The sequence below is a fragment of the Myotis nattereri genome (assembly GCF_964212035.1).
Source record: "Myotis nattereri genome assembly, chromosome: 15".
Taxonomy (NCBI): Eukaryota; Metazoa; Chordata; class Mammalia; order Chiroptera; family Vespertilionidae; genus Myotis; species Myotis nattereri.
This window is the reverse complement of record NC_138090.1, coordinates 33,599,033-33,667,712: the sequence shown is the minus strand read 5'-3', so window position 1 is coordinate 33,667,712 and position 68,680 is coordinate 33,599,033. Positions and strand designations below refer to the sequence as shown.

Below are 68,680 nucleotides of genomic sequence, written 5' to 3'. Positions count from 1 at the left end.
GCCCAATTTCTCTGTGGCCCACTGCTTAAGTTCTCCCAGTCCTGTTTCATTTTATACCCAGCTGCCTGATTTCCACCCTGTACTGCCAGCCCAATTTCCCACCAGCCTGCAACCGAAGTTCCCTCTAACTTTGCTGCCCAATTTTGCTCCACTCCACCACTTAATTTCACTCTGGTCCCCCCACCCTAATCTCCCCTACCTCACTGTCTGAGTTCCTTCAGTCCTTTACCCTATTTCCCATCAGGCTACCACCTGAGCTCCTTCCAGCCCTACTGCCAGAAATCTCTTTAGCTCACCGCCCAACTGCATCCTTGCCCTCTGTGAACTCCCTCTAACCCAATTCCCATTTCCTTCTAACCCCATATCCAATTTCCCTCTAATTCCACCTCTCAGTCTCCCTCTAACTTCTGACTTCCCTCCAGCCTGTGCTGATTTCTCTTTGCCTCTAGTGTACAGTTAGATTCTTTCTAATCTAACCACCGGATTCCTCCATATCACTGAGCCTGATTTCCTTCTAACCTGCCAATGAACACCTTCCTAGTCCCATTGTCTTATTATATTTATAACCTGCTTTCCAGTGAGTCCTGTCATCTGATACCATTTTCAGTCACCACTGCTGATTTCTTTCTGTTGCCTTATTTCTTTCCAGCTCTGCCTTCTGATTCTTTTTCTCTCTGTTGCTTAGTTTCCCTAACACCCAATTCCACTATACTACCTTTTGTAGCAGAGCACTCTGTTGGAGATTTAACTTGTTTTATAACGTTTTCTTCTTAAATTGCTTTAATGAGGGAGGTACAGGAAACTCTGTGATTGTCTCTGGGAGGGTGACTATCTAGGAGAGCATTTGTCCCATCCCCTGCCAGGCACAGTGGACAGAATATGTGTGATTTTCAGGTGTGGACCCTCCATGGAATCTACTGAGCACACTGCCTATGAAAGAGAGTGGAATGAGCTTACTAGATTTCCAAGACTGAAAAGGAGATCAAGTGATTATCTCTTGGGGTCCCTGAGGAGGGAAACAGGACCCAGATGCTAGGTTTACAGGTGCAGACCCCAAGTCTTAGGAGGCCCAGTTCTCCGTAGCCAGGACGTGGGGACTGCACCATTGGCTCAGCCTGGCAGTGAGAACAGGGAGCCATCCAGAGCTATCCATGCAAGGCTGGACTGGGTGAGAGGTGTCGGCAGCACCCACGTCAGCGCCAAAACTACAGACCACACGAGGCCACAGCAAATGTTCCAGGTACTCTCCAGCTCAGGGGCAGAAATTACACTGGCCCATCTCTTGGAGTATTTAAGCCCCAGGTTTTGTGTTTGCAACAAAAGAAGAGAGAAGGGAATCCCCAACAGTGGCAAACGGAACATTCCTGCTCACCTAGCAGGTGGAGCTTGAATTAGTTTTAATTTGATTTAGAAAATAAAAAATTGAGATGTTGCATATAAGAACTCCAAATATATGGAGCAGTCCACACTGCACAAACCCAAAGTGAAATCTGTTTAACTTCCTTCCCATTTTCCTTTTAACCTCTGGTCTGAGTGCCTTTGCAGCAGGGCTGACTCATTTCATTTTTCCCATGACCACTGTACCTTCTTGATCTCTTTTTCTTCCTGCAGCCTATCTTGTATCTAGCCCTGTCATCTGGAAACACCTGGTCTCTCTTTTCCTTTACTACTTAAATTTTCTTGTATCTCCCCAAACTTGCCCTTCTCCATCGACTCTTTATTCTTTTGGCCTGGTTACTTTTTACTCTTGCTGACTAATTTCCTTTATATGTTTGTTACTATTACTTTTGCTGCTGTATTTCTTTTTAACACTGCTGACAGATTCCTTTTTACTCTCTCTGCCTGGTTTCTTTTACCTTTGCTGTCTGATTTTCTTTGTAAGTCTGCAGCCTCATTTCTCAGCTGTGTTGCAGCCTGGGTATCAGTAGACATATCTCTAGACCTCCCTCCATTTAACTCCCCCGCCTCCCCGCCCCAAGCTGCCCACTGCCTGGACACTGCACCTGTAGACGAGGATGTCATCGGCTGAGCTGTTATACTGGATCTGGTACATGCGAATGCCTGGGATAGGCCGCTGATCTGGCCACTGGACGAGAGCAGCTGTGGCCCCATGCTCAGTCACCTGGACACCACGGTCAGTAGGGGGCCCAGTGTCTGCTGCCTTGGCGGAGGCGGAAGCAGAGGCAGCAGAAGGTGGGGTGAGGACATCAGGATCCCCGTCCCGCGGGGGGTCACAGCTGGTGCTGTTGGCTAGCTGGGGTGGTGGTGGGGGACCCACGGTTAGTTCAACAGCAGCCGTGGCCTCGCCAGCTGCATTGGCCGCAATGCAGGTGAAGATGCCTCCATCACTCGGCTCAGTGATCAGCAGCTCCAGCGTCCCATTCGGGAAGGCGCGAGCGCGGCTCGAGTTGCCCAGCAGCCGGCCCTGGGGTGATACCCAACGCACGTGGGGCTCGGGGTCCCCCACAGCCCGACAGCGCAGGGCAGCTGGCCGACCAGCAGGCACTGCCAGGGGTGGTGAGCGGTGAGTTACCACAGGGGGTTCACACACAAACTCCTCCTCACCCACAGCCCAGAAGTAGCGGCCACCCAGAGCAGGTGGGGAGGCGCAGGCTTCCAGGTCATCCTCCCGCGCCAGCCGCCTCAGCCACACCAGCTCGCAGTTGCAGTGCAGGGGGTTCCCACCGAAGGCCAGCACCAGGGCAGAGGCAGGTGACCCCCGGGGCTTGGCTAGCAGGGGTAGGCGGGAAAAGAGTGGGTCAGGTGGGATGGTGGTCAGGCGGTTGGAGGTCATATCCAGCCGTGCCAACTTGTGCAGGCGGGAAAAGGCGCCAGCAGGCACAGAAGCCAGCAGGTTGTGGTCGAGGCCCAATGTATTGACGTTGCCCAGGCGGCCCAGAGCCTCCCAGGGCAGCTGTTCCAGGTTGTTGTAGGAGAGGTCGAGGTCTTCAAGTGTCTCGGCACAGTCGTCCAGGGCACCAGCTGCCAGGGCTGCCAGCTGGTTGTTGCTCAGGATGAGATGGCGCAAATTGACCAGGCCACGCAGCTGACCCTCGCCCAGTGAGGTTAGCCGGTTACCATCTAGATGCAGAGCACGCAGGGCACGAAGATCAGCAAAGGCACCGGCTGCCACATGGCGGATGGTATTACGTGACAAGCTCAGATGCAGCAGGCCCGTCATGTTGGCCAGGTCACGGCGACGCACAGCCGCAATGAAGTTGTCCGCTAGGCGCAACTCGGCTGCCCTGCGGTCCAGCGAGGGTGGCACAAATAGAAGGCCTGCCCCTGGGCACAGCACACTTAGGGGCAGTGACTGTGTCTGGCAGCGGCAGCGACGGGGACACGGGCTGGGTGTAGCTAGCTGGGGTGGAGATGAGGCAGGGGCCAGCGGCAGCAGGCAAAGGAGCAGCGGGAGGACGGCCATCTCGGGCAGCAGTGGCCTGCAAGGAAGAAGGGAGGCATTAGGGCAGGCTGAGGTCAGAAGAGGGGTACCAGAGGGGGCTGGGGTGGTCCAAGACCAGGAGAAAAGGTCACAATGAGCTAAGAGCAGAAGAGTTGGTTAATGACGGTCAGAGGAAGGGTCAGACATATTAAAAAGCTGGAAAAGATGGTCAAAGACTCAGATGTATCATGGGAGGATAGAGGGAGCAGAAATGAACAAAGATGGTCAGAAGGCAGGGAGGTGATTAGAAATGGCCAGAGATGGTGAGAGAATGGGAGGGTTGGTCAGGGTGGCGGTGATTAGAAGATAAGCAAGAGGGTTTTAGACATAGTCACCAAGAGATGGTCAAGGACGGCTAAAGAGAGAAGAGGTGGTCAGAAGTAGTTGAAAATGACCAGAGAAGAGAGATGGTTAGAGATAATCAAGAAGGTAAGTGGTGGACAAAGAGAGAGGAAGTGGTCAGGGGTGGTCAGATCTAGGAGAGATGGTAAAAGATGGTCAGAAATGGTGACAAGCCAGTCAGGAGGAGAGGACAGCTGGGCGATGGGTGTGAGGAGAGCTCATCAGACAGAGGGAAGGCAGCCAGGGATATTAGAAATGATCACAGAAACAGAGAAGAGAGGTAGTCAGCAAAGGCCAGAGATGGTCAGATGGTTGTCAACCGGCAATTAGGGTCAGGAGTGGGAGGAGGGCAAGAGAGAAAGGAAATGTGGACAGAGGAAGCCGCAGAATAGACAGACAGAAGTGGCTGGAGAGAAGAGTCGTAGACAGAGATGACAAAAATGGTCAGACAGTCAAAGGCCACAGCTGAGAGTCAGAGCCAGAGAGGGGCAAGAGAGCCGATGAAAGATGACTAGAGAGCAGCTAAGATATCAAAGGTGGTCACTGAGTGAAGCAGTAGATAGAGGTGGCCAGAGAGAGAAGCTGTGGACAGGGCTGTGGAGGATCAAAGACAGAAGAGGTGGACAGAGATGGTTACTGAGATGAGTGGTGGCCAGAGGTGGCCACAGAGAGGAGATGTGGACAGAAGTGTCAAAGATGGTCAGAGAGAGGTGGAGAAAAGAAACAGGAGTGGTGGATAGGAGAGGCAGGCAGGAGAGGTGGTTGGAGATGGTCAGACAAGATACATGGTGGGAAGAAGTTAGAAGACCTACTGGGAGTGGGTCACAGACCTAGAGATCCCATCAACTGGGGAAGAGGAGATCAGAGAGGGGCAGGGCTGGCCAAATGTCCAGAGAGTGTCTGAGGCAGAGGAACTGGAGGTAGACCCATGGGTGGGGGTGTCTGTTTCTGGGAGAAACCCTGAGGATTCCCAGGGTACATGGTCCTTACCTACCCCCATCCCCAGCCACAAAGTTCCTCTCTAGTCCCTCCCCATGATGGGAGTCACTGAGAAACTCCCTCCCAATAGCCTTACCTGAGTTGGAAGCGTCCCAGGGAGCAGAGTCTTCAGGCTCCCAGGGGGTCAAAGGTCAGGGCTCTGGAGGGGGTGCTCAGTTGTTCCTTCCTGTCCCCAAGGCCTTTGTAGAGGGACTGTCCTCGTGTCTCAGCTTATATATGTGGTCATGGAGTCTCTAGACCTTGATACTTAGAGTCTCAGATCCCCAAATATTGGGCAACTAGGGTCCAATTTTAGAGACCCAGGCACCCCTTTAGGTTGTTCAGAGTCAGGGTCACCCAGCTCCAGCCTTGGGATGCGAAACAGCCAAATGGAGAGTTTAGGGTCTAAGTCCTAAGTCCAGTCCTGGGGTCTGGTACTGGGGTGCTGGGCACAGTTATTGGGGTTGCTAAGTCAAGTTTTGGAGGTCTCTAGTCCCAGATTTCAGCATTCGGGTTTGCAGCAAGGACTTCAGGCCAGAACTCAGGTTTAGGCCCCTTGGAATGCCAGGGTTCGGATCTTGGAATTTGAGGCCTAAATCTCAGGGTTCGGGTCCCAAGTAGTGGATTCTGGGGGAATAGACACAGGAATCCCATCCCAGATTTCAAGGTCTCAGGCACAGAATTCAGAGTTTAGCTCCATTGGGGGATTTAGATTCCAAATATTGAGGTTCAGGCTCCAAATGTTGGGATCCATATTCCAAGTCTTGGGGCTCAGGTTCCAAATGTTGGGTTCTCAGCGACTGATATTGAGATTCCAGCCCCAGATATTGGTGTTCAGACTCCTGTCTTGGGGTCCCTGTTTCCAGATCTCTGGGTCCAATCTCGGAGTGCAGGCCCCCGATGTCGGGTTGCAGGGTCTGTGGTGCAGGCTACCAGCTTGCTTCCCAGTGTGTGGCGGAGGCTGGCCAGGAGCGAAGGGGTCGGCTGCGGTGGGGGAGGGGACGGCCAGGAAGCCCCGGGGGCCGGGGTGGGGCGAGCAGACCCGGGCACGCCGGGCGAGGGCACCGCAGCGCCGGAGGGGCGCAGGGGGGAGGGGCCGTTCTCAGAGACCCCTCCCCCGCCGGGGCCGGGGCCGGGGCCGGGGCGGGGGCCGGGGCGGGGGCTGGGCAGGCAGGCCGGGCCGGGTGCTCCCGCGGCCTCCACGCCGGGAACCCAGGGCCGCGCGCGCGCCCGCGCTTAAAGGCGCAGGCTCGGCGCGCGCCCGAGCTTAAAGGTGTAGGCTGCCCTCCCGTTTTCAAAGGCGCATCCCCGCCCCCGCCTCCCAGGGAATCGCCCGGGCGTTGCTTGGGAGCAAGAATCCTGGGATACAGACAGAGACACAGAGATAGAGACAGAGACAGAAAATATGGGCAGCCTTCGACTGGGGGACAGAGAGAAGTAGAATGAGAAAGACAGAGACAGAGAGAAAGACACAGACATATTCAAGGAGCGATGGAAATACAAAGAGACACTGAGAGACCCAGAGAGAAACAGAGAGGAGTCAAGGACAAGTCAGAGACTGAGGAAGACAAAGACACAGAGAAAGTCAGAGACATAGTGGGGGGGCTGAGCTGGGCCAACTCAGCTGTGAGGATGGGTATGTGTACGTGTGTGTGTGTGTGTGTGTGTGCCCAGTTCTCATTCAGAGCATTGGCTGTGGCCCTCCATCCCAGAGTCCCTGGCCCCCCAAACCTGTCTCCTTCTGTCCCCTGTCTCAGCACCACCTCTCTGATGTCCTTTCCACAAGTGGAGCTTCCTGACCTGGACCCTGCCCAGCAAACAGGACTGACCTTTCCGGCCAGAGGAGGGACTACTCCTCCCCAAGACTCCTTGCCCTGGCTGCAAAGGGGGAAATCTGACTTCAAGACTGTGCCCTCTGGACTTGGAGCCAGACATCAAGACACACTGACTAGCCCTAGCCGGCGTGCTCAGTGGTTAGAGTGTTGTCCTGTGCACTCAAGGGTCCTGGATTCAATTCCTGGCCAAGGGCATGTACCTCGGTTGCAGGTTCCCTCCCAGCCCCCGATGGGAGCACACGAGGGAGGCAACTAGTCAATGCGTCTCTCAAGTTGATGTCTCTCCCCCCCCCCCTTTCTCTCTCTCTCTCTGTCTCCCACTCCCTCCTTCCCTTCTACTCTCTCTGAAAAGCAATGGAAAAAACATCTCCAGGTGAGGATTAACAAAAAACAACCAAACAAAAAAGATACACTGACCAAATATCCCATGGAAGAAGGAGATAGGAAATGGGACAGAGGCAGGGCCTTGCTAGGTTGACCCAGAGAAGTGTATCCATTGAGTTCCCCTCTCCACTCACATTTATGGCCCCAGAGGACCGACTGGAATTGTACTAACACATGACTCACCAGGACTGGTGTCTGCCTATCCTGATGCTTGTGAGAGGATAGGAAGGGTAATGTGGGGTGTCCCACATGTCTCATGGTGATGGTGTTGCAGGAAGAGGGATGTGGGAAGTGGTCTACAAGCCTGACCTGGGAACGTGGTTATAGTAACAGGGAGGACCTGATCTTTTGAGAGCCCTGGTCTGAAGGGAACACAGCCTTGGCTAAGGCCATGGCCCTAGCCTAGTGGAACCTGGATGGTCATAAACCACCTCTGGGAACCCTCATCTGAGTGGAGGAATAAAGTGACCTTCTTGGGGACAGGGTCACCCACTTTGGCGGCCCTAACTTTGCTGAAAGCTTCATAACAGACTTTAGGCTCCTTCCACTTATGTGTATTGAAAAATTGCAGCTAAGATAAACTCAGCTCAAGGGCCCATCTTTCCAGATCATTAGCAAAGTTCATCATGCTCCTGGCCCAGCACAGTGGATACGGTTTTGCAGACACTCAGAAAAAGGACAGCTTTAGGATGCTACAGAAATGGTGAAGGTGAGGGGAGACAGAGGGAAACACCCAAAGATAATGCCATGAGAAGAGTGGGATTAGAATTCAGTAGAACTGGTTTATTTGGGGGATGGGAAACCCAGGAAATGGGCGAGGGAGGAAGCAGAATGAAACAGAGAAAGAAGAAAGTGGAGAAGAAGGCGGAGATGAAAAACAAGTTACCTTTCTGGGCAACTAGGGCTCAGTTCTTCTGGGGAACATTAAGGAACCGTGTAGAACACAGACTTGTCGTTTCCCCTCTCCCTCCCATCTGCAAAATTCAGAGAGGCTGGGGCATTTATCCATCCATTCTTACCACCTTGGGTGATGATTGCCCCTTTGTGGGGAGGGGGGTAGTACTGAGAACCATCCCAATCTTGTAACAGGACAACCAAGGGGTCCAGGCTGCCTGTTTCTATTTCAGCCAATTAAGCAGACAGGATTTAATCATATATCAGCGTTTATTCCAATAATGCCAGCATTATGGGAGAGCAGCAGGTTATCAACAAAAATCTGCTCCACTCTACCATAAGCCAGCTGCTTATATTGGGTAGAAGGGCAAAGATTACATGGGAAAGTGGGAATTACAGGAATGGGAAAGTAGGCACAGGATAATCATTACAGGATACAAGTCATGCAGGCGGGGGCGGGGGTGGGGGGTGGGTGGCACAGAGGGTGAGTGCCTCTGGGAACCCTGGGACAGGATTACAGGCAATAGGGCCGGGGGTTGTCAAGAGCAGGTGCCTCCAGGACTAGATTGTCTCAGCTACCAGGTTGTAAATCTTTCCACAATGATAGGCAGTTCCCAGAAGGAGAGTGGACTGCATCCCAGTGTTAGCTCTGTCTCAGCCAAGTGAAAATGTGCTTTGTAATCAGAGCAGGACCATCATGGTTATCAAAGCATGATTAATATTTCTTCTAATTATAATTCATTTCCAATATTCTATTTCTGCCCCTAACAATCTGAGGCAGAAGAGGAGGGAGGGATGTCTTGTGTGAGCTAGACCAGTGATCCTCACACACTAGCTGCATTTGAATTACTTGAAGGACTTGTTAACCATAGACCTTCAGGCCCCAACCCCAGAGTTTCTGATTCAGTAAGTCTGAGGTGGGGTCCAAATATTTGCATCTCTAACAAGTTCCTGAGTGATGCTAATGCTGTTGGTCCAGGGACCACACTTTGAGAACCACTGGAGTAAACCGGGAATATCTGCAATGTGCATGGATCTGCCCACTACAGCTATGAAAAAACCTGGTGGACTGAGAGGATATAGCAACCCAAGTATGTGCCAAAGAGACCAAAGTACTCGGAGACATAAAGAGGTGTTTGGAAACAGAGACAGGCAGAGGCAAAGATGCTAGTTCTGTACTTACTGTAGATTTGTGAGCTAGATGACACTGCAGCAAAAGTAGCAACTGAGATAGCATTAGGTCCTGCCTTCACTGTGCTCACATTCCAAAAGAGGGAAAGACACATCTCCAGACAGCTCAGAGTAGTCTGGCCTCTGATGAGGAAAGCAAACGGGTGTGGGACCCCAGAAGCAGGCCCCTAGGGAGTTAAGGTGGCTTCCTGCAGGAGGGCACCTTCATGCTGAAACCTGAAGGATAGTACAAATGAAGCAGAACCCTCCTATGCTGTTTGTGTGCAGCTCAATGGTGCCTTAACGCCATTGCAGCCTGGGGGCTCTGGTGTGCCTGGATAGTATTATGCGTGGGTGTGCATGTGCTCATTTAGCTCCTGGAAGGGGATCCTGGTAGGATGGTTGTCTGGGGAACTCCACTTAATTGCTGCATTTACTTAATTTCAACATTTGGAGAAGGGGACAGAAGCAATGGAAACAGCCACAGGAGGAAGAATAAGGTTACACTGCCTGAGAGCTGAGGGGACCTAAGTGAGAAGAGGACTGCTAGTGTCCATACACAGAGTCTGCTCGAATATACACAGATACACACAGAGGACATACCCATACTCACACATGCACATCAAGTACTCAGAGGCTCACCAGAACACACATGGACACAGCAGGGACATGGAACAAACATACACCTAGACTCATGTTTGAATTGAAGAGACATACACAAGTGCATACTTAGAAACACACACTTCTGTTTAAAAATAGATTTTATTGATTTTTTACAGAGAGGGAGGGAGAGGGATAGAGAGTCAGAAACATCTATCAGCTGCCTCCTGTACACCCCCTTCTGGGAATGTGCCCGCAACCAAGGTACATGCCCTTGACCGGAATGGAACCTGGGACCCTTCAGTCCACAGGCCGACGCTCCATCCACTGAGCCAAACCGGTTAGGGCAAAACACGCACTTCTGAAACACATACACAGACTCCCAGACATGTGAGAGGGTACATGTGCAGAAACATTCTGCACATAGATTCTTTCTTGTACACATGTGTAAATCATACATCCACTCATACATACAAGAAATATATAGGGTGGGACAAACATAGGTTTACAGTTGTGAGTATGTGAAACACAGTTTATTCTTGTATTATTATTTATTAATTACTAGAGGCCCGGTGCATGAAAATTCATGCACTGGAGGGGGCTTCCCTCAGCCCGGCCTGCCCCCTCTCTCAGTCCGGGAGCCCACAGGGGCGGGAGGTGACTCGGTGATCAGGGGAAGGCGACACCCCCATCACACCTCTGCTGCTGCCACTGCTGGCAGTGCAAGCCTCAGCCGGCCCTGGTTACCTGAGCCTTGGGCGGCCCTGGGTGGCGGGGCAGCCACCAGCCAAGGCTTGCCTATGCCTTGGGCCGACCCTGAGCGATTGGGGGGCTGAGGGGACTAGGTGACGCCATCTTGTGGCTGTGGGCGCCGCCATCTTTGAGGGCGGGGCAGTCAATTAGCATATTCCCTCCTTATTGGCTGTGGGAGCCACCATCTTTGCGACAGCATGAGGGTAATTAGCATATTCCCTCTTTAATAGATAAGATTGTTTTATTTTCCATACGAACATCTGTAAACCTACTTCTGCCCAACCCTGTATTTAGAGAGTCAAACAATTACAAGTGATGGGTACACATATACACACACACATAAGTACAACCAAATTAAAGAAGTCAGTCTGTCTGCCAAAATAAAGTCACTTTAAAAATAAACAAACGTAGGCCCCTTCCAAGTCAAGGATTTATCAGAGCAAGAAGAGATGGAGGTGGTGTCCCTTTATCTTCAACTAACACCCACCAACTCCAGTCTAGCCAGTGGGGTTCATGAGAATTAGCTCAGCTTTGTAATTAGCACGTTAATCAGGACTGAGGACTGGGGACTCACTTTAAAGTTCAGGCCCGGCCCTGGCCAGGTAGCTCAGCTGGTTAGAGGTTGCAGGTTTGATCCCCTATCAGAACACATACAAGAATCAACCAATGACTGCATAAATAAGTGGAACAACAAATTGATGTTTCTCTCCCTCTCCCTCTCCCCCCCGCCTCCCCCCCCCCCCCCCCCACTGCCAAAAAGGATCAGGCCCAAATGGCCATATGGAAGGTCAACAGAGAGAAGCAGAAAGATTAGTACAGGCTCTCCCCTCACCATACACATACACTAATCCTAAATCAGACTCATGGGTTCCAGGCAATCACCAACTTCTCCCAAGACCCTATGCATGAGGTTCTGCTTAACTACAGTGGAAGACCTACCACAACTTTCAGGGTCTGCTTTAAGGACTTCCAGCTATCAACATGGAATAAAACTTCTATAAGAACATGGAGAAAAGTTTACATTTGTGCAAAGAATGGAGGGAAATATGCTGACAACTTTAAATAGCAAACATAGAGACTCTGGGCCACTGTGTAGACCTGCCATGTAGAAGCCTGACCACCACAATGGGCGATCAGAGGCATGTTTTACAGAATGACTAGTGCTCAAGCTTCACTGATATCAGGGACCCAGAGAGGAAAGTTTAGTGTATCAGTGAGCATAATTCCAGCTGCTGTAACAAATAACCCTCTGGATTTCAGTGACTTCATATGGTAGTTTGTTTTTCACCACAGGTGTCCTGCATGGTTGGCAGCTGTCCTCCATCTGGTGGTTCATACACAGACTTGTCAATTTTGTGCCTCAATTATTTTATGGGGCTCAGAATTATCAGCTTCCACCTGGCAAATGGAAGGAGATGGGATGTGGAAAATTCATCTAATTCTTTTAAAACATGGCCCATGTTTGGAGAGAACTAGTCACGTGGCCATCCTGGATGCAAAGGGGTGCTGAGAACATATTCCCAGGCTGGGCAGCTCCTTCTTAGTCACAATTATTTAAAGAGAGTGTGAATTACAATGGACTCAACATCAATCTCCACCAAATCCACAGCCTCAGGGGAAGCAGAAGGAAGAGGCTATGGAATCTTGTTTCATCCTCTTGACCAAATCCTCTCCAGGGAGAAGTTCCTAGCCCCACCCTAACCACCCACACACCTAACCTGGTACTTGACTTTGGGGTGGGTGATCACAAATTTGGCCCTTTTGAGGGCAGAGTGGATCTGGTTTGATTTGATAAATCTTTAGGTCATTGCAGAAGGATGATAGTGCATGTACAGTGCTTTTTCGCTAAGCATTTATTGAGCTCTCACTGTGTTGCAGGCCCAATGACGGGAACATACCTGTGAATTAGATACAGTTCAGGCTTTGGAATTGTATCTCCTCATAAGACAGAAAGAGAACAGATAATTTCTGAACCTGAGGGTGTCCCTTTTATACTCCATTGTGAACAAGATGGGGGACAGGAGAGGGGCAAGGAAGCCACCAAGTCTGCTAGCCAGGTGATAGTGGGGTGGGGCTCATGGAAGGGATGGGGCAACATTTGAGGAGGTGATCATCTGGACCAAAAGGGGATAGGGCTTTCTAGGCATGGACATAATGGCTGTGTGCAAACACAGGTACTAATTAAAACCTAATGATTCCACTCTTAACACTGCTGATTCATGTGCTAATTATAAATTTATGCAATCATCAACTCTGTCTTGGAGTTGGGCTAAATCACAAACTTGGGTAGGAATGTGTGAGATGATCACCAACCAGAGATCCACATGCTAATTGTCATCTTGAATTGGTTTATGTGCTAAATACAACCTTGGGATAAATTAATAGAGTGATCAAAAAGTGTTTTATTCAGTGAGGAAGAACACAGACTCTGAAGCCTAACGGCATTGGTTCAAATCCCAGCTCTGCCACTGAGCAGCTGAGTGGCTTTGGACAAATTATCCTTTCTCTGGCCTCAGCTTCATTCCTCTAAAGAGGTGAAGGGAGCTGACGGTATTTCAAATGGCAGCTGGGAGGATTAAATGAGACAATACATGTAAAGTGCTGGAAACATTTCCTGGCACATAAGTACTATGTTTACTGTATTAAGTGCTAGCTGTAATAATCCTATATAATAAAAGCCTAATATGCAAATTGACCAAATGGCAGAACAATCGGTAGAACGACCGGTTGCTATGACACACACTGACCACCAAGAGGGTAGACGCTCAAAGCAGGAGGCCCTGGTCGCCCCGCAGAGGGAGGCGACAGGCTGTGGTGAGCAGGCAGGCGCCAGACCGGCCAAGGCGGGTGCCAGTGGGGCCCCACAGATTGGCCCTAATTACTGGCCAGGCCTAGGGACCCTACCCATGCAGGCATTCATGCATTGGGGCTCTAGTGATAAGGCTAATATGCACCCAACAGTTACTGTCCTGATTTCATTTAATCCTCATAGTGGGCCCTACGTCCAATTTCTTCACTGCTCCCACCCTTCCCTGGCCCAGGTCTGGGAGGCTCACTCCTGGAAAGACTTCCTAGAACAGTGGTTCTCAACCTGTGGGTCGGGACCCCTTTGGGGGTCGAACGACCCTTTCACAGGCGTCGCCTAAGACCATCGGAAAACACATATATAATTACATATTGTTTTTGTGATTAATCACTATGCTTTAATTATGTTCAATTTGTAACAATGAAATTGGGGGTCACCACAACATGAGGAACTGTATTAAAGGGTCGCGGCATTAGGAAGGTTGAGAACCACTGTCCTAGAAGTTCCCAGGGTGACCCTTAGCGTTCCCAGTCCGCCCCGCCCCAGCTCCTCTCAGCGGTGCCGCTTGGGGGCAGCAATATACCACTCAGCCGCTGCACGCGCCGTGCATTGTGGGTTCCGTAGTCTCCAGGACGAGTTAAGCGGTAGCTCCAGTCTTGCAGGTGAACTGCAATTCCCAGAAGGCCAGGCGACACCCTCTACCTCACCTCTCAAGCGGGCCTCCAGAATTGCTTGGAGACTTATGGGGTGGAGGGACTGACCCCTGCGGGCGCAGGGGGGCGATGCTGCGCAGGCGCGGGCGGTCTGCCGCATCCGCTGAACCCTAGCAGGTGCGTAGGGACAGACGTTCTGGCCCAGGAGATGCAACCACGCAGTTCAAGTTAGTGCAGCGGTCTAGTCTGCGCAGTACTTTACTCCGGGAAGAGTGAGACCCCCACACTGTGTATACCCTGGAGCCGGGTCGGCCGCCTTCTTTTCTCCTGCATCTCCACCATCCCTTGTCAGCTCTCCAGCCTGTTCATGGAGCTCCAGTCTTTAAAAAAATCCCTTTCTCTCTCTCACCGTTTAAAAAAACGTATCATGGTAATGTTAAATTGTGCACAAAAATAAAATAGTATAATGATTCTCCAGGTACCCATCACTATTTTTCAACAATTATCAACATATGGCCAATCTTGTTTATTTTTTTCTGCCTTGCCCTCCCTCACTGAATTAGTTTAAAGCAAATCCAGGCATCATATTGTTGCAGAAGACTGGAGAAAAACCAAGCCACCCTTAGAGAAAGGGAGTTAGATTTTATTATTAAATTCTGTGCAGGCCCAGAGAAAAATGTATCTTTCAAATACTGGGCCCCCCAACATGGAGGAAACTTCCCTATTTATACTTTTTCCAGTCCTTTGTCTCCCAAATTTGGAATGAGACTTCTGGGCCTCCTGAGAAAGAAGGCCTGCGTGCTGGGAAGGGGCCATGAGACCATATCTCAAGGCCTGGCCTGGTGTCAGCACTGACAACTCTGTCTGGGGCATAGTTTACAGCCTCTCTGGAATGGGAGTAGTCTTATTTTCCTCATTATTTAAGCAAGCAAGCATTTACAGAAGCCATACTATCAGGGTTAAAATTTCAAACAACAGTTTTTATATAAGATGGATGCTTCAATATAATTTCACTCATAAATACTTATACATATATATTAGTATCTCTAAAATCTAAGGGTCTTAAAAAAGAACATAGCACTTTTATCACAGCTAAAAATGTGGCTACTAGAAAATTTAAAACCATTCACGTGGTCCACATTATATTTCTATTTGAAAGTGTTCCCAGTGATTTTCAAAGTCTGACCTGGACCAGCAGCATCAGCATGACTTAGTGTGAAACTTAAAGGGAAACTCAACTAAAATTGGAGTCATCATGGCCTATAGGCGGAGCTTTCACACCCTCATGGTTAATTGCCCCAAACAGGAAGAGGCATACCTTGCATCTCCAACAGGAAGATGTTTTCTACTTTACTACCTGAGCAAGTGGGAAAAAGATTTTTCTCCTAGCTGAGCAACAACTCAACCAGTAAGAGGTTGTCATAACTCAGCCAATGAAACATTTGAACTCCCAATTTCCTTCAATGGACTCACTGTAACAGCTCGTCCCACCTCCCCCTTTTCCTCTATAAAAGAGCAGTTCCTTTCCTTTGTTCCCCAGATTTGCCTATGGTTTTGCCACAGTTCACATATCCCAATTTGCAATTCTTTGCTGTTCCCTAATAAACCCATTTCTGCTGGTAAAATAACTGACTTTTTTTTAAGGTCAACATTAGAAATGCAAATTCTCTATTGCCCTTGACCTACTGAACCAGAATCTCTGGGGATAGGACCCAGGAGTCTGCATTTTAATGAGTCCCCCAGACTATTCCTGTCTGAAAACTCCCGTTATAGTTTCTCTGACACAGGACTCTCCCAAACCCAGTCACTTCTCACCCCTTTATTGTTAACACCCTGGTCTGAGCACCCTCCAGTCCTACCTGGAACATCAGAGTTACTTACAAACTGAAACTGATTTCCCTGACTCTACTCTTGAGCCCTACTTGTAGTCTTCACACCACAACTTTGGGGAGGGGGATCTTTCAAAACCGTAAACCATATCACATTACTTCCTTGCTTAAAACCTTCTAATGGCTTCTCATTGCACTCCTCCCTGTGGCCACTGTAGCCTCCCCATCCTCACATCACCCCCTAACTCCCCATCCACTCTTTCTGCCCCACCCATGCCACCCTTCTTGCTGTTTCTCAGACATTCACAGCTTTTTCCTGCCTCAGGGACTTTGCGATGGCCACTTCCTCTTCTGGGAACACGGTTCTCCCAGATCTTTGTAGGGTTGGCTCTCTCTTTTCCTTCAGGTCTTAGGTCAGGTGCCCCGATCTCAATACTCCATTGTGCCACCTCAACGAAAGCCAAACTCCTCCACACCCATGTTCACACAGTATCACTCATCTTTCATTTTCTGCATGGCAGGTACCACACACCATTATTTCTCTTCATTTGTTTGTCTGTTTCCCCCACTATGATGTAAGCATACGAGGGGAGGGACTCATCTCTCTTGCTCACCACTTTGTCTTTGGCTCCTCACACAGTGCCTGCACACAGTAGGTGCTCAATAGAGACAGGTCTGTTCACTGACCCAGTGAGTGAACTGCTGCAGCTACGCCGTCTCAGTCTCTCTCGCTATCTCCACCTACGCTGGAGTCAGAGGACGGTGGCATCCACAATGTTGGAAATGTCAGAGTCTTCCTCATGGCAATCCTGATTCCAGGCTTTGGCCTCATCGGGAGATCTGACAGCACGGTGCCCACTTTCTTTCTCGGTCGGAATAAGCTGGAGCTGCCATACTTGTAAGGGCCTGAAAAGGATACTACTCCCAACTAGAACAGAAGGATGGTAATACATGGGAGTGGTTATACAGCAGATGGAGGAGCTCGGGAGCAGTGAAGCAATTGGAAATTAGCAGGAGTGGGAAGCCAGTGCAACCCCAGACTGGAGGAGATGGCGGCACCAGAGCCTGGAGATAAAGTCACTTATTAGAAGTTGGAATCAGTGGGGTTGCATAGCAGGCTGAAGCTGTGGAGGAGGCTCAGCCACAGGGATAAAGGGGAGAACTACTCTGGCCGCTTTCTCCTGCCACTGCTTCCCATGGAGGAATCCCAGGTGAATCCAGATGAAGGGAGGGATTGGGAACTGTGGCTTGGGATGCAGGAAGAAGGGGGAGGTGTGCAACAGCTCTGGGGGCAAATACAGCCCATAGCAGCATAGCATGGGTTTCTCGGTGCTCCAGGGTTCCCACCTTGCCCTGTTGTCCCATAATAGGCCCCACTCACTGACTTACATTGCATGTCTGGCTACTTTAGAATTAGAGTGCAGGTTGAGTTCACAACTCTGGTGTTTCAGTTATCTATTTATTACTATGTAACAGATTATTCCAAAATTAAGCAGTTTTAAATAACCATTTTCTCTTTCCTTTGACTTTGTGGATCAGAAATTCAAGAAGGGGCTCTGACTGGGGAGCTCAGTTGGTTAGAGCATTGTCTAGATATGCCAAGGTTGGGGTTTGATCCAGGGTCAGGGCAGATAGAAGAATCAACCAATGAATGTATAAATAAGTGGAACAACAACAACAAAAAATAGATCTTTCTCTCTCCCTTCCTCGCTCTATCTTCTATCCTATCTAATAAAAGAGAAACATGGTAATTGGCATACGACCGCTACGCTTCCCATTGGCTAATCAGGGAGATATGCAAATTAACTGTCAGCCAAGATGGCGGCCGGCAGCCAGGCAGCTTGAAACTAACATGAGGCTTGCTTGCTTCAGTGACGGAGGAAACCAACGTTCCCCGCCTGCCTTGCAGCCCTCTGAGCCTGCAGTTTGAAACATTTTAACAAATATAGAAGCTAAAAAAAATCACCCAGAAACCAGCTTTCAGCGAGCTGGGATATCAGAGCTGGAGTCAGAGCTGGAGTTATACATCATTTCGAACCGAAACAAACCAGATACTGACTTTCAGCAGCAGAGGCCTAAGAGCTGGAGCCTCAGAGCTAAAGCTGGCCCAGAATTAAAAAAAGAAAAAGAAAAAAAGGAGCGGTTGGGAGCTTCTGTCACCCGCCAGCCTGAAAACAGCCCTCAGCCCCTCACCCAGACTGGCCAGGCACCCAGTGGGGACCCCCACCCTGAAGGGTGTGTGACCAGCTGCAAACAGCCATCATCCCCTCACCCAGGCTGGCCAGGCACCCAGTGGGGACCCCCACCCTGATCCAGGACACCCTTCAGGGTAAACCAGCCAGCCCCACCCATGCACCAGGCCTCTACCCTATATAGTAAAAGGGTAATATGCCTCCCAGCACTGGGATCAGCGGAGCTGAGAGGCGTCCCGGCACCGGGATCAGCGTGACAGGGGGCAGCGCCCAAACCCCCTGATCGCCCTGCAGCTCTGTGTGTGACAGGGGGCGGGGCCACAGCCTCCCTATCCGCCCTGCTCTGTTTGTGACAGGGGAAGGCGCCCCAACCTCCTGATCAGCCCTGCTCTGTGCCTGATACGGGGGAGCTCCCCAACCTCTGATCGCCCTGCGGCTCTGTGTGTGACAGGGTGCGGCGCCCCAACCCCCTGATCGGCCCTGCTCTGTGTGTGACAGGGTAGAGCCATAACCTCCCCTTTGGCCCTGCCCTGAGTGTGACAGTGGCGGCGTCCCAACCCCCTGATCCGCCCTGCTCTGTGTGTGACAGGGGGTGGCGCCCCAACTCCCCTATTGGCCCTACTCTCTGAGTGACAGGGGGGAGCTCCCCAACCCCCGGATTGGCCCTGCTCTGTGCGTGACAGGGGGTGGCGCGGCAACCTCCCCATCGACCCTGCCTTGAGTGTGACAGGGAGCGGTGCCCCAACCCCCCAATCGGCCCTACCCTGAGCATGACTGGGGGTGGCATCACAACCTCCTGATCTGCCCTGCTCTGTGCATGACAGTGGGCGGCGCCTCAACACCCCAATTGACCCTGCTCTGAGCCCGACCAGGGGCTGCACCTAGGGATTGGGCCTGCCCTCTGCCACCCGGGAGCAGGCCTAAGCCAACAGGGCGTTATCTCCCGAGGGGTCCCAGACTGCGAGAGGGCACAGGCCAGGCTGAGGGACCCCCCCTTCCCCCCGAGTGCACAAATTTTTGTGCACCGGGCCTCTAGTATATATATATATAAAAGCCTCAGTGACCGTTCCACCGTCCAACTGGTAGCTATGACGTGCACTGACCACCAGGGGGCAGATGTTCAACACAGGAGCTGCTGAGATGCAGTCACTTGGCAGCTGTGGTTCTGGGATAATGCACCTGGAATCAGAGAGGAGGGAGCCCAATTACAGGGTGTGTCACCTGAGAACCACCCTCTTGCAATTCAGGACCCTTCAGGGGATGTCGGAGAGCCAGTTTCACCGGATCCCTGCAGGCCAGGCCTAGTGACTCCACTAATCCGTGCACTGGGCCTCTACTAATTAAACAAACAAACAAATAAATAAATAGTATCCTAGTGCTGAGTAATTGACTCGTAGATGTTTATTTTTATTTTTTTATTATTATTATTTTAATTAAATCTTTATTGTTCAGATTATTACATTAGTTACTCTTTTTTCCCACCATAACTCCCCTCCACCCAGTTTCCCACCCCACCCTCTGCCCTCAATCCCCACCCACTGTCCTCATCCATAGGTGCACGATTATTGTCCAATCTCTTCCCTCACCCCACACCCCCCCCCCAAGAATAGTCAGTCCATTCCCTTTCTATGTCCCTGATTCTATTACAATCGCCAGTTCATACTGTTCATCAGATTATTCCCTTGATTTTTAGATTCACTTGTTAATAGATGTGTATTTGTTGTTTATAATTTGTATCTTTACCTTCTTCTTCTTCCTCTTCTTAAAGGATACCTTTCAGCATTTCATATAATGCTGGTTTGGTGGTGATGAACTACTTTAGCTTTTTCTTATCTGTGAAGCTCTTTATCTGGCCTTCACTTCTGAATGATAGCTTTGCTGGATAAAGTAGTCTTGGTTGTAGGTTCTTGGCATTCATCACTTTGAATATTTCTTGCCACTCCCTTCTGGCCTGCAAAGTTTCTGTTGAGAAATCAGCTGACAGTCGTATGGGTACTCCCTTGTAGGTAACTGATTTTCTTTCTCTTGCTGCTTTTAAGATTCTCTCTTTGTCTTTTGCTCTTGGCATTTTAATTATGATGTGTCTTGGTGTGGTCCTCTTTGGATTCCTTTTGTTTGGGGTTCTCTGCGCTTCCTGGACTTGTAAGTCTATTACTTTCACCAGGTAGGGGAAGTTTTCTGTCATTATTTCTTCAAAGAGGTTTTCAATATCTTGCTCTCTCTCTTCTTCTGGCAGCCCTATAATTCTGATGTTGGTACGCTTGAAGCTGTCCCAGAGGCTCCTTACACTATCTTCATATTTTTGGATTCTTTTTTCATTTTGCTTTTCCGGTTGGGTGTTTTTTGCTTCTTCGTATTTCAAATCTTTGATTTGATTCTTGCGATCCTCTGATGTGTTGTTGGGAGTCTGTATAATGTTCTTTATTTCAGTCAGTGTATGTTTAATTTCTAGTTGGTCCTTTATCACAACATTGAGGGTCTCATTAGATTTCTTGAGGATCTCACTACATTTATCGGTGGTCTCACCAGTCTTCTTGAAGATCTCCCTACATTTATCAGCGGTCTCACCAGTCTTTTTGAGGGCCTTATTAAGTTTATCGGCGGCTTCTAGACAGTTCTTTAAAGACCTTAAAAGTGTGGCTTTGAACTCTATATCCAGCAGTTTGCTTTCCTCCAATTCTGTCATTTGTGTCCTGTTTCTTTGTCTCGGCATTTTTTTATGCTTCGCTGTGTCAATAGAGTGCCTTTCTGTGCTAAGTGTCCCAATTACCTGAGGTAGACACTCTTGGTGCACCCCCTTGTGGGCTTTGTGCACAATCTTGTTGTAGGGAACCAAACCCACAACCCAGGCATGTGCCCTTGACTAGAATGAAACCCGGGACCCTTCAGTCCGAAGTCCGACGCTCTATCTGCTGAACCAGACTGGCTAGGGCTATAGCACCCTTTTTTCATCCACAATACAATCTATTTTTCCTTCACTTCATATGCAATGCAGTGAATAGGGTGGATTTTCCCTGAGGCTCTTTCCATCTAGCATCTCTGGGCTCCTTTAGTTCCCTTTCTCCACCCCTCAGTCCTCTCCATCAGTGGATGAGGAAAGAGGTGAGGGCTTTTAGAATCAACTGGAACAGCGGTTCTCAACCTGTGGGTCACGACCCCTTTGGGGGTCCAACGACCCTTTCACAGGGGTCACCTAAGACCATCGGAAAACACATATATAATTACATATGGTTTTTGTAATTAATCACTATGCTTTAATTATGTTCAATTTGTAACAATGAAAATATATCCTGCATATCAGATATTTACATTATGATTCATAACAGTAGCAAAATTACAGTTATGAAGTAGCAACGAAAATAATTTTATGGTTGGGGGTCACCACAACATGAGGAACTGTATTAAAGGGTCGCGGTATTAGGAAGGTTCAGAACCACTGACCTGGAAGTTGGACACAACACATCTGCTCACTTGGCTCACATACCTGATTGCAAGGTTAGGATGGGAAATGTAGTCCAACTGTGTACAAAGGAGCAAAGGAAGCAGGTTTGGTGAGCAATTAGCCAGTCTCTGCCACACATTTGGAACATGCTATATGTGAAAATACAAAAGTATTATGTTGTTTATTTTTTGTTTTCTTGCTTATCACCTGTCTTTCTCCACTAGGATGTAAGCTCCTCAAGGGCAGTTTTGTTCACCATTGTATCCCCGTCACTCACCCATTTATCCAACAAATGTATGTTGAATAAAGGAATGAATGCATGAGTGAATAAAAGAATCATATCTTCAGAGGATATAATATTATGAACACATTAAGACTATTTCTATGGACCTAACCGGTTTGTCTCAGTGGATAGAGCATCAGCCTGCAGACTGAAGGGTCCCGGATTCGATTCCGGTCAAGGGCATGTACCTTGCTTGTGGGCACATCCCCATTAGAGGCTGTGCAGGAGGCAGCTGATTGATGTTTCTCTCTCTTAGATATTTCTAACTCTCTATCCCTCTCCCTTCCTCTCTGTGAAAAATCAATAAAATATATTTTTTAAAAAAGACTATTTCTATGGAGATTTTAGAAAGATGAGAAATTGCTAATGTATTATGAGCACTTGGATAGGATATAGATTAGGTAGGATATGACCTCTGTAATAGAACTCAATATAACAGTGGCTTAAACAAAAGAGAACTTCATTTCTCTCGTACCAGTAGACCAAATATAAACTATACAGGGCTTCATAACATTGCTATGAAGGTGTCATAGTATCAGAGATCCAAGATGCTTCTATCTATGGCCCTGCCTTCCACAGGAAGTGCCCTGGCCTGCGTCATCTAAGTTGGTTCCCACAACATCTTTGTTCCAGGCAGTGGGAAGGGGAAAGGGGACATGGAAACTAACCACACAGCTCTTTCTGAGCTTAGGTGAACCGAGAAATAAAATCTTAGTTTTGGCATCTATTCTGCCCTCTGTACTGTGGGGGTTGCCTCCTTGGATACTTTCGAGGGCAAAAAGTGGATAAAACAAATATAGCTGCTCATTCTAATACAAGTCGTTTGCAAAAAATAGGCAGCACACAAATTTTCACATATGATATGATCAGAAATATATAAAAATATGCCCTGTAAAAAGACAGAAAGGAAATATACAAAATATTAATGAAGTTGTCTCAGAAAGTAGGTGTCAGAGACAGCAGGAGCTCTGCACCAGCACCGCTGCTCTGACTTTCTGTGAGTCCATATATTCTTCCGAATTCTTCCCGACTACGCCAGGGCAGGTTCCTTCTCGAACCCTACACACGGTACTAACTGTTGGGAATTTAGTCCACGGCCCTTCTTTATCCACTGCTCACTAGTTATAGGTGTTGGTTCCAAGCCCCTCTGCCTGGGGCTAGACCTCCTAGGATGCCAGGTCTTAACGGAGAAGCCATGAGAAGTTGTGGGTGTGTAAGAAGGAGTCTATTGCAGAAGCCAGTGGCCATATAGCCATTAGACACAACAGTACTTTACAGCAAAGTCCACAAAGGCAGGGAGCCTGTCACATCTTTCCCAAAAAGCAGCATCAGTCTCTGTGCCCACAGTTACCTGAGCAGCTGCAAACTGCCTCTAGATTCACTGCCTCACATCACAGCGGTACCTAAGCTCTCTGCCTCAGCAGCTTCTTCTGTCTTCCTTGCCCAGCACACTGGCTGGTTCACATGGAAGCTATATCTGAGCTCTCTAGCCTTTTCCCTTCCTAGGTGCTCTCTCAGCTTCGTCTTCTTCACACTGCACACATAGGAGCTACATTCTCCGTCTCCACGCCTCTGCTTCTCTAAGCTCTCTAGCCTCTCTCTGGTCGGCAACCTGTCTATTCCTCCAGAGACAGAGAAGGCTAGCTGCCAACAGTGACATCAGTCATTTGGGTTACAGAAGGGCACAGTGTACTGTGTGTCCTTGCACCCACTCATGGTATCTTGGCCTTGGGCACCCCGATTAGGCTCATAACCAGGGCAGCCTTGGCCAGTCTGGTGTATTGACAACAAGGCCTCTGTGCCCCCATTGGCCTTGACTATCTGGGAATCCTGGTGTGGTTCCCACAGTAGGCACATTTTCTTTTTGTTTCTTCCTGTGTTTTTTTTTCAGTTTTCAATAATGAACAAGCATTATTAGATATTTTATTTTTATTTTGTTAAAATTATATATATATATTTAATTTCTACTCGAGGACATGCTTAGAGAGAGGAAGAGAGAGAGAGAGAGAGAGAGAGAGAGAGAGAGAGAGAGCGAGAGCGAGAGCGAGAGAGAGAGAGAGAGAACAAACTGGGCCACTCTGGCCAGGTCATTATTAGAGCTTTCAAATTTCATTTACTACGACAAATAGAATACCTACCAAAAATATCCAAAAAATGAAAAGCAAATGCACGGCATAATGAATCACTGAGTGAACACCTCCACGGAAAAAGGCCATCGATGCATTCTGGAAAATGTTTTGTCCTTTTCATTTGCAAAGCTTGCTCTTTTCTGACAGGTAACCACCATTACGCTGAGTTCCTTTCCTTGCTTTGTGTAGTAGTTTTGCCACCTATGTATGTGTCTAAACAGTATGGTCTAATCTGGACTATTTTTAAAATTTAGGTAAATGGGAACTATATTGTATATACTTTTTTTGTATATGGCTTTTTTCTTTCATTCAACAGTTGTTTTGTGAGATAAATCCATGTATGGCAAGTATTAGTGTCTACTGTATGCTATGTATCTAATATATTTATTCTCATCATTACATAATACTTCATTGTGTGAGTGTGCTACATCGAGTGTAATCATTCCCTTGTGACAGACATTCCTCTGAAGGGCTTTACAGAGGGCAGCTGTGAGGAGCTTTTATATAGGCTTCCTGGTGTCTGTCTATCCACCAGTCTCTTTAAGATACAGATAAAAAGCCAGAAGTTCTGAGTAACCTGGAGAGATAATACTAAACTGTTTCCAAAGTGGATAAACCACTTTTACTCCTTCAGCAGTGTGAGAGTTTCTGTTGCTCCACATTTTCACTGCACTTAGATATTGTCAGATTTTGAGATTTTTGCCATTTCTGGGGATATAAGGGAAGGTGTGAAGCAGTTTTGCCCTCATGTTGTAACTTGCATTTTTCACTGAAGTTGAGTACCTTTTCATACCTTTATTATCATTTGGAGTTTCCTTTTTGTTAAGTGTTTGCTTGAGAGTTTTGCTCATTTTTCTTCTATGGTTGTTTTTTAAAGGGGTTCTTTTTTTAAAAAAATATGTTTTCATTGATTTTTAGAGAAAGAGGAAGGGAGAGGGAGAAGGGAGAGAGGGATAGGAACATCGATGAGAAAGAAACATGGATAGGCTGCCTCCTGCACGCCCCACACTGGGGATTGAGCCTGAAACCCTGGCATGTGCCCTGACTGGGAATTGAACTGTGACCTCCTGGTTCATAGGCCAACACTCAACCACTGAGCCACACCGGCTGGATCTACTTGGCTTTTTATATTTCTGTATAAAATTTAGGATCTACCTACAAGTTCCACAGGAAAATAATTTTAGAATTTAGATTATGAATGAATTGACTGTATAGGTAAATCCAATGGAAAACTGGTATCCAACCCAATAAAACCATTTATTTGAAAAATATCTTTTATAAAGTTTCCCTGTAGAGGCTTTTCACAGTTTGTTAGATACTCAACTAGGACTTACATTATGCTAATGCAGTAATTACTTTTCTCGAATTTATTTGACTTATGGCTGGTATTTAGCAATAAAAATAAAATTTGTATATTGATTTTCTACCCAGCAACCTAGCCAAATTCTATTATAAATCTCATTAAAGCCCTGGCCAGTTCAGCTCAATGATTAGAACATTGGCCTTTAGACCGAAGGGTCTCGGGTTCAATTCTTGGTCAAGAGCAGGTACCTAGGTTGCAGGTTCAATTCCCGGCCCCTGTCTGGGCTTGTGCAGGAGGCAACCAATTGATGTTTCTCTCTCCACCCCACCCCCCACCTCCCTTCCACTCTCTCTAAAAATCAATGGAAAAAAATATCTTCGGATGAGGGTTAAAAAGAGAAGAAATAAGTTCCAATAAAAATATTCTTACTTTTCTTTCATCAGCATCATATAATCTATTAATAACAATGCTAACTTTTTTTTTTTCCTGCTTTACTGTGGAATTAAGGTCTCCAGAAAAAAATTGAACATAAGTGGAGAAAACTGGCATTTTTGTTTTATTCCAAATCTTAGAAGGAAAGCTTTTTATATTTAACCATTAAATACTTTAATACTTAACCATATATGATGTTAGCTATAGGTATTGGTAGTGTTAGTCATCAAATTAAAAAATTCACTTTTATTCCAACTTTCCTGAGAATTTGAATCATGTTAATCACACACTGTTTTGTTTTGTTTTGTTTTTGCATCTGTTGAAGTAATCATATGCTTCCCCCTTAACCTGTTAATGTGTTGGTTTATATTAATTGATTTTCTAGTATTCAATCAACCTTGCATTTTTGCTATAATTCTAACTTGGCCATAATCTATTCAAATATTGCATCTACTTGGGACTACAATAAAATGAGGTAGGCATTCTTTTTTTATCCTAGCTCTTGTATTTCTTTTTTTTTTCTACTGAATTCTAGCTGGGGAAGGGGACAGAGAAGAGTTCGTTAATGAAGGTGTGTTATCTAGGACAATTGGCTCTTAATCTCGCTGGGGAGTTATGGTAGACAATGTAGAAGCCAGAGTTGTTCCATCCAAAAGGTGAGGCTGCTGAATTCTACTGAATTCTAGTGAATTTGACCAACCTTCTTTTTTCAGCTATGTCTAATCTCAGTTAAACCTATTCATTGAGTTTTTAATTTCAATTATTGTATTTTTCAGTTCTGGAATTGCTTTATGTCTTGTATTCTAATATGCGCTCTCACTTTTTATAGTTCCCAGTTCCCTGATAAAATTTTCAAACATGTTTTACTTTCTTGGAAGTACATATAGCCATAGTATGTATCTGATAATTCCAGTGTCTGAAGTATTTGCATATGTTTTCATATATGTTCATTCTGCCCCTCACTCAGGCTGGCCAGGCACCCCAGTATGGACCCCCACCCTGAAGGGGCTGTGGCCAACCTGAAAACAGCCCTCAGCTCCTCACCCAGGCTGGCCACACTCCCATGGGGTGAGGGTCCCCACTGGGGGGCTTGACCAGCCTGCAAACAGCCATCAGCCCCTCACCCAGGCTGGCCAGGCACACCAGTGGGACCCCCCCCCCACCCTGAAGGAGCTGTGGCCAGCCTGCAAACAGCCATCAGCCCCTCACCCAGACTGGCCAAGCACCCCAGCGGGACCCCCACCCTGATCCGGGACACCCTTCAGGGCAAACCAGCCGGCCCCCACCCATGCACCAGGCCTCTATCCTATATAATAAAAGGGTAATATGCAAATGGACCCTAACAGCAGAATGACTGGGAATGACTGGTCACTATGACACACACAGACCACCAGGGGGAAGACACTCAATGCAGGAGCTGCCCCCTGGTGGTCAGTGCACTCCCACAGGGGTAGCTCTGCTCAGCCACAAGCCAGGCTGACGGCTGCCAGCACAGCGGTGCTAAGGATGTCCGACTGCAGCTTAGGCCTGCTCTCCGCTGGCAAGTGGACATCTCCTGAGGGCTCCCAGGCTGCCAGAGGGATGTCTGACTGCCATCTTAGGCCTGATCCCTTAGGGAGTGGGCCTAAGCCAGCAGGTGGTCATCCTCTGAGGGGTCCCAGACTGTGAGAGGGCACAGGACAGGCTGAAGGACCCCCCAGTGCACAAATTTTTGTGCACCAGGCGTCTAGTCTAATATAATAATAGAGAAATATGCAAATCAGCTGGGACACCGTAATGTCATGAACGATCTACAAGTGGCTGAGAGATACAGGAGGGCGGGGCAGCAAGCTATGAGCAGCGGAGAGCTACCAGCGGCAGTGGGCAGGGTGGCCAGCTGAGGCAAGTGGCAGCAAGCTACTTGCGCACGGATTTGTGCACAGAGCTACTAGTTTTATATAAATGGCATCATGTTATGCACAATTTTGTTATCATATATTTTCTTTACTTTTTAAAAAAATATATTTTTATTGATTTCAGAGAGCAAAGGGGAGGGAGAGACAGAAACATCAATGATGAGAGAGAATCACTGATCGGCTGCCTCTGCACATCCCCTATTGGGGATTGAGCCTGCAAGCAGGCATGAGCTCTGACCATGAAATCGAACCGTGACCTCCTGGTCCATAGGTTGACACTCAACCATTGAGCCACGCTGCGGGGCTATTTCCTTTACTTTCAACCCATTTTTGCTCTTATCCTCCCATCTCCTATCCTGACTCAGGTCATTAATATTACCAATGTTAGCAGTCTGAGGTGTATCCTTTTAATTACTTCCTCTACCATTACTCAAATATACAAACATATATATGCATGTGCATAAGGGATTCTTTGGTCATTCTTTGGGATCATACTATATCCACTTCTCTGCATCTTGCTTTTCTCGGGTGAGATCACTTCAAATCAGCTTGCAGAGTTCTAATTTACTTGTAATTACTGTATTTATAACATGGATGACCACAATTGATCATTGCTTTAAGCATTGCTTAAAAGCATTGTTTTAAGCATATTTTAAAAACCTTCGTTTTACAAATAAAAAATCAGCCAAAGTGACAGTGCTACTTCCTTGCAACTGTGGTTCAGGCAAGTGTCCTGCACTCTGCCAATAAAATGCACCCACGTTTTAAATATATTTTTTAATTTGGAAAATTTTGAAAAGTAGACAGAAGAGTATGAGGAATCCTCAACAATCTATTTACCCCCCAAACCATCCAACAATCGCCTATCCTCTCCCATCATTCCCCTCTCCAGTTTTGTGTATCAGATCCAAGACATCATATTTTATCTTGGGACTCACATCAGAATTTGATTTTAAAGAGAATGAGGAGGAGAAGAAGGAGACAACATATAAAATGAATTCTGATGCGAACAACAGAAGTCTTCGCAGAATATCTGGGTGACATCAGGATTTGTGTAGCCCCAGGACTGATTCTCTAGCTGTCCTAGAGATTCAGTGGTCTCCCTAACTTCCCTGATCCCATTCCCTTTTCTGTTTAAACTAGTTACAGTGGCTTTTACTGTATGCAAAAAAGAGCCCTGACTGGTTGCTACATGTGGGTCAAGTGTATCCTTGTTTTAATGACCAGAGTAAAAACAAACAAACAAACAAACAAAGGCCCCCCAGAAAACAAAAACAAAATAATGACCAGACCCAAGGAGTGGGCATATGTAGTTCTTACTTTCAAATTGTGAAGTAGCAGACTCTTTGAAAAAGGAGCAGGCATGGGAAATGTCCTGGGTATCTATTGTGCCCTTCTTTCCTTCTAGGAATTACACTCTTTTTTCTTAGTGTACATTCTCCCAGATCAAGACCCTGAGAAGAGGATTCAAGTGCAAGTTATTTACTTGGGAGGTTCAGAGAACTCCGCTGTGGGTGGGGAAGGGGGACAGAGAACAGTTCGTTAATGAAGGGTGTGTTATCTAGGACAATTGGCTCTTAATCTCGCTGGGGAGTTATGGTAGACAATGTAGAAGCCAGAGTTGTTCCATCCAAAAGGTGAGGTTGCTGAGGTATTTATGGATCAACTCCCATCACTTATTGGTAGAGGGCTGCTCCCAGGAGCATTAATTCCCTGGCCCTTTCCAGCTTGGGCAGAATGGGTTCTAGCAGTTGAGAAGACAGTCTCAGTGCAAGCAGGCATTTGGGAACTGGGTAGTGTAGTTGCAAGTGGTAAATGCTGAAGGAATATGGATGCGGCACCAACAGAATCCCCGACATCCTGCTTCTAGGGATTGTTCCTCCCTCCTGCTTCATCTCAATGTTCTCTTGGATCCTGTTTTTTTGTTTTTGTTTTTTTTGTGTTTTTTTTTTACAGGCTTCATCCCCCACCCTGCCACAGATAAGATTGATTTGGGGATAGACAGGTAGTCCATGCTGAGTTAATCTTAGCCCTTTCTCAGAATTATTAATTTTTTTTTTTATCATGGGGCCAGCATGGGTGAGCTATTGATGGCAGAAACTGTGTTTCCGTAAGGAACAGAGAGAGCTGGACAAAAGCTGGAGCAGAGAAGCAGAGGAGAGAGTCCTGGACTCAACCCAGATCTGTCTGAAGTTCCATCACCACCTTTCCTCTGATGTTTAGGTGTCAGGTTTCCCTTAGAAAATGTTGGGGTTAACCCCTGAATCCTCACAGTCTTCACCCTCTGAACTCCGCTAGTGCAGGCTGGGCATTTGAAACTAAGACAGAGAGGATACAGATTTGGCTATAGCAACAAAGTACCCCACATAATAATGCTATCTGCATTGTCTATTGCTTTGTAATAGTCCATCCCAAAACGCAGTGGCTTAAAACAATGATTTATTATTTCTCATGATCCTGTGAGCTGACTGGGTGGCTCCTCTTCCAATGACGTTTGGCTGGTGGCTGGCATGGCATGGGATATCCAAAACGACTTCTTTCGCCTGCCTGCAGCCGTGGCACTTGATCCTGACTGGCGTGCTTTGGTTCTCCATATGGCCTCTCTCTCACACTGAAACGTGGAAATTAAACCGAAACATGTGGTTTTCCTCAGGGCAGGATGCAAAGGTGATTTCTATCCTGGTCCTTGTCCAGGTGGATTTGAAGAATGGAGCCACGGACAAAAGGTGGTATAGGAAAAGGTGGAAATTTATTGGAAACAAGCACAGACTCCCACATGGAGAGGGCGTTCCAAAGGGGTAGCCTACGAAGCCCCTTTTTCCTGAGGTTTATAAAGGCTGCAGTTCTTTGTGTCCTAATATCCCCTCTGATTGGTCACTATAGCAGCTTCAGAGCTCAAACCCCACAGTGGGGTCCCCCTTTTTTCTCCCCCTCCTGTGGTAGAATTCTCTATTCTCTATAAAAATCTGTTTTCCTCTCTCTCCCTTTTGTTTTTCTACTCCCTGTGGCTTTCCCCTGTCTTCTGTGAATGGGTGTCTTCCTCTCCCTTTAGGCTGTGGCGCCTATAGTTCTTTGTGAAGGTATGCCTTTTGGCAGCTCCCAGCCCCCCAGCTTTGCAGTTTTCCCCTGTGGACCCTCCTTATTTCTAAACTCCCTAAACCTGCCTATTTTACCCCTAAAAACTCCTTTCACTCCCCCTTCCAACTAGGAAACCCCAATAGACAGGGGATGCTGGTCTTTCCTGCTGCTTCCTGTTGACAAATGGATATCAATTGGGGCAGCAGTCAAGGTCCCATTGGAGGTGGGCGATCTAGGGGTCCACGGAAGAAGGATATAGCAACCTCCATCTGCGGTTCCATTTGGAGGACCATTTGTAGCTTTAGGGCTTCTAAACGGGAGGATACGAAACGTACCAAAAGGTTAAACAGGCAAGGGCCAAAGATGAACAATAAAAACAGCATAAACAGAGGTCCGAGAAGGGAGCTAGTCAACTTCTTAGGGATGGCATCAGATCTTTATTTGTGCCCAGACCTCTGGGGCAAGAAATTGTGAGGCCCTTTCCTTTAGCCAAGCTGCTTGTTGGAGAATTCGAGTTGTTCGTTCCTCTACCTCTTTGGAGGTGTTTATGTAGATGCAGCAAGAAGTGTTAATCAGACTCTGAGGAAAACCTAACACCAGGTGGACGCCGTCTGTCATCATGGGCAAAGGAGACCCCAACAAGCCGCGGGGCAAGATGTCCTCATATGCCTTCTTCGTCCAGACCTTCCGGGAGGAGCACAAGAAGAAACACCCCGACTCTTCCGTCAATTTTTCCGAGTTCTCCAAGAAATGTTCCGAGAGATGGAAGACCATGTCTGCAAAGGAAAAGTCAACGTTTGAAGATATGGCGAAGAATGACAAAGCTCGCTATGACCGGTGAAAGGACAGAGCAGGACTGATGGCTGTGTCCTTAACCCCTCTTTCCAAGAAAAAGCCGCAGGGTGTATCAGTTACTCAGCCTGCCCTTATCTCGGCCAATGGGAAAGCGGGGGAAACTAGCCCAAAGCCAAAAGTATGCTGGCCACCCCCCCTGTCTTTGTGTAACCAGACCCTAGCGGCACCCTGCCTGAACCCCCGACCCCAAGCCCTATAAATTCTTTGTTCTCTTGGGATTCGGGGCTCTCTCTTGCATCCAGTAATGGAGGCAAGGGGGGACCAAGCGAGCTTGTATAAGAGACCCTCTGCTTTTGCATCGGACTGGCTCCCTGGCGTGGTTTCTTGGGGATCTTGAATTCTGGGCATAACATTTTGGGGGCTCGTCCGGGATCCCCACCACCAGCGATGGGACCCCCAGTCCGGAGGGCCTGACTGACCGCGGTAGGTCTTATTTGTTGTCTTGTTTTGTTTATGTCGTGTGTTTTGTGTATCTATCCGGTGTGAGCTCACTTCTGAAGTCTGTAAATGCCTGTAAATGCCTGTAATAATGATCTGAGTGGATGCACGGGATCAACAGGTGGGAGGAGCCGAGGGACGCCTCGCTCCTCCATCTGAAGGGGTATAGCTTTGCTTCCGCGGAGTCGGAAGGTCTGTAGGAATCCCCTTAATCTGAGACAGGCAAGGAGGAGTCGGGGGGCGCCCAGATCCTCCATCTGAAGAGGGGAAATTTTGCTTCCGCGGAGTCGGAAGGTCTGTAGGAGCCCCTCAATCTGAGAAAAGGCAGGTCGCTCCTGCTGGTTGGCGCGCAGCCAACGTCTGTACTTTTTTGGGCCCTTTGGTTGTTTGTGTTTCCGTTTTGTTTTGTGGACTTGCTGGATTAATAATTTCGGGGAGATTGGGGGAGGCTTTAGAGCTCCCTCAGGAATGGGGAAGTTGTTAGGAATTGAATGGATTGTTTAAACTCTGAATGAATGTCTGGTGAAAGTGTATGAATGTGGAGGGAGGGGGACTGCTCTCACCCCTCCTTTGTGTGGCGGTCGGGCGGCCGCCTGAGTGAGGGTCTGTGGAAACAGGTCACCCCCTCCCCAAGTATTCTAAAATTAAAATCCTTCTTGTAATTGAAAAGCGTTTACAAATTTATAAATGCATCCAGGATTTCTGTGCACATGTAAAGGGAAAAGGCCAGTTTAAAAACGAGTGCGCATAGTTTTGAGCTGGACTTGACCTTTTGCTGTGTACAGAATAAAAACCGGGGATGTTTTGGTCTTAAAAATGGCGAAGTTGAACCTAAGAAAGAAATACAGGCTGGTTTCTCAAGGCCATTTAAAGTAGCTTTTGAAATTTCCCGCCCTGAGGCAAGTACCACCAGGAAGTTGATGGTCAAGTTTGCATGTGAATATGGTTTTGTTTCTTGACTTCCCCAACAGGAAAATTGTGACCATCTTAGCAGCTATGCCAGGCTTATTGGCTGGAAACTTAAAGCTTTTAAGTGCAAATCATCTAAAAGCATTGAAATTTATAATACTGAAATGTTGATCTAAATATGCCTAATATGAGGTCTAAATGATAGAAGTTAATCTGTTAATTGAAAATGCCTTTGCTTATTAATCTGATTGAGAAGAGAGGATTGATTTTGTGACCTCAACTGAAGATTTTTAATACAAAAACCAGTTTAAACTTAATATTCTTTAAGATAATTATAAAGGGTATAAACAGCTAATGAGATTTCTGTTTGTCTACAATATAATGTTGGCCATCTATCTTTTAGGAATTTTGGTTTCCTCTTCCCTTGTTTATTGTGAGAATAAGGAAATCATCTTTTCTGTCAGAGAACAGTTTAGACAGCCGCCACTTTGAGCTGCCTGACTTGGCAGCCGCCATGTTGGCCGCATGGCCTGCCGCGCCCCTGGGGGCCGCCATCTTGGAACAGCCCCGCCCTCTGACTTGGCCAATCACAAGGGGGCTGTCTGCTCACTGGGGCAGGATGGAATTTCAGGGGTGGAGTTTTAAGGCGGAGTTTTACCGTGGAAATGCGGATGGGGCAAAAAGTGTGCTAGCCTCGCGGATTTATTTAATACTTAATAAATTAGCAATCACGGTCTTAATATAATTTCAGTGGTATGATAGACCAATGTTTTGAGCAGTTGGCTTTATAAGGGCCGACAATAGAGCTCATATTTCTTAAAAGGCTTGTAGATAGATACATTTTTAAAAGATATCTAAAATTCTCAGTAGAACCACAGTATACATATATCATACACACATTAATAGTAATTGATTCCATGGTCAAGACTAGATCCTATTATGTTGAGAACTGTTTTTAAGTGTTGAAAATGTTTTCCTAAGTTTTACCTAGGTTACCCAAGAAAGATTTTTCTTTTTTCTGTGTCCCTTAAAATGTATTGCTAATCACCTAAGAATTAAGGCTAAGAGTTCTAGCTACCTGGAAAGCATGGCCTTGGTGTGATAAAAAAAAAAAAAAAAGAAAGAAATGTTAAGTGAAACGTCAGAGGATCCAATGTGTTTAATCCTCTTGAAGGACATTGAATGGCTTCTAGATGGTATTCACCATCTGGGACTTCCGGAGGGAAGTCGAAACTCAGACTAGCTAAGGGTTCGAATCTAGCCTATCTTTTAGAAAGATAGGAAAAGAAGCATTCCTAGGCAGTTTTCTACCGCCTCTGTTCAGGGACTTGTTCTGTATCTTGACACAACTGAAACTGATTTGTTGGTATTTTGTGGTATAAATGTGGCATGCACCTCAAAGTTCTTAATGGGAAATGTATCTAGTTATCGTGTCTATTTAGTCTTGATTTCCTTGTTCAATATGAGTACCATTTCTATCTGGATGAGACATAGGTCAAGAATCCCATCCTGGGACGTGGGAAAGGGAGGCCCCCACATCTGTTCCTGTCAGCTCCCCATCAGGGGACTTGGGCGGTGTTCCTGTTACCTGCTCAAGATCCCAAGACTGTATTTGTTTATGTAAGTGTGGAAATATATTCTGTGCTAGGTTGGGATTTTGGAATTCTGGGGTAGATTTAAAAGATATTTGTGACTTTTCTAGTCTGATTGGGACATTTAAGGGTGGGGCTCACAGTTCCTCAGGGCAGAGATTCCATGGGCCCTTCCCCCTGCCTGTGCTGAATTAAATAATACAGGCCAGTGTCATTTAGCTTGCTGGTTAAAGGAAAACATGGACCTTAGAATCTGTAAAGGTGGGCGGGAATGAAGCTGGTCAAATGTACCCACTTCTAGTGCACTCCCTTGAAAGAGGCCTGGTTGCTGCTCTGCCACAAAGGGAACTGGTAGAAAGACAAAAAGCAGAGTGTTGTAACTGATAAACAGGGTTATCTAGAAGCCATCAGGACTTTGAAGTTCTCCAAGAGAGGAGGAATCTGACTCAGAGACTGGAGAGGATTGGGCGGTTTTTCTTTAACTATCTCTTTCCTTGAGAGGGCTCCAGAGGGCGCACGAGGACATTTGGCCGCGCCTCCGCGCCATCTATGAGACCAGCCCAACCCCAACTCCTCATCAGCACAGACCAGGGGATTGGGTCTACGTCGGAAGGCACTGCTGGGCGACCCTAGAGCCACATTGGAAGGGTCCCTACACCGTGGTGCTGAAGACCCCCACCGCTCTCAAGGTAGACGGCATCACGACCTGGGTCCATCCGGAAAGACTTCATCACCAAATGGAGCATCGATTGATCAAGATCAACGCAACCCGCTCAAGCTCAAGCTGCAGAGTGCTTGACCTGCCTGATGCCGGTAACATGACTCGCGATCGCTCCTGTCACCAGGAGCCCCAATACACTTAGATAATGCCTGCATCTTCATGGACATGGCTCCAAAGAGACAAGGACCATTTATAGGATCACATGTTTAGTGGTAGATTTGGCTACCTGAAGCGGCCATGATGCCAATATTATGTTTCATTGTATTGTATTGTATTTGATTCTTTTGCAGGTTTGAATGTATGTTGGCTGTCCTGGAAGGGAGCTGTGTGGGGTGACCCCCAAAAGTAAAGGGTGTCTAGCTGCCAAGAGGACAAGTGCCCAACTGGGCAGGGAAGGGTGCCCATCAGGTTTTGGTCTCTGTTGAGAGACAGCTAACAGTTGACAGCCTGTAATACTGTCTTGCAGGCCTGAGTCACCATGCCCATGTCAGGGGTAGTAAAGCTGGAAAAAGCCTGTTTAGACTAGAAAGTCTGAGGCATGGACCAACAATTACTGTTTTGTTTTAAATCCATGAAAAGAAATTAGCAAGGAAAGTCAGAAAATCTTAGAGTAAATCAGTATGTTTTTCTCCTTATGTAATTCCTCCGAAATCTGGCAATGCTAAGTAAGTACGTTTCTTTGCATAGATTCAGTGAGACTGGTTTCTAATAGTGGTTTTATTAACAGAAAACTTTGACTGGAGTATCATGTTTTGAAGAGCCCTATCTGAGCTCTAAAGACTTGAAGCCACTAAGAATGCCACGAAGAAAGCCTGGTATCCTGCCTGGGAGCCCTGAAGATGGCTGGCGCTGGAGCGTCAGGCCCATGCCCTACCATCACTGGCGGTTGGTAAGAGTAGAAGGGGAGCAGTAAAGATGCCTCTGCATCCCTGCAGAACCCCCACACACTCTGGGCCGCAACGAGTAGGAGGGCTACTGAGATGGGCCTTAAAGCCTGGAGCGTGGGCTCAGGTGGAGTTGCTACAGGTGAGGGATTCACCTAACTCAGCAGATACTGCAGGCAGGCCTGATGGCAGCTGGATGGCTTGGCTTCCTGGCCCTACGGGGCACATTAAGGTTCAACCATGAAATTCCAGCAAAGGTAGTCAGTTACCATTCTTGTTGTGTTTATGCAAACATCAGGACAGTAAATAAATTAATCTTGATTTGGCTTTTTAATAGCCATGGAGGAATTTTAAGAAGAAAAATCCTATTTCAATAGAAGTTGTTAAAGCTAAAATGATTTCTTTCCCTTCCACCGGACCATTTGTTAGCAACGGTGAAATAGAAATGCAGTCCGTCTCATGATTGAGCCGGAAGTTCCAAGACAAGGGGGGAATGAAAGGACAGAGCAGGACTGATGGCTGTGTCCTTAACCCCTCTTTCCAAGAAAAAGCCGCAGGGTGTATCAGTTACTCAGCCTGCCCTTATCTCGGCCAATGGGAAAGCGGGGGAAACTAGCCCAAAGCCAAAAGTATGCTGGCCACCCCCCCTGTCTTTGTGTAACCAGACCCTAGCGGCACCCTGCCTGAACCCCCGACCCCAAGCCCTATAAATTCTTTGTTCTCTTGGGATTCGGGGCTCTCTCTTGCATCCAGTAATGGAGGCAAGGGGGGGACCAAGCGAGCTTGTATAAGAGACCCTCTGCTTTTGCATCGGACTGGCTCCCTGGCGTGGTTTCTTGGGGATCTTGAATTCTGGGCATAACAACCGGGAGATGAAAAATTATGTTTCCCCCAAAGGTGACAAGATCGGGAAGAAAAAAGATCCCAATGCTCCTAAAAGGCCTCCATCTGCCTTCTTCCTGTTTTGCTCTGAACATCACCCAAAGATCAAAAGTGAACACCCTGGTCTATCCATTGGGGATACTGCAAAAAAATTGGGTGAAATGTGGTCTGAACAATCAGCCAAAGATAAGCAACCATATGAACAAAAAGCAGCTAAGCTAAAGGAGAAATATGAAAAGGATATTGCTGCATACCGTGCCAAGGGCAAAAGTGAAGTGGGAAAGAAGGGCCCTGGCAGGCCAACTGGCTCAAAGAAGAAAAACGAACCACAAGATGAGGAGGAGGAGGAAGAGGAAGATGATGGTGATAAAGAAGAGGATGAAGATGAAGAATAAAGGCTGTCCTGTAATGATGTGTGCGGGGTATGTGTGTGTGCACTCAGGCAATTGTTTTGCTAAGAATGTGAATTCAAGTGCAGCTCAATATTAGCTTCAGTATAAAAACTGTACGGATTTTTGTATAGCTGATAAGATTCTTTGTAGAGAAAATACTTTTATAAAAAAATGCAGGTTGTAGCTTTTTGAGGGGCTACTACATACAGTTAGATTTTAAGGCTTCTGATGTAAAATGTTTCAAAATATTTAATGGTTTCTTTAATTTCTTGTGTATAGTAGCACAGCAAACTCATAGGAATTAGTATCAATAGTGAATTTTGGGTTTTCTAGACTGTTGCATTTGTGTGTTTTTTTAAATTTTGTAATAAAATTATGTATATTAAAAAAAAAAGAAGTGTTAATCATGGTACGGACTCTGCCCTGTTCAGCTAGTAGATAATTGAGGGCTTCTCTGTGAGTAAGGACCACGTGTGCTAAAGAATCTATAGACTTCTGGATGTCCCTCAAATTCTGGCCAGCATCCTCAGAGACTTGAGAAGTGGTTCTGGTTACGTTGGTGACTGTGACTGCATTATAAGTGACTACGACTGTCAATCTGACAATAGCAGTCACTAGAGCCATTACTCCTAGAACCATGAGAGTCATAGGCGTCTGTACATGTTGGATTAGGCCACCTGATGTGTGGGGAGAGAATTGTTGCTGAATGATGGAATTATTGAGGACTTTGGTGGTGGTCTGATTCAGCCTAAGCTGTCCTATAGTACAAGATCCAGCACATTTTACTCTGAGAGGGATATGGGAGGTTATCTGACCCTGAATTTGGCTGCTAATAACACACCCAGCAGCCAGGGATTTGGGGAGCCAGTATGGCTGAGAAATTCATTAGGACATTAGACTCCCAGTCCCCTGCTATACCAGGGATACAGAAAAGGGCTATAAGTAGGAGCATCTTATGGTGTTTCTGTGACCCAGCAAGGGCAGAAAATGTCTCCTCCAGGTACCAGCCTAGGATTCTGGTGACACTCATGAAAAGACAGAATCAGAATTATTAGAAAAATGAAAACAATGATTATCCAGTAATACCAGAGCATGTTACTTATCTGGCACTTGTTGACTCTCTAGGATTCTTTAGAAAGAGAAGTTTCAGGTCCTCCAGAGGCTCACGCAAGCAGGAGTCCAATGATTAGTTGATGGCACTACAGCTTTGTTCTCCTCCTGTGCTGGCATTTAAGGCTTATTCGAGACAGATGGACTTAGGAGTTGATGCTGCTGACCTGCTGGGAGGCATAAAGCTGGGACCTGTAAAAGGGCCCTCTTCAGTTTAAAAGCTTGCTCAGTCTCAGGCTCCCAAACTAAAGGTCCTTTTGGGCCTTCTTGGTTAGCTGGTAAAGAGAAAGTATTGTTTCTCCATAGCTGACAATGAGGTGAATGGGAGTCACCGCTTCCTTTACTAGTCACAAGTCCTGAACTAGTCTTCATTTCCTATTAGGTTCTTCTACCCCTGAGATAGGAGTATTGTAAGGACTATAACATGGTTTCAATAAACCTTGGGCTTCTATAATAGATTACCTATGTACACTAATAAAATACAAAGATGCTAATTGACTGTACCTTTGCTATGCCCAAGCCACGCCCATCAGCCAATCAGAGTGACTATATGCAAATTAACCCAACCAAGATGGCGGCCAGCAGCCACGGAGCTGGAGCAAGCAGGAGGCTTGGTTGCCTGGGCAATGGAGGAAGCCAAGCTTCCTGCCTGCCCTGAGCCGGCTGTGGCCTCTGCTCATGGCAACAAAGTTTCAACTATAGAAGCTAAATAAATCCCAGATACCTGCTTCCAGCCAGCCTCCACTAAGAGCTTGGGTGGCTGAGGGCTGTGGCCAGCCTGCAAACAGCCATCAGCCCCTCACCCAGACTGGCCAGGCACGCCAGGGGGGACCACCATCCTGAAGGAGCTATGGCCAGCCTGCAAGCAGCCATCAGCCCCTCTCACAGAATGGCCACACTCTCATGGGGTGAGGGTCCCTGCTACGGGGCTTAGCCAGCCTGAAAACGGCCCTCAGCCCCTCACACAGACTGGACAGGCACCCCGGCACCCCAGGGGGGACCCCTACCCTGAAGGGGCTGTGGCCAGCCTGCAAACAGCCATCAGCCCCTCACCTAGGTTGGCCAGGCACGCCTATATAATAAAAGGGTAATATGCAAATTGACCCTAACAGCAGAATGACTGGGAATGACTGGTCACTATGACACACACTGACCACCAGGGGGCAGATGCTCAATGCAGGAGCTGCCCCCTGGTGGTCAGTGCACTCCCACAGGGGGAGCTCTGCTCAGCCACAAGCCAGGCTGACGGCTGCCAGCACAGTGGTGGTGGTGGGAGCCTCTCCCACCTCCTCAGCAACGCTAAGGATATCCAACTGCAGCTTAGGCCTGCTCCCCACTGGCAAGTGGACATCCCCTGAGGGCACCCGGGCTGCCAGAGGGATGTCTGACTGACAGCTTAAGCCCAATCCCCCAGGGAGTGGGCCTAAGCCAACAGGTGGTCATCCCCCGAAGGGTCCCAGACTGCAAGAGGGCACAAGCCAGGCTGAGGGACTCCCCTTCCCCCGCTGCTGAGTGCACAAATTTTTTTGCACCTGGCCTCTAGTTATATATAATCTTGAGTCCTTCTCGAGCCTCAGGCTTGAGAGGATATTGCCACTGATATGGATATGAGGCTTTCTGCATGATCAGGAAAGCATGAGAAAGGAACAACTCACCCACTTGTACCCTAAATGCTTCTATAAAAATATCTCTTTATTGGCTTCCCAGACATGCTTGTAACAGCTACAGCCACTGAGGATAAATTACCAGGGGCTGAGAGGAGTACAGAGAAAGTGGCTCCAGTATTGAGGAGGAAATTTATTTCCTTGCTCTCAACAGTCAGGCTTACCTGGGGCTCCTGGGTGGAAATGACAGTCCTCTGAGGAGCCAGGTTGGGAGACCCTGGGCCTCATCAGTCTTGTTGGGCCAGCTGGGTTGCCAGCCTTGTCCCAGGGGACCCCGTCTCTGGGGGCAGTCTGACTTCCAGTGGTTTCCTTGACAGACAGAACAGGGCTGGGGAGGGGGAGCCACCACGCCCCTTGGGGCACCTCCAGCGTATAAGTCCAACCTGTCTACCGTTGTAGCAGGTGACTGGGGCTGACCCCCTACCTCCGGGTCCTGACTGGGGGCTATTGGTAGCCTCCTGGAGCATGCCTACTACGGTCTTCTTTATTTCTGCGGCCTGGGCCTGGCCTCTCTTGTTTCTCCTCTTTTCCTCCTCCTGGTCTTTACTATAGAACACAGAGGTGATAGCTTCCAGGAGATTCTCTAAGGTATTCTTGTACCAATAGGCAATTTTTGTAACCTTCTCCTGATGTCTTGTGCTGTCTGAGTGATGAATTTGTCCTTTAAAATGAACTGTCCCAATTCTGTATTCTGTTATATTGGTGTGCTTAACCAATGCCTCCCTGAGCTTCTCTAAAAAACCTGAGGGGTTTTCGTTAGTCCCTTGCTTAATGGTGGTTAGCTCAGAGTAATTAACAGGCTTTGTTTTACTAGTCTGAGGCCTTCTATAATACAGAACTAGCAGTGATTGATCTTCCACCTCTGGTGTCAGAATTCCATTGAGGGTCTAGAGGAGGGACTGCCTCCTGTCCTATTAAGAACTTCCTACTCCTTCCCTCAGAGTCCTCTATTTCCCCAGCAAAAGTAATAAAATATTCATTCCCAAATTCTCTTGCTTTTTCTAATACAGCTTCCTTCTCAGTGGCTGAGAAGGTCAGGTTTAATATGAGCATGACATCTCTATATGAGAGATCAAACATTTGAATGAGGCTTTGGAAGACCTCAATATATTTGTCAGGGTCTTCCAGAACTTTCCTAAATTAATTTTAATTTGTCTCATGTCCTGGAATGAGAAGGAAGGGGATCTGTACTAAAGTAGGACCAGACCCTCCATCTGCCTTGGGGCAAGTTAAGATCAGCCCAGCCCTGGGTACAAAAGTAAATAGGGCACTTTTTCTTCATTGGTTGTGGGTCAAAATTGTTCCAATTCTTAAGGAAGCATCCTAGGGGGCAGTCTCTATGTAGTGTGGACGACATGCTTCCCATCTGTACGAAACACCTGAAAGGACGTCCAGCATCCTCTGTAAAGACATGTGAAAGGACGTCCAGCATCCTTTGTGACTCTCCCTTGCCGGTGGGGGCATCCTCCCTCCTAGCCAAGGATGCCTTTGTGACTCTGCCTTGCTGGTGGGGTGTCCCCCTTCCTAGCCAAGGGTGCAGGGAGCTCTCACTCACAAGCCAGGAATGAGAGGTTGGTTGCCTTATGCATATGCAGATAAGGATGTCTGGTGGCCTTAACCATACTTACCACGACAGTAATGACCTCGACCCCATGTTCACTCTCTGTGGGGTGCCCAACCATAGGAACATTTCTCTACCGCTCTCTGGCTTTCCCCTTGTCTTCTGTGAATGGGTGTCTTCCTCTCCCTTTAGGCTGTGGCGCCTTTAGTTCTTTGTGAATGTATGCCCTTTGGCAGCCCCCAGCCCCCCAGCTTTGCAGTTCTCCCCCATGGACCCTCCTTTATTTCTAAACTCTCTAAACCTGCCTATTTTACCCCTAAAAACTCCTTTCAACACCTAGGAGTCTCATTCTCTAGGGCTTCTTTGTGCAATCTCACTCTCCAGGAAAGGTAAATACCTGCTTCTGTAGAATGGCTGAATCTCTGCATAGTTGAATATTTATCTTTTGTTTGTTTGTTTAAAATGAAAAGTTTATTTGCTCAGAACACCAAATAGGATGCAAGCAATGTCATGACAAATATACAGAAATATGCAGACCAACATAGAACAGTAATTCTGTTTAAATGAAGGGGAAATCTCTTTCAATGTTATGACAACATACTCCCAAAAAGAATCTTTTCTTCAGTTAATTATACATTTCAATAAAATAAAGGGTAATGGATTAAGAGGAAGTTAGCTTGTGAATTTTTCTTAGAAATAAGACTCCAACTCTATTAATCCATGCCAGTTAAACACTATAACTAAAATTTCCAAAGAAGTGCAAAAGGAGATAGAGGGGTTAGTTACGTTTTTTGTTTGAACAGTCCAGAGGAAAATGGTTACTACAAAGACAGCACGCAAACTGTTAAGACTGACTGATCTAGAACTGGACTAAATTTCAGTCAATGCTCGTCATTGTGCTAAATGTTCGTCATTAGTATGGCACAGTTTGGTCCATGATATAGTTTAATGCCAAGATAGATCCCAATTTGTTACAGATACACTTAGATTACTGTTGCTTGTGTGTGTTTTTTTTAAAATATATATTTAAAAAGCCAGGATACTTCCACATACAAAGGCAGGTTTTCCCAGGAGGGACTTACAGGAAGTAGTCTGGGGTGCGCTGGGTGACGTGAGGCTCTCCACGACGAGGTGCTGGGTCAAACTGAAGGAAGGAATATTTTAAAGTGTCATCTAATTCCATGATAGCAGCCTGGTTCCCACAACGATAACAGTAATTGGGTGCACTGAAAATGGTAACCACATTCCGATCATGACACCAATTGTATCCCTCCATTACAAGTTGGTGAGCACGAGAAACCAGTGTGAGACCATTGGCATGATTGAATGTTTCAGAAATGTCTTGTCCCAATGTATAGCCAGCACCACGTGGTGAAATGCCCCATCCACCACGATCATCTGGATCTGACCATAACAGATCACACATCGGGCCCTCATGTGGAACTTCTTGTAAACGATCCAGGGCCCTTATATGATCCAGTGTATCAATGGATGGAGAGAGGCCACCATGGAGGCAGAAAATCTGTCCATCCACTAAAGCTGTAAGTGGAAGATAATCAAACAGATCTGTAAAATATTTCCAAACATTGGCATTTCCATACTTTCGCAGGCACTCATCATAAAAGCCATACACTTGGGTAATTTGCCGGCTTTCGTGGTTTCCTCTTAATATTGTAATGCTTTCTGGATACCGCACCTTTAATGCCACAAGAAGAGTGACAGCCTCCACTGAATAGTAACCTCTGTCTACATGGTCGCCCATGAACAGGTAGTTTGTATCTGGTGACTTCCCTCCAATTCTAAAGAGTTCCATAAGATCATGGAACTGCCCGTGCACATCTCCACAGACAGTGACAGGACAACGGACCTCTTGCACATTTGATTCCTTTGTTAAAATTTCCTTCGCCTTTCCGCACAGCGTCCGCACTTGATTCTCGTTCAGCTGTTTACACTCGTTCAGCTGCTCGACCCACTGGTCCAGCTCCTTGGTGGCCGCCTTGTCGTCCATGGCGGCCTGATCCACGGCACCGGCCCCGCCGCCCGCCCCCCTCCCCACCCCCGCCCGCCCCCCCCCACCCCCGCCCACCCCCGGCCCCGGCCCCAGAGCCGCCCGCCCCCCCCACCCCCGCCCACCCCCCTCCCCACCCCCGCCCGCCCCCCTCCCCACCCGCCCCCCCCCACCCCCGCCCACCCCCGGCCCCGGCCCCGGCGCCGCCCGCCCCCCCCACCCCCGCCCGCCCCCCTCCCCACCCGCCCCCCCCCATCCCCGCCCACCCCCGGCCCCGGCCCCGGCGCCGCCCGCCCCCCCCACCCCCGCCCGCCCCCCTCCCCACCCCCGCCCGCCCCCCCCCGACCCCCCCCACCCCCGCCCGCCCCCCTCCCCACCCCCGCCCGCCCCCGCCCACCCCCGGCCCCGGCCCCGCCGCCCGCCCCCCTCCCCACCCCCGCCCGCCCCCCCCCCCCCGACCCCCGCCCACGCCCGGCCCCGGCCCCGCCGCCCGCCCCCCTCCCCACCCCCGCCTGCCCCCGGCCCCGGCGCCGCCCGCCCCCCCCAACGCCCGCCCGCCCCCGCCCCGGCGCCGCCCGCCCCCCCCTACCCCCGCCCACCCCCCTCCCCACCCCCGCCCGCCCCCGGCCCAGCGGGAGAGGAAGGAGCCGGGGAGCGCAGCCAAGGGCCCCGCGCCCCGGCCAAGCCCAGCGGACGCCTCCGGGCGCGCGGCCTCCAAGGGACCCTCAGTCGTCCTCGCCCGCCGGCTGCGCGCCCCGGAGTCGGTGAAGGGCGTGAGGAAGTGGGACCGCGCGGCGCGGGGCTTCGGCGCACCTCCCGCTGGGCCAGGCCGCTCGCCTGCTCCCGCCCGGGGCCTCTCCCGGGTCCCTCCCCGTTCTCTCTGGCCCTTTTGAATATTTATCTTTATAAGAACTACCAAACTCTTTTCCAAAGTGGTGGTTCTAGTTTGCATGAGATTTCCAGTTGCTCCACATCTCTGCAGATAGGGTTCATCTTTAATTCTAGTGGGTGTGTAGTGGTACTTCATTGTGTGTTTTTTCCTACTTTTGCTTTTATTAGTATTTATTTTATGTCAATTTACTCCCGTGCCATAGTTTTTGTGTCTCCAGTTTCTCCTGGGATAACTTTTCTTTCTCTGCAGCCTCCTCTTCTGGTTTAGGAACAATCTGCTCTTTTCCAGTAAAGATCATCTCCATGTGGCAGGGAGAGCTCATGGGTGGGTTAACCTGCCCACGAGCTCTGTGCGTTCTGCGCTGTATCTTGGGAGCTTTGTTCACCTGGATGTGGTCAATGACCAGAGAATGTACATCTAAACCAGCGGTTCTCAACCTGTGGGTCGCGACCCCTTTGGGGTCGAATGACCCTTTCACAGGGGTCGCCTAAGACCATCAGAAAACACATATATAATTACTTATTGTTTTTGTGATTCATCACTATGCTTTAATTATGTTCAATTTGTAACAATGAAAATACATCCTGCATATCAGATATTTACATTATGATTCATAACAGTAGCAAAATTACAGTTATGAAGTAGCAACGAAAATAATTTTATGTTGGGGGGGGTCACCACAACATGAGGAACTGTATTAAAGGGTCGCGGCATTAGGAAGGTTGAGAACCACTGATCTAAACCCTTGAGTTCAGCATTGCTCTCTGCATTTTTAAGCATGTGCAGCAAAAATGGAGCACTGTTTTTGGGCCACTGTTTACTCTGGGCACACCTACCAACTCCACCATTGTAATGACAGGATGGCACACATTGCTTCTGTAAAGTGAGATCTTTCAGATCCGTGGTGACTTTTCGAATATGCATTCCCTGATAGCCTGGGCAGTTTCACGAGTGTTCTTACAGTGAACAGGAAGGTTTGAACCTCTTGATTTGCATGATTTTGTGGGGTTTTCTGGGTCAGGTGAATAGTGAACCATTTTCAGAGGTCACTTCTGGCTGCTTTTGGAAAGAGGAAGAGAGCCATGGTGGTTTTAATTTGTATTTCCCTAGTAACTAATGATGTTGAGCACTGTTTCACACGCTAATTGGCCATTGGTATCCTTCTGTTGTGGTGTGTGCTAAGTCTTTTGGCCATTTAAAAAATTGAGTTCTTTCTGATTTTTCAGAACGCTTCCTCTGGTTACTGTGGGCGGGATGGGCTGTAGGAGGCAAACATGAAAGGAAGGAGAGTGAGGAGGGCTGTTCTTCCACAGAGGCAAGCTTGTCACAGGCTCAGCACATCGCCTGTTTTCTGGAAAAGTCAGCTTTGGCCTTTTCTAACTCTTGGGCTGCTGCCAGGAGAGACTGCAAGATCTCATGGGGAGAGGGGAGATAGCCCTGCTTCCTGGAGGCTGGTACTGTGGGGGTGGGCAGCACCCAGTCTGCTGAGTGTACCTCCATCTCAGTCTCTTTCTTTGCCTGATGGAGTGGAGACCATGAGCAGAGATCTGCCCAGGCGGGCATGCTGTGGTCTGCAACAGTACAGTCAAACTGGTTGCTAATATATTGAGACACTTCTCTTTTGGTTGGTAAAAAGTCTCTACCTGACCTCCCACAGATATCTGTCACCTCCTCAGTCCATTCCCTTGGGACACCTTGGACTTCCCCACATCTCAGCAACTAAAGGGGTGGGGGCCTCAGGACTCTGATCCAGGCCTATAGCCACACCTGTTCTAATTGGATGGTGCCTGCATATGCCAGCCATGAGATTGAATTTTGGGTATAGCCAGACCTGGCTGGAGCTGGGAGGATCAGATCAGAAGGCTGAGGTTGACGCTCAGGCTGAGGGATTGAGGGAGGATTTTCATCAAGGTGGGCCCAGAACTGGAGACTTGAAGTACTATAACAATCTATCTCTAATAATAAAAGCATGATATGCTAATTAAACCAGACAGCCGAACGACATTCTGGACATCCATCTGGATGACCTTCCAGATGACCTTCTGTACGAAGTTGGAGTTGCAAGGGCTAAAGCAAGCCATTGCGGCTGCGAGGGCCGAGCCCCTTGCATGAATTTCATGTATCAGGCCTCTAGTCCTATCTAATAAAAGAGAAACATGCAAATTGACCATAACCCCGACACCCTTCCCATGGGCTAATCAGCAGGATATGCAAATTAACTGCCAACCAAGATGGCGGCCAGCAGCCACGCAGCTGAAGCGAACAGGAGGCTTGCTTGCTCCAGTGACGGAGGAAGCCAACGTTCCCGGCCTGCCGCTGCCAGCCTCTGAGCTGCACTCTAAGCAACTATGTTGCAATTATAGGAGCTAAACAAGCTCCAGAGACCTGCTTTCAACCAGCTTCGGCTTCAGAGTTTAGAGCTGCTGTGATGGCAACAGAGTTTCAATTATAGAAGCCAAATAGACCCAGAAACCTGCTTTCAGCCCTCAGAGCTGGAGCCGGCTCTCAGTTCCAGTGACAGCCATAGAAGGTAAATAAATCCCAGAATAAAAAAAAAAAGAAAAAAAGGAGAGGCTGGGAGCTTAAGTTGCCCTCCAGCCTGAAAACAGCTCTCAGGCCCTCACCCAGACTGGCCAGGCACCCCAGTGGGGACCCCCACCCTGAAGGGGGTGTGACCAGCTGCAAACAGCCTTCAGCCCATCATCCAGGCTGGCCAGGCACTCAAGCGGGACCCCCACCCTGATCCGGGACACTTTCAGGGCAAACCAGCCGGCCCCCACCCATGCACCAGACCTCTATCCTATACTACAGGCAGGGCAGGACAGCAAGAGCTGTCATCCAGGCCTTATGTGCAGCCCTGGGCAGCGGGGCATAAGCCCTGCCCCCAGCCGGGACCCCTGTGTGCCACCTGAGCCCCCAGCCGGGACCCCTGTGCCACCTAAGCCCCGCACTGCTAAGCCCCGCCCCCAGCCAGGACCCTATGACTATTGGAGAGCAGGAAAGTGGCGCTGGGCCCTGGGTCGCTGTGGTGATCCGGTCATTGGTAAGTAGAAAAGTGCAGCCTGTAGGCAGCCCCCAGCTGCGCCTAATCCAGGAGCAGGAAAGCAAGCCCGGCCTGCAGGCAGCCCCCAGCTGCGCCTTCTCCCTGGTCGCCATGAGGATCTGGGAGCAGGAAAGCAAGCCTGGCCTGTGGGCAGCCCCAAACTTTGCCTGCTCCCCAGTCGCCATGGTGATCGGGAGCAGGAAAGCAAGCCTGGCCTGCGGGCAGCCCCAAGCTGGGCCTGATACGGGAGCAGGAAAGCCCGGCCTGCGGGCAGCCCCCAACTGGGCCTGCTCTCCGGTTGCCACGGGGATCCAGGAGCAGGAGAGCAAGCCTGGCCTGCGGGCAGCTCCAAGCTGGGCCTGCTCCCCGGTTGCCATGGAGACCTGGGAGCGGGAAAGCCCGGCCTGCTCCCCGGTCGCCATGGCGATCCGGGAGCAGGAAAGCCTGACTTGCAAGCAGCACCCCCATCTTGGCCATAGCTCAAGTTAGAGTACAACATGCAGTGGAGGCCAGGAGCCTGAGAGATCAACACAGAAGGGCTCCTGCTCCAAGCCTCCATGGTGTGGCTGGGGGCAGGCCCCCAGCAGACACACACACACACACACACACACACACAGTGTCTGCTCTGAGCCTCCAATGTGGCTGGGGGCAGACCCCCAGTGGGGACACACCCCCCCCCCCCCACACACACACGCACGGCAACTGCTTCGAGCCTACGTGGCGCGGTGGCTGGGGGCAGGCCCTAGCAGACAGACACACACACACACACACACACACACACATACACACACACACGGGACACCTGCTCCAAGACTCTGCTGCCAGACTGTGGCCATCAATAGAACATCCACTGAGGGCTCCCGGACTGTGAGAGGGGCAGGCTGGGCTGAGGGAACCCCACCCCCCAGTGCACAAATTTCGTGCACTGGGCCTCTAGTATATATATATATATATATATATATATATATATATATATATATAAGCCTAAGCTACTGTTACGACCGAACATCTGGAATGACGAGAATGACCAGTTGACAAGTTGCTATGAGAGGGAAAGAGAGGGGGAGGTGGGAAGCACATGGTGATGGGGCACCAAAGTGGCATCGGCGTCCGTTCCTTCTGCGCCCGGCCCTCTCCCAACCTTCCTCTCCCAACCTTTGGGCCCTGATTGGCCTGGCCCTGATTGCTGGCCAGGCCTAGAGACCCAACCTGTGCATGAATTTCGTGCACCGGGCTTCTAGTAATGATAATAATTAACATTCATTAAGCATATAGAGTATGCCAGGCAGGTGTTATTCTGATAAACTTCACAAGTCCTCACAATGAACCAGACCATTGCAGCCTTCTGATACCCTTCCTGCACCCCAAAGTTTGTTCCCCATGCCACGCCAGAGGGAGTCAATAAACACTGGCGTTAGATCAGGGTCCTCCTGGCTCAGAGCCTCCTCTGGTCTCTGATTGTCCCTGGCTGACTCTGTTGCAGCCACCTTGAGAGGTCTGAGGTGCCAGCAGGGCCTGCTGGGCCTGTTCTCACCATGTTTACTCCAGACCTGGTGGTGGGGAGGTGGTCCTTTAGTGATAGGATTCAGCCAGGCCTGGGCAATGGCAGCCATTAGCAGTGTTAAACAAAAAGCTTTTCTGAATGAAAGGTTTTGCTGAGCCAAATGCTAGCCAAAAAATGGACCAGGTCCTGGGGCATGCAAACTAAACCACCAGCAGCAGGGTGAGAAGGAGACGACATGTTGGCCATCAGGAATTTTTATACAATGAGTTTGGATTTAAAAAAAAGTTAAGTTGTTTTTAGAGAATTTACATTGGTCACAGGTAAAGAGGTTGGGGGAAGTTGAGGCACAGCTAGTTCTGGGATGGGTGCATTGTCCTTAAGAAAGAAATATTTGCTCCTTTGGATTGGTTGTGGACAACAGTTCAAAAAGTTCATCCTATCTAATAAAAGAGAAACATGGTAATTAGCGTACGACCGCTACCCTTCCCATTGGCTAATCAGGGCAATATGCAAATTAACTGCCAGCCAAGATGGTGCCGGCAGCCAGGCAGCTTGAAACTAACATGAGGCTTGCTTGCTTCAGTGAGAGAGGACTCCAATGTTCCCCGCCTGCCGCTGCAGGCCTCTGAGCTGCAACTCTAAGCAACTATGTAACAAATATAGAAGCTAAACAAACCCCCAGAAACCTGCTTTAGTCTGCCGGGCTTCAGCCAGCAGGATCGCAACATTGTAAGCAAAGGCCAGAAACCTACTTTCAGCAGCAGAGGCCTAAGAGCTGGAGCCAAGCCTCAAAGCTAAAGCTGGCCCAGAATAAAAAAGAAAAAAAGAAAAAAAGGAGCGGTTGGGAGCTTCAGTCACCCGCCAGCCTGAAAACAGCCCTCAGCCCCTCACCCAGACTGGCCAGGAACCCCAGTGGGGACCCCCACCCTGAAGGGTGTGTGACCAGCTGCAAACAGCCATCATCCCCTCACCCAGGCTGGCCAGGCACCCCAGTGGGGACCCCCACCCTGAAGGATGTGTGACCAGCTGCAAACAGCCATCATCCCCTCACCCAGGCTGGCCAGGCACCCCAATGGGGACCCCCACCCTGATCCAGGACACCCTTCAGGGCAAACCAGCCGGCACCCACCTGTGCACCAGGCCTCTACCCTATATAGTAAAAGGGTAATATGCCTCCCAGCACCAGGATCAGCGGAGCCGTGAGGCCTCCCGGCACCGGGATCAGCGTGACAGGGGGCAGCGCCCAAACCCCCTGATCGCCCTGGGGCTCTGTTTGTGACAGGGGGCGGGGCCACAACCTCTCTATCCACCCTGCTCTGTGTGTGACGGGGTAGAGCCATAACCTCCCCATCGGCCCTGTCCTGAGTGTGAGAGTGGCGGTGCCCCAACCTCCTGATGGGCCCTGCTCTGTGCATGACAGGGGGTGGTGCGGCAACCTCCCCATCGACCCTGCCTTGAGTGTGACACGGATGGTGCCCCAAACCCCCAATCGGCCCTACCCTGAGCGTGACTGAGGGTGGAATCACAACCTCCCGATCGCCCTGCTCTGTGTATGACAGGGGGCGGCGCCCCAACTCCCCAATCGGCCCTGCTCTGAGCCTGACCAGGGGCTGCACCTAGGGATTGGGCCTGCCCTCTGCCACCCGGGAGCAGGCCTAAGCCAGCAGGACGTTATCTCCCGAGGGGTCCCAGACTGCGAGAGGGCACAGGCCGGGCTGAGGGACCCCCCTCCCCCCCACCCCGAGTGCACAAATTTTTGTGCACCGGGCCTCTAGTTTATAATAATAAAAGAGTAGTATGCTAATTAGACCGGACATCCTTCCGGACAAAGCCTCAGCAGAGGCCCTTGGGGGGGGGTTGCGGCAGAGGCGGCTGAGGCCCCCCAGCCGCAACTGCGGGGCCAGAGGTAGAGGTGGCCACTGTGGCAGCAGGGGACCAAAGCCCTTGCATGAATTTCGTGCATTGGGCCTCTAGTGAGTAAATAAGAAGACAGCAGAGTCTGCCCTGTTAATTCAACATTCATTCAGGAATGTGAGCAGCCTTTTGTTGTCTTTGCCATTCAGACATTAACTGATAAACTTCTCTTGTCCCTTCCTTCCACCCATAAGTCTGCGGTAATTTAGTTTAGGATGTCTCAGAATTTTCTCCTAGTCAGCAGCCAGTGCTGCCTGGGCTGGGCCCTGACTCTCTCCTCCAGACTCGGATTCGCCCCTCCCCCCACCATCTCCACCCCTAGCAACAGGCCACTCAGAGTCTGTCCCATGACTAGCATCCAGTTTCCCCTTTTCTCTCCTTAGCCCAAGGAACTGTGGGGTGTGACGCCTGGATGGGGGAGGGGGGCTTCCTGCCGCTGGCCCATCCCCCCAGTGCCCTAACCTCAGGTTCCTCCTTCCCCAGCCCCAGCCCTAGCCCTCCTGCTGAGGGCTAGAAGTCTTTGTCTCCTCCCTCAGTCTTCACTTCTGGCCACTTCCTCATACTTCCTCATTTGGTGGAGCAGCCCAGCCCAGCCCCGTGGTCATCACATTGTCCCCGACCTGCCTCACCCCAACCTCTAATCTTGTGTCTGTGATGTGTGTGTCTGTCTCACTGTCTGTTCCTCTCCCTCATTCTCTGTCTTACCATCATTTTCTCCTCAATCTTTTACATATATATATATATATATATATATATATATATAAAATTAATTTCAGAGAGGGAGGGAGTGAGAGATAGAAACATCAATGATGAGAGAGAATCATTGATTGGCTGCTTCCTGCATGCCCCTACTGGGGATCAAGTCTGAAACCTGGGCATGTGCCCTTGACCAGAATTGAACCCGGGACCCTTCAGTCCTCAGGCCAACGCTCTATCCACTGAGCCTAACCAGCTAGGGCTCCTCTATCTTTTATCTTGGTTCTTTTTGCTTTCTCTCTATGGGTCAAATATCTGTCTTTAGTTTCTGGGTTCCATTTCCACCTTTATTTGCTGTGTGACCTTGGGCAAGTGTCTTTACTATTCTGTAAAATGGGGATAATAAGAGCATCTATGTCAGAAAGGTGTTGTGGGGGTTAAGCGAGTTAAAACTTGGGGCAGAGTGCCTGCAATTAGTGGCCATGTCCTGATGGCTCCTTTGTAATATGCTATGAACAGCACAAGTTCTGATTATCTAATGATTATAGCTGGCGCTTATAAAATGCTGACAAGTGTCAGTCCCTGTTCTAGAAACATTAATTCATTTGATCCCACAACTCCCTACAAAGTAGGTACTATCTTACTCCCCGTTTTACAAATGAGGAAACAGCCCGAGAGATTGAGTGACTTGCTCAGGGTTGCCCATCGGGAAGAGGCAGAGCTGGCTTCAACCATAGTCAGCCACTGATCCTCCTGTTACAATGTCTGACCCTTGACTGGGATGGAGGTTGAGTTGATATGTACCCTTTGCCCTTCATATCCAGCTAATGGGGGCTATAGCATTGCCCCTGGGCTGTCTGGGCCTGATTTTTCCGGTGTTATCTATCTCTGTCCCTCCTCCCCTACTGACCCCTCCTCCTCCTGCCACCACCCACCTCAGACTTCCTCCTTCACTTGGTTGGCCACATCCCTCTGGCCCTTGGACTGTAGTATCCAGCAGTGTCGCCTGCATCATGGGGGGCCTTAGACCCTTCAACAGGCTTCTGTTCCTGCCTCTCCTTCTGACTGTGGGTGGTGAGTTGGGGGCTTCTGAAGCTGCCTCCTGAGTCTCTGGGCTCACCTTGGGGCAAGGCAGGGAACAGGGTGGAAAGAGAACCAAAGGGGAAGGTTGGGATAGGAGCAGGTCCCCAGCCCCCCAAACCCTATGGGTCTCTCCCAGAACCTGAAACTCCAATATTTGGCCTCCAGTAGAAGCAGAGGGAGGGGACTCTACGGGTGGTGTAATAGGACAAGTCAGGGTGGAAGTAACACAGTCCAGTGGCCTTTGTGTCAGCCACAGGTCCTACCAGAAGTTGCTCTACCCTCGCCCCCTGGCTGTCAGGACCCACCCTCCCCAGCTTCTATGCCCACTCCAGTCATAGCTCCACAGCTAGTTTACCTTCTTTTTCTTTCTTCAGGTCTCAGCCCTGTCCAGTCCCACTGCGGTAGGCCCAGGCCCTGAAATACCCCTCCCTATTTCTGAAAGACCTCCCCATTTCTTCCCAATCTCTTCAAACCTCTCCCCTGACACCTCCTCCCAATTCCCAACTCCCACTGATCTCCCCTGACTCCTGTGCCATATACATTCCCAGAATGCAACTGCTCTGCGGTGAGCCCTGGTGTGCTGGCCGGTATTGTGCTGGGGGACCTGGTACTTACCCTCCTCATCGCCCTGGCTGTATACTCTCTGGGCCGGCTGGTCCCTCGGGGGCGAGGGGCTGTGGAGGGTGAGTGGGATTGGATGGGGATGGGACACTCTGAGGACTTGCCTGGAGGGGAGGGGTAAGCTCCCAAGTCACAATCATCCAAGGGGATGGTGATGGTTTCGCATCAACTAAATAATCCCAATTTACCCCCTTGTGTGCCCCTGCACCTGTGCCACCCCCCACCCCCAGCAGTGACCCGGAAACAGCGCATCACTGAGACAGAGTCACCTTATCAGGTGAGGAAACCAGCTTTTCTTCCTTCTGTCTCATTCCTGCCCTGTGATGCCTGCCTTTTGGGGCCATAGACCCTCCCTCTGTAACTGTGAGCCCTAGTCTGTGAAATCTGTTTTATTTGTCCACAACCAGCTTTGCTTTGCCTCACTTGTGATGAAAAGTCTCTTTCTAAAGTGTAAGATCTTGAGTCTAGCTCTGTGAGGTCCATAAGACTGAAGGAGCCCTAACCGGTTTGGCTCAGTGGATAGAGCGTTGGCCTGCGGACTCAAGGGTCCCAGGTTCGATTCTGGTCAAGGGCATATACCTTGGCTGCAGGCACATACCCAGTAGGGGGCGTGCAGGAGGCAGCTGATCAATGTTTCTGGCTCATCGATATTTCTAACTCTCTATCCCTCTCCCTTCCTCTCTGTAAAAAAATCAATAAAATATATTTTTTTTAAAAAAAGAAAAGACTGAAGGAGCTTTCCAGTTACTGGGAGCAGTGAAATATTAGGGCAAAGCATTGCTCCACTTTATTTGTTGAGCACCCACATGTACTAGATCAGGGGTCCTCAAACTACGGCCCGCGGGCCACATGCAAATACAAATATTGTATTTGTTCCCGTTTTGTTTTTTTACTTCAAAATAAAATATGTGCAGTGTGCATAGGAATTTGTTCATAGTTTTTTTTTAAACTATAGTCCGGCCCTCCAACGGTCTGAGGGACAGTGAACTGGCCCCGTTTAAAAAGTTTGAGGACCCCTGTACTAGATACTGAAGACATAGCTGCAGAGCTTACATCCTAGTTGGGTAAACAGAATTGAAGCAAATTAACAAATAAGATCATCTGGGGTGTGGGGGGAAGAAACTACAGATGAAGAAATCAAGAAACGCCTTTCTGAGGAAGTGACATGAGCTAAGACTTGAAGGGAAGGATGGAACCATCCATGGGAATATTTAGGGGACCAGTATTCCAAGCAGAGAGAACAATATGTGCAAAAGCTCTGAGGCTGGGACCTAATGATGAGGCAGAGGAGAAAGGGGAACTTTGAAGGCACCTGAATAAAACAGATTTCTAACATGGCTGCAAGGTTGAAGAAGTTACCAGGGGCCTTGCAGGCCACTGGGAGAAGGTTGGATTTTGTTTTAAGTTTATTTGGCAGACCCATTCCACTGATGGTTGCCACCCTGTCCATCCCTTTAGGAGCTCCAAGGTCAGAGATCGGATGTCTACAGTGACCTCAACACACAGAGGCAGTATTACAAATGAGCCCAAACCATGGCAGTCAACAACCCGATGCCTGGATCCAGCCATTCCTGATATCTACCCAGCACCCTATTCCTACTCCCACCAAGTACAGATCTACAGAGTGGCCTCTCTGAGTATCAGACTTTCCCTGCCCCCTGCCCCCAAATAAACATGGAACACAAAACACTGTTGAGTTGCATATCTCTGGGCTGAGGGGATGGGGATATTTGGGGTTCTGGGAGGTTAGCTCATAGACCCAGAAACAGCTAAATGGGAGGGAGGCTTTGGGGACCCTGGTTCTTTGAGGAAGAATTAGAAGTAGAGGTATTTCAGTCACTTTATTGAATAGGTTTCCTGTGCCACCACGCACAATCCAGGATGAGAGGGTCAGAAGTCAGAGGTCCCAGTTACAGGGGGTCAGCCCCTGCCAGGCATGTTGATGTAGACCTTGCCATCTTCTGGGGGTGGGGAAAAGAAAGCATGAGGCCTGACCACCCACCACCCACCCACATCTCCACCTCCCCAGGGACCTCCTGCTTCAGGGGTTTCCTCAGGAGTTCCCCCAGCAGGGCCCCCAGGGTTTCCCCAGCAGCACCTCCAGGGCTTCCCCCAGGGGACCCCTCCGTGGGGACCTCTTCCCTAGGGACACCACCCCCAGTCCAGGCCCTGCCTTCACCTTGGGTGGGCCTGCCACGTGGGCTGGCACACATAAACACCACCACCACGATCAGCAGAGACACCACAGCATCAGCAGCCACAAGGCCTGCCAGAAGTGGCAGAGGGAGGGGCCCACATCCGGAATAGGAACCTGGAGGGTGGAGGCCAAAACAAAAAGGTGGCTGCAGGGGATTCCAGGCTTTCAGGGCTGTGCTGTGGGCATATGGGCAGAAGAAGTCCCTGATGGGTGACCAATTCCCTGGGGTTGCACTTGAGGGATGAAAAGGGAGATGGAGATCCAGAGAGAGTCTTGGGTATTCAAGCATAGTGAGACATGTGCTGGGCTTTGGGCATAGTGGGCACTCCTGACGAGAGGCTGGGGGTTGGCCAAGTCCCTGGGGCTTCAATTTGCTACAGTGAGATGGGGATCTGGAGAGCCACTGGGGGTATTCCAGGATCCTCAAGCTATACTTTAGGGATGGAAACAGTACCTGAAGTAGCATGGCAAAGAAGAAGGAGTTTTGATATCTCACCTGGAGTTACCTGAGCTGCAGCCACTGTGGGAAGAGAAAGAACATAATCAGTGGGAAAGGTGGTTCCCAAAATAGGTGCAGGGAAAGGTGATGTGCTCAGACGTAAGCTCCACTCCAAAAGAGCAAATGAGAAAGAGCGGCCAAAAGGTAGGGGACCTCCCAGAAAAGCAGAGACAGGAAATCAGCAGAGATCCAGCAGTGAGAAGGGGAGATTAATAGGTAGGAAGTCCAGACTTCAGCTTCCCTCCCCAAAGAACCAGGCCCAGAAGCCAAATGGATCTCCCGGAAAAGAAGGGGCACTGGGAGAAGAATCTGCCCCCAGCACCCCTCCCTTCAGACGCCACCCAAGCCACCCCTTTCACAAATATCTGCCTGCCACTCCCCAACCCCCACCCAGTAACTGCTGGCTTCACCTGGGAGCAAAAGCAGGAGCAGGATGTTGCCTGGAGGGAGCATGGTGGGTTGGGGGCTGGAAGGGATTTGGTCCAGAGAGGTTCTGAGGAAGAGTGGGGGAGTAGAGAGGCAGCAAAAGCGGATGTCACCCTGCTGGTAGCAAGGCTAACTGCTTCCTGTGGGGGTGAAGGCGGGGCGGGGCGGGGGGGGGGGGGGGAGGGAGAGGTGGTGGGTCCCTCTGCCTTTGGGGACCAGCTGGGGGAAGGGACAGAGACTGGGGAAGTTGCTATGATTGTCCAGGTGGGAGGTAACAGGTGGGCCAGGGTGTGGGTGGGCACTGGGGAGACTGGAAAGATTTGGGGGGTAGAGCCAATAAAACTTGTTGATGGAGTAGATAAGGTTGAGTGTGTGTGTGTGAGAGAGAAAGAGATCCAGGATGACCAAAGCTTACGGCTTAACCGACTAAAAACAGATGGAGCATCCTTAGACAGGATGGCGGAGGGGAAGCAGTTATGGGGCAGGGGACAGGGAAGTGCTGGAGGTTTGGGCACACTGAGTTGGAAATGCCTGATAGATCTTTCTGTGGAGTTGAGTGACCACAGCTGCCTCTACGAGTTCAGGGGCTAAATCTCATCTGGAGATGTAAATTTGGGGGTTGATGGCTTATGGATGGTATTTAAAGTCACCAGATTGGATGAGATTGCCAAGGAAGTGAGTACACATGGAGCCCCCACGCCCCCCATCTCCCCCATCCCTTCAAAAATGCCGAAGAGGAAGAAACAGCCAGGGAAACTGAGGAGCAGCAAATGAAGGAGAACCACTAGGAGAGCATGAGAGCAGGGAGACATGCGATTAACATTGTCCATCGGTGTGTGGACAATCACGGAGCTGGGAACTGAGAGCAGCCCCTCCCTGGAGTGTCAGTCAGCTTGAGGGCGGGAATTCCTGCCTGCTTAGGTCACAGCTAGAACACAGCACCCAGCAAAGTGCTTCCCCTGCGGTAATACATTATTTTAAATGAATGTATGAGAACTGAGCTCTGAAAAAGGAGGTGATGTGGGGGACAGGGAGAAATTTGAGCCTACCCTTATCACTCTTACCTGCAGACCTTTCCTCCCTGGAGGCCAGGAAGTCCGGACCCCCAGGCCTCTCCTCCCCCAGGACCCAGTCCGCTAGCCCCCACCCCGGCCCAGCCTAGGGGTCAGGTCTCCAGCACCCCCTGGGCAGAGACGAGAAGTCCAGGCCTCCAGGGCCCTCCTGCTTCAGGAGTCCAGAGTCCCAGGCCCTTTTTGCTCAGACCAAGGTAGGGAGCCCCCGCTCTCTGGACCCCGTGGGGTCGGGGCTCAAGGTCAGCCCAGCCCCTTCAGGGCCTGTGTTTGCTGGAGCGAGACGCGGGGACTCCCGGGCTGGGGGCGGGGCCGCCCCGACGGGCGGGGCCAGACCCATTTAAACACTCGCGGCGAACAGTACCCAAGATCGGGGACCCGGCGGCACTGGCTGCGGGGTGACAGCGAGGCTGGCGCAGCGCCGAGGCCGGGGCCCTGGGGGCCCGCAGTCCGCCCAGCGGAACCCCAAAGGTAACAGAGGGTGGGCGTGCGGCCCGCTCCGCATAGAGCAGTGAGGGCTGGGAGTCGACTCGAAGCCCTGCGTCCTGAGACTGAAGGTGCCCAGAGTTTGGAGGGGAGACTGGACTCGGATTCCGGGTTCGAGATAGAGGAGCGCTTGCGCTTCTGGACTGCGGGGAGGGGGGCGAGGGGCCTGGGGTCAGGACTGCGGGGTGGGGGGTGAGGGGCCTGGGGTCAGGACTGCGGGGTGGGGGGTGAGGGGCCTGGGGTCAGGACTGCGGGGTGGGGGGTGAGGGGCCTGGGGTCAGGACTGCGGGGTGGGGGGTGAGGGGCCTGGGGTCAGGACTGCGGGGTGGGGGGTGAGGGGCCTGGGGTCAGAACTGCGGGGTGGGGGGTGAGGGGGCGGTGAGAGGGCGGCTGCCCGGACCCCAGGCCCTGGGGAGAGGGCTGGCGGCGGATTCCTTCCCTGGAAATCCCTGGCGGCACTGAGCGCCGGGGGGCGTGTGGTTTAAATTCAGCCTCGGGTCTCGGTGGGCAAGGTCGGGCCGGCCGCAGGGTCTGTGCGGGAGAGGCCTCCGCCCTCCGCCTGGGACTCCCGAGTCGCCCTCCCCACTCTCCGTCCCAGCGCCGTGGCTGAACGGGAATTCCCCGCGCGTGGGGATTCCGCGAGCGCCAAGCTCGGCCGCCCGCCCCGCCTCCGAGCGGACACCTGGGCGCAGGCTGCGGGGAGGAGGAAGCGGAAGGTTCCCTTGCGTGTGCGCGTGGCGTCAGCGCGTCGCGGCGTCAGAGCGTCGCCCCCCCCCCAGCTGCTTCCGGGTCTGCCCCCCCCCCCCTTAACCCTTCCTCCGCTGGAACTCGGGAGGGTGCGGGTGTGGGTGCGGACGCGGACGCGAACCTCCTGGGTCGTGCCAACGAGGCGTCGGGAACGCGGGCTCCCGGGTCCTGGGAAGGGGCTGCCAGGCTCGCGGACTCGAGTCCGAGGTGGGGACGGGGTCTCCCCTGCATCTCCGATGAGCTAGGCCCTAGGGGACCATGGCTGACGGTTACCCCAGGAGAGGGGCTGGGGATGCCTGGTTTCCCGAGGGGAGCATCAGGGCAGCTTCTTGGGAAGAGAGAGGTTGGGAACCTGTGTCCAGGCTGTGATGCCCGACCACCCCCGAGGCCTCAGGACTGGGAGGCCCGGAGGGGGAATTTTTCACGGAAGTCGTGGGGGGATGCGCAGAGGGGCATCCTCCTCCCCCCGTCCCCAGTTTCCACGACGCTGGTGGAAAGTTGGCTCAGAGGGGAAAGTGCGGAGCGAAAGGAAGGAAACGGCGGAGGCGGGCGCCGCACTCGAAACTTTAGATGGGTCTTGGAGTTCTCAGGCGACATCAGTGTGCCAGTTTTTCCGTGCGGGACGGCGAGGAGGGTGCCCAGATCCCCGTCCCCAGCTTGTGTTCTGATGACTTCTCTCCCCTCTACACCCCTTCACCCTCCCCTCCCCCCCGCAGTGAGCCGTAATGAGCGCAGCCACTGCCCATCGCAGACCGTGAAAAAGCTCCTGGAAGAACAGAGGCGCCGCCAGCAACAGCCTGACGCCGGTGGGGCACCGGTGAGGCCCACGAAGCGCTGTCCACTACAGCTCAGGAGGCCCTGTGCTGTGAGCGGGCCTGCTGGCTTGCTGGGTCCTCAGGGATGATGAGAGATGTAGTGCTGATTTAGACATCCTAGAGCTGGGGAATGGATGTTGAAGAATCTCCAGAGAAATTCAACCATGTTCCTTTTTCCTTATGTCTCTACAGGGACAGTTCCCACCTCCCCTGGCCCAGCCCCTGACTCCATCTGTGAACGAGGGTGAGGTTGGTAAGTCTGGAAACTCACCTGGTTCCTTGAGCTCCCAGCTCCAGCTTCCCTCTAGGACTCACATCCCCACTCTTAGAACTTTGGGGAACTTTAGGAGTCAGGCCCTGGTTCTTGCCAGGACCCAGTGGAAGTTTGATCTTCCAGAGATTCTCTGCAGCCCAGTAGTCTATGCATATGGTCCTTTGGTGCCCAGGGACCTCCCAGCCTTTTGTATTCTGGGAGTCTAGACCAGGGGTGGGCAAACGTTTTGACTCGAGGGCCACAATGGGTTCTTAAACTGGACCGGAGGGCCGGAACAAAAGCATGGATGGAGTGTTTGTGTGAACTAATATAAATTCAAAGTAAACATCATTACATAAAAGGGTACAGTCTTTTTTTTCAACAGTTTTATTCATTTCAAATGGGCCGGATCCGGCCCGCGGGCCGTAGTTTGCCCACGGCTGGTCTAGACCCTCAACCCCTCAGCATCCTAGGAGTCCAGGTCCCAGAAGTCCAACCTTCCAACCCCTTGGTGTCCCAGAATTCTAGATCCTAGAAGTACTAGCTTTCAGTACCTTGGGAGATTCCAGGCCCTCACACAGGTCCTCCAGCCTTGGCTGTGACTTTCCTAACTCCGGTAACCAGGCCCGCCCCTGCTCCTCCTCTCACATGCAGGCCATACTCACTTCCCAGCCCACCAGGAGGCTCTGGGTTCTGGACTTGGCATCCTGGCCCCCACCACAGGCTTTCCAGACTGGAGCCCCAACACCCTTGCTGCCTACACAGACAGTGCCTACTCTTATCCTACTTCTGCTGCTGAAAGTTTCCTGACTTCTGACTTCTGCCCACTCTCGGACCCAGGGCAGCCATATCCCTTTCTCCTGGGCATGGAGGTAAGATACAGAGTGGGAACAGAATGCTGAAGGGCCCCAAAGTTCCCAGTTGCCTTCATGCAGCATTCTGAGTTGTCTGGGGCTGGGTTAAGATCCCATTCCTCAGATAGGCAAAACTAAGGCCCAAAGGTCTAAGTTCACTTGGCACAGATGGGGCACGCAGCCACTTTACCTGAAACTCTGAATATGTATGTGTGTGGTGGGATGGGTTGAGAAGAGGGACTCCTCAGCTGACTGGCTCTCCTCACCACCTGCACCCTTCAGGACCCCCTGGATACCCAGCTTTATGTAGAACCTTCCCTGCCACAGGTGGGATCCTGGAAAGGTTCTGGACTCCCCTCAGGACCCCCACAGTTACCCTCTTCGGTCACTGGACCATCCCTCGACTCAGCCCGTGCTCAAATGCTGGCCTTGGGGCCACAGCGGCTGCTGGCCCAAGACGAGGAGGGAGACACGTGAGTATAGGGGGAATAGAGTCTGTGGGCTCATGGCCTGGCTGGCCATCTGTACTAACTACTGTTCCCACCTGTCCTCAGGCTCCTGCACCTGCTGGCAGCTCGGGGGCTGCGTTGGGCAGCATACGCTGCAGCTGAGGTGCTCCAAACATACAGACATCTGGACATTCGTGAGCATAAGGGCAAGGTGAAGGCCAGGGGCTTGGATTACTGAATCTGAGGGCAGAGGGTCTGGGGGCCTGGATTCCTGCGAGGGGGCTGGGGCTCAGTCTGACTTCTCCTTTCACCTGCAGACTCCTCTCCTGGTGGCTGCTGCTGCCAACCAGCCTCTGATTGTGGAGGATCTATTGAACCTGGGAGCTGAGCCTAATGCTACTGACCATCAGGGACGTTCTGTCTTGCATGTGGCTGCTACCTATGGCCTCCCAGGAGTCCTCTCGGTATGGCTGTGGTAGATGGGGTCATTGATTGCCCAGATTCTGGCTTCTAAGACTGGGAGGCCTGGGGAGACCCTAATCTAGCTCTTCCTTCTCTTCCTCCCAGGCTGTGATTAATTCAGGGGTTCGGGTTGACTTGGAAGCCAGGGACTTCGAGGGTAAGTTGGGTTGTGGGCAGGGCGGATGTGGCAGGTGGGGTTGGGCAGGTGCAGAAGGTGGGGCTGGGCAGGGTGGGTGCTCCAGATGCAGAGCCCTCACTATCTTCATTCTGCAGGACTCACCCCCCTCCATACAGCCATCCTGGCTCTCAATGTTGCTATGGTCTCACCCGACCCCTGTTCCCGGGTGCTGAGTATTCAGGCCCGAGACCGGCTGTCTTGCGTCCAAATGTTGCTACATATGGGTGCTGATCACACCAGCCAGGTGAGCTGGGCTACGGGAAGCCAGTCTCTGGGAGGACTTGTGGGATGGGGGCACCTGGCTGCCCATTGATGTTACCTCTTCCCAGCTGTGTGTCTGGGAGCACATTACTTCACTTCTTTGTGCCCCAGTTGTCAACTGGAAATAATATTGTTGACCTGAGCTTATATTTATCAAGCACTGAGTTTCATAGAGTATTGAATTCTCACAAACACCGTTTAATGCATGTGCTATTATTTCTCTGTTTTACTGATAAGGAGACTGAAGCACAAGATGTCAAAAATCTTTTTTTTTTTTTTAAAATATATTTTATTGATTTTTTACAGAGAGGAAGGGAGAGAGATAGAGAGTTAGAAACATTGATGAGAGAGAAACATCGACCAGCTGCCTCCTGCACATCCCCCACTGGGGATATGCCTGCAACCCAGGTACATGCCCCCGACCGGAATCGAACCCGGGACCTTTCAGTCCGCAGGCCGACGCTCTATCCACTGAGCCAAACCGGTCTCGGCGATGTCAAAAATCTTATAGCTTGTGAGTGTCAGAGAGATTAGACCCAGGAAGTCTGATCCCAGAATTGAGCTCTTTATTATATATTTACGAGCTAGCTGAGAAAATTAAACATTCACATACCGCTTTTGGGCTTTTTTTTGTTAAATTTTAACACAGATAAAGTACAGAAAATAGTATAATGAACTCCATGTACCAAGCAAACATCAATAACAAGCAACTCATAGCCAATCCTGCCCCATCTATTCTTCCACTTAGCTATATTACTTTTAAGCAAATCCAAGCATATAAGTTTATTCATAAATATTTGTGTGTCTTTAAAATAACCCTTAACCTTAATATCATTATTCCACCTTAAAAATAATGAACAAGCCCTAGCCAGCTCGGCTCAGTGGATAGAGCATCGGCCTGTGGACTGAAGGGTCCAGAGTTTGATTCCAGTCAAGGGCAAATGCATTGGTTGTGGGCTCGATCCCCAGTAGGGGGCGTGCAGGAGGCAGCTAATCAATGATTCTCATCATTGATGTTTCTATCTCTCCCTCTCCCTTCCTCTCTGAAATCAATAAAAATATTTTTAAAAAATAACGAATAATTTCATAATGTCAAATATTCTAGCTTTATTCAAATTTTGTTTGGCTCTAAAGTGACATACATTTATTTTTTTCTTTAAAGAACCCCCCCACAGATCCAAATAAAGCTCACATATTGCAATATGTTTGTTTGAATATTTTTTTTAATATATTTTATTGACTTTTTACAGAGAGGAAGGGAGAGGGACAGAGAGTTAGAAACATCGATGAGAGAGAAACATCGATCAGCTGCCTCCTGCACATCTCCTACTGGGGATGTGCCCGCAACCCAGGTACATGCCCTTGACCGGAATCGAACCTGGGACCCTTCAGTCCACAGGCCGATGCTCTATCCACTGAGCCAAACCGGTTTCGGCTGTTTGAATATTTTTAAAATTGATTTTAGAGAGAGGAAGGAAGATAGAAACATCAATTGGTTGCCTCCCACTGGGAATTGAACTGGTAACCATTTGGTGCACAGGATGATGCTCAACCAACTGAGTCACACCAGCCAGGGAGCAATGATATATCTTTTAAGTCACTCTTAATATAGAGCTTCCCCATCTCTATTTTCTCTTCATAATTTATTTGGTGAGCCAACTAGGTTGTTTTGCCCTGTATAAACACCTAACATTTTTAATGTTTATTATCATTATAAACTCTTTAAAGGTACATATTAAAGTTTCATTGTGGAAAATGGCTTGCTTTACTCCAAAATGTGAGAACAGCTTAATATGGAAATGGATACAGGCTTAGGTTAGTCCACTAAGTAATGTTGCTCAACTCCCATCCTTGTAATAGATAAAGTACCACCCATATACGATGTAGGTACAATTTACTATGCTTAGTAGAATGTGGGGTGGCCAAGGCAGCTGCTAGCCCAGAGAACACCTTGGAGGATTAGAAAGAAGCGTTTTTCTTAGACAGTTGGGCTGGAAAATTATCTTAATAAATGTAAAGTTCTGTGATTTGTGGGACGTGAATGGCACTCCCTTAAACTTTTGTATAGTGCGCAGTCCATACAACTGTATAAGGCACCCCTGGGTACTTACAAAGGAGAGGCAGGGTCTCTACAGGCTCTTGGGCTCTGTGACAGGAGGCCTGAGTGTGAGGACTGGCCTGACCTCTGCTGTACCCCTCCCCACAGGAGATCAAGAGCAACAAGACTGTTCTGCATTTGGCTGTGCAGGCCGCCAACACCGTCCTAGTTCAGCTGCTGCTGGAGCTGCCACAGGGAGACCTGAGGGCCTTTGTCAACATGAAGGTAGGATCCTAGGCTAGAATGTGGAGATTATGAGAGATATGGCAGAGAGGGCAGTGGGATGTTGGGGGTCCTATGGGCTGTGACCGTAGAGGGGACATTTTTCGGGACCTGGATGGGGACTATACAGGTTGTGACTGTAGACTGAGATGATGCATAGTACATAGACAGAGGAGTGCGTGTAATGTGGTTGTGGAGGGAGGTTCTGGAATGTGAAAGGGGTGTATGGGATGTCTCTGTGAAGTGAGAAATCTGTGCTGTGCTGTGGATGTGGCAGAATATGAAGTGTGGTGCTGAGGGCTCAGGTTGGCTGAGTCTGAATCCTTATCAGTCCTCCCCTCATTGTCCCCAGGCCCATGGGAACACAGCCCTCCACATGGCAGCTGCCCTGCCCCCTGGGCCACACCAGGAGGCCATAGTGCGTCACCTGCTGGCAGCTGGGGCAGATCCAGCATTGCGAAACCTGGAGAATGAGCAGCCCATCCACTTGTTGCGCCCTGGGCCGGGCCCTGAAGGGGTGAGCATTGAGTGACCTCTGACCTAACTGGGTGAACCCCTGACCCTTCACATTCCTGACCTTAGAGGTAATCTCAGAAGGTGACCTTAACAAACCCTGACTTCAAAATGTGACCTCTTACCCCAGGTTTTGATTCCTTATCTTGTAATGGTGACTCCTCTTGACCTCTACTTAAACCCTGACCTCAACATATGACCTCTACTTCCAACCCTGAATCCTGACCTCAGGGAACGACCTTTGATCCTCAAGTATGGCCTCCAATCCCTTGCCCATAACCCTGAGTCCTGATCTCAAAATAGGACTCCTGACCCCCAAATGGGACCTCTGGCCCCATGTCTCTACCCTTCAACTCCCAGCCCTCAATGCAAACCCAAAGGAGGGAACTCCCAACCAGCAATAGCTTCCCTTCATCCCCAGTTCTGGCTCTGAGCCTTTTCACCCTCAATTCCAAATCTTGACTCTGAACCTCTGATCTTCAAACCCAACTGACTCCACTCAACTTTTCTTCTTTAACCTCCAACTTCTCCAGCTCTGCCTCCCCCACCTCTCCTTGCACCTCCAAGACATCTCTCTCTGCCTTGTCTTGTTCACAGCTCCGGCAGCTATTGAAGAGGAGCCGCGTGGCACCCCCAGGCCTGTCCTCTTAGGACTCAAAACCCAGAACCTGGACTGATTTTCCAGTCCCCACCGTCCTGTGGGACAGCCAGCGTATGCTAATGTTGCAAATCCATGATAATGTATGTGGAATGTCCTGCCCTTGGGGTCTTACATTAAAACCTCAAAGTGGCTGCTGTGGTGGGGGTAAACAGTCCCCAATATTTGGGGTGATGTACTATCCCTCTCCCACCCACAAGGAGCCCCCTTGATGATTTCTGTGAAATCGAGGCCCCTTGCTTGTTTCTGTGAAACACCCTGAACCCCTACCCCTGTCCTCACTTAGCTCTTCACACCTGGAACCTGAGATGCAATTCCCCTACATGATACTTGGGGCATCCCAAAACAGCTCCCAGTATCACCCCAATAGAGTTCTTAAGATGAACCCCCAACCTCTTCAGGTCTTTAACCCTAGGTCCTACTGCTTTCTAATTCAGAACTCACCCAAGCCCCTATCTCGGACCTTTACATTTCCAGTGAATCTCTTTATGAAACTCCTTATTAAACTCAATTTGGGCCCGGCTAGTATGGCTCAGTGATTGAGCTTTGACCTGTGAACCAAGAGGTCACCAGTTTGATTCCTGGTCAGGGTTCCCAGTAGAGGGCCTGTAGGAGGCAGCCGATCAATGATGTTTCTCACTGATGTTTCTATCTCTCTGTCTCCCTCTCTAAAAATCAATAAAAACAGATTTAAACTCAATTTGGACTAGAATTGTTGTCATCTAATCTCTGGAGGCATTGGTGTTGGGGAGTGGCTGTGGTGCCTGGCTGAGAAGTAGTTTTGGGTGAATGTGCCTGGGTGGCAGCATGTAGCAGATACTGTGGGTGCTAAGTTCATATCTCGTCTCCCTCCCCCTATCAATACATGGTGGTTTGAGTACCAGTGCCAGCACATGAAGCTTTATCTGGGCATTCTCCGACCTCTGGTGCCTTCTATGTCCCAGATATGAACATGGCAAGCCTTCAATGCCAGGGAGTACATGCAACTTCCCACTCTAACGGCCCTCAATGAGTGACGGTATATAAATACTCCAGGTCCCTCACCTCTCTGTTGGGATAACTCAAGTGTGTGTTGTACCTGGCTCTCAAAGTTCCCCAACAGAATAATAAGCCCGAGGTCCCTACAGAGGTTCTGGCTTAATAACTTACCGTTTCTTGGCTACTTTCCCTTTTCTGTGTTACGCCTGCCTCCCCTACCAGTGTTTGCCTTTTCCAAATAATCTCAAATCTTGGCCTCAGCATCTGCTTCTGGAGAAACCCACACTAAGAAAAGATCCACAATGTCCTCGTACACCTGTTCCACAGCCTCTGCTCTGGCCTCCATCCCAATCTCATCATTCAAAGGGTCCCACTCCAGAAAGCCTTAAAAAAATTTTTTTTAAATATATTTTTAGCCCTAGCCAGTTTGGCTCAGTAGCTAGAGCGTTGGCCTGCGGACCAAAGGGTCCCAGGTTTGATTATGGTCAAGGGCATGTACCTCAGTTGTAGGCTCCTCCCCAGCCCAGCCCCTGGTTGGGGCTCGTGCAGGAAGCAACCAATCGATAATGTTCCTGAACACATCGATATTTCTCTCTGTCTTTCTCTCTCTTCCACTCTCTCTAAAAATGGAAAGATATCCTCAAGTGAGGATTAAATATATATATTGATTTCAGAGAGATAGGGAGAGGGAGAGACGGATAAAAACATTAATGATGAGAGAGAAACATTGATCAGCTGGCTCCTGCACACTCCACACTGGGGATGAAGCCCACAACCTGGGCATGTGCCCTCATCGGAATAGAACCGTGACCTCCTGGTTCATAGGTCGATGCTCAACCACTGAGCCACACCAGCTGGGCTTTGTTTTCCATTTTAATTCTGCTCTGATTTTTATTTTTTTCTTCCGTCTACTGACTTTGAGCTTTGGTTGTTCTTATTTTTTTCTAGTTATTTAAGGTGAAATGTCAGGTTATTTTTAAAAGATTTTTGTTGTTAATTGAAGTAAACCTGTAAACTTTCCTCTTATTACTGCTTTTGCTGCATCTCAATGACTTTGATATGTTGTAATGTCTTTCTTATTTGTCTCTATGTATCTTTTGATCTCTTATTTCTTCTCAATGATGAGAGAGATTCATTGATCGGCTGCCTCCTGCACCCCCTCACAGGGTATCAAACCTATAACCTGGGCATGTGCCCTGACTGGGAATCAAACCCATGCTCAACCACTGAGCTATGCTGGCTGGGCTGATATTTCTTTATTGATTTTATGTTTGAATGATGCATTCATTGCTGTCAATGGTGTATTTAGCTTCCCTACTATAATTGTATTTTTGTCAGTTTCTTTAAGTTCTGTTAGTAATTGCTTTATATATTTTGGTGCTCTTGGGTTGAGTGCATATATATTAATAAGTGTTATGTCTTCTTGATATATTGTCCCCTTTATTATTATAAAATGTCCATCTTTGTCTCTTGTTACCTTTTTTATCTTGAGATCTATTTTGTCTGATATAAGTGTGGCTACATCTGCTTTTCTCTGGATGCCATTTGCTTGGAGAATCATTTTCAAACCTTCACTTTGAGTCTATGTTGGACTTTGTAGCTGAGATGGGTCTCCTGAAGGCAGCATATAGTTGGATGTTTTTGTGTGTTTTTGAAATCCAATCTGCTACTCTGTGCCTTTTAATGGTGAGTTCAACCCATATAAATTTAGGGTGATTATTAATATAAGAGGATTTCCTGTAGCCATTTTGTCTTTTTTTTCCTGGTAGCTCAGTGTCTTCATTGTTTCTTTTCCTTTGTGTTTCTGTCTATAATTTTAGTTTGGTAATGTTGTATGATTTTTTCTCCTCTGTTTCCTCTTTTTATTTCTTTAGTGTTATGTGTCTTAGTTCTAGATTTTATTTTTGTGGTGACCATTAGGTTTATTAAAAAACGTTTCATATGTACAATAGTTATTTTTATTCTGATTGCACCTGTACAAGTTCAGTGTACCCCCTTTTATGTTTTTATTACCATAAATTATCCCTTCTTATGCTGCACATTTATTTCCAAATTGCAGTAGTAATTGTCCTCTCTTTATTTTAATACTTTTACCTCTTTTAACCTTTATGTTATATGTCAGTGCTTAATACCCTATTATGAACAAGAGTTGCAATTTCCTGCTTCTGTCTGTTAGTCATCTTACAGTTTTGTGTCCTTTTGTCTTTTTATTTCAGGTAAAAGAGCACCTTTCAGCATTACTTGTAATGCAGGTAAATTCCCTCAGCTTCTATTTGTCTGGGAAAGTCTTTATTTCTCCTTCAGA

General features: G+C 49.4%; 6 protein-coding genes and 1 pseudogene across 10 annotated transcripts in view; 3 read left to right on the top strand and 4 right to left on the bottom strand.

Annotated features, from left to right (window-relative positions):
• LRFN3 (leucine rich repeat and fibronectin type III domain containing 3) overlaps nt 1-5,606 on the bottom strand; it is a 6,564-nt gene extending 958 nt beyond the window's left edge. Inside the window, exons 1-2 of the mRNA XM_081107891.1 lie at nt 4,860-5,606; nt 2,004-3,440 (exon numbers count right to left, since the gene is read on the bottom strand). Of these exons, the coding sequence (XP_080964017.1) occupies nt 2,004-3,424 (1,421 nt within the window). The 5' untranslated portion in view covers nt 3,425-3,440; nt 4,860-5,606. The remainder of the gene's footprint in view (nt 1-2,003; nt 3,441-4,859) is intronic.
• Nucleotides 5,607-31,059: 25,453 nt separating this feature from the next.
• LOC308531279 (high mobility group protein B2-like) lies at nt 31,060-37,116 on the top strand (the record flags this gene model as incomplete). The annotated part of the gene is made up of 2 exons (XM_081108225.1): nt 31,060-31,277; nt 36,708-37,116. The coding sequence occupies 2 exons, from the start codon at nt 31,060-31,062 to the stop codon at nt 37,114-37,116; spliced, it is 627 nt and encodes a 208-aa protein (XP_080964351.1).
• A 5,395-nt stretch (nt 37,117-42,511) lies between these two features.
• Nucleotides 42,512-43,456, bottom strand: LOC308531127 (serine/threonine-protein phosphatase 2A catalytic subunit beta isoform-like; the record flags this gene model as incomplete). Its single annotated transcript, XM_081107999.1, has 1 exon — nt 42,512-43,456. The coding sequence occupies one exon, from the start codon at nt 43,454-43,456 to the stop codon at nt 42,527-42,529; it is 930 nt and encodes a 309-aa protein (XP_080964125.1). The 3' UTR covers nt 42,512-42,526.
• Nucleotides 43,457-44,523: 1,067 nt separating this feature from the next.
• LOC308531451 (large ribosomal subunit protein uL22-like) lies at nt 44,524-45,385 on the bottom strand (annotated as a pseudogene). The gene is made up of 2 exons: nt 45,086-45,385; nt 44,524-44,765 (listed from the first exon to the last, which is right to left on the bottom strand). The product of its transcript is annotated as a large ribosomal subunit protein uL22-like (transcript).
• A 7,087-nt stretch (nt 45,386-52,472) lies between these two features.
• TYROBP (transmembrane immune signaling adaptor TYROBP) lies at nt 52,473-54,892 on the top strand. 2 transcript variants are annotated; one of them, XM_081106819.1, is made up of 5 exons: nt 52,473-52,579; nt 52,963-52,989; nt 53,137-53,271; nt 53,443-53,486; nt 54,668-54,892. In XM_081106819.1, exons 1-5 carry the CDS (start codon nt 52,519-52,521, stop codon nt 54,731-54,733), a joined length of 333 nt encoding a protein of 110 aa, XP_080962945.1. In that variant the 5' UTR covers nt 52,473-52,518; the 3' UTR covers nt 54,734-54,892. The 2 variants fall into 2 exon arrangements, with proteins under 2 accessions (XP_080962945.1, XP_080962944.1); XM_081106818.1 differs by having other exon boundaries at nt 53,440-53,486.
• Nucleotides 54,893-55,035: 143 nt separating this feature from the next.
• HCST (hematopoietic cell signal transducer) lies at nt 55,036-56,382 on the bottom strand. The gene is made up of 4 exons (XM_081108020.1): nt 56,316-56,382; nt 55,903-55,926; nt 55,389-55,520; nt 55,036-55,170 (listed from the first exon to the last, which is right to left on the bottom strand). Exons 1-4 carry the CDS (start codon nt 56,356-56,358, stop codon nt 55,130-55,132), a joined length of 240 nt encoding a protein of 79 aa, XP_080964146.1. The 5' UTR covers nt 56,359-56,382; the 3' UTR covers nt 55,036-55,129.
• A 2,391-nt stretch (nt 56,383-58,773) lies between these two features.
• Nucleotides 58,774-66,105, top strand: NFKBID (NFKB inhibitor delta). 3 transcript variants are annotated; one of them, XM_081108019.1, is made up of 12 exons: nt 58,774-58,841; nt 59,351-59,451; nt 59,642-59,702; nt 60,357-60,574; nt 60,884-61,029; nt 61,111-61,216; nt 61,323-61,469; nt 61,573-61,624; nt 61,741-61,889; nt 64,113-64,229; nt 64,579-64,743; nt 65,337-66,096. In XM_081108019.1, the coding sequence occupies exons 4-12, from the start codon at nt 60,569-60,571 to the stop codon at nt 65,388-65,390; spliced, it is 942 nt and encodes a 313-aa protein (XP_080964145.1). In that variant the 5' UTR covers nt 58,774-58,841; nt 59,351-59,451; nt 59,642-59,702; nt 60,357-60,568; the 3' UTR covers nt 65,391-66,096. The 3 variants fall into 3 exon arrangements, with proteins under 3 accessions (XP_080964145.1, XP_080964143.1, XP_080964144.1); XM_081108017.1 differs by lacking the exons at nt 58,774-58,841; nt 59,351-59,451 and having other exon boundaries at nt 59,575-59,702; nt 60,839-61,029; nt 65,337-66,105; XM_081108018.1 differs by lacking the exons at nt 58,774-58,841; nt 59,351-59,451 and having other exon boundaries at nt 59,575-59,702.
• Nucleotides 66,106-68,680: the final 2,575 nt, after the last annotated feature.

Bases quoted from the DNA above. Each gene is read 5' to 3' on its own strand.
- TYROBP (XM_081106818.1), top strand. From the start codon at position 52,519: ATGGGGGGCCTTAGACCCTTCAACAGGCTTCTGTTCCTGCCTCTCCTT. The intron at 52,580-52,962 runs GTGAGTTGGGGG...TTCTTTCTTCAG, and splicing joins TCTCCTTCTGACTGTGGGTG to GTCTCAGCCCTGTCCAGTCC. The intron at 53,487-54,667 runs GTGAGGAAACCA...CCATCCCTTTAG, and splicing joins AGACAGAGTCACCTTATCAG to GAGCTCCAAGGTCAGAGATC.
- HCST (XM_081108020.1), bottom strand. From the start codon at position 56,358: ATGCTCCCTCCAGGCAACATCCTGCTCCTGCTTTTGCTCCCAG. The intron at 55,521-55,902 runs GTGAGATATCAA...TCCACCCTCCAG, and splicing joins TGCAGCTCAGGTAACTCCAG to GTTCCTATTCCGGATGTGGG. The intron at 55,171-55,388 runs GTGAAGGCAGGG...CCCCACCCCCAG, and splicing joins ACGTGGCAGGCCCACCCAAG to AAGATGGCAAGGTCTACATC.
- NFKBID (XM_081108017.1), top strand. From the start codon at position 59,630: ATGTCTCTACAGGGACAGTTCCCACCTCCCCTGGCCCAGCCCCTGACT. The intron at 60,575-60,838 runs GTAAGATACAGA...TGCACCCTTCAG, and splicing joins CCTTTCTCCTGGGCATGGAG to GACCCCCTGGATACCCAGCT. The intron at 61,030-61,110 runs GTGAGTATAGGG...ACCTGTCCTCAG, and splicing joins CAAGACGAGGAGGGAGACAC to GCTCCTGCACCTGCTGGCAG.